The 72,089-nt window shown below is 49.9% G+C and overlaps 2 long non-coding RNA genes across 2 annotated transcripts; both read left to right on the forward strand.

The window, feature by feature from the left end:
* The first annotated feature begins 20,794 nt into the window (after positions 1-20,794).
* Positions 20,795-21,551, forward strand: LOC311444824. Its single transcript, XR_014698090.1, has 3 exons — positions 20,795-21,125; positions 21,212-21,258; positions 21,349-21,551. It is a non-coding gene; the product is annotated as an uncharacterized lncRNA (long non-coding RNA).
* A 589-nt stretch (positions 21,552-22,140) lies between these two features.
* On the forward strand, positions 22,141-28,886 carry LOC311444271. The gene is made up of 3 exons (XR_014697792.1): positions 22,141-22,167; positions 23,228-23,500; positions 27,428-28,886. It is a non-coding gene; the product is annotated as an uncharacterized lncRNA (long non-coding RNA).
* Positions 28,887-72,089: the final 43,203 nt, after the last annotated feature.

The raw sequence follows: 72,089 nt of genomic DNA on the forward strand, positions 1-72,089 counted from the left end.
TATATGTGGTAGGGTCCTGCCTTGCAGGGGTTGGGATCTGTTTGTACACCTTTGGGGCTTGCCTGTAGGGGGGGTTTGGTGCCTGTGTCTGTGGGTGGGTTTTGGGAGCTGCTTGTACATTTTAGGGGCCTGTGTCTGAGGGGGAGGTTGTGGAGCTGGTTGTACACTGTGGGGGCCTCCCTTTGGGGGGTCTTGGGATCATCTTGTACACTGTAGGTGTCTGCATTGGAGCTGGTTGAATGCTGTAGGGGCCTGCTTCTGGGGGGGGAGTTGGGACCTGCATTTGGGGAAGGAGTGGGAGCTTTTTGTGTTCCTTTGGAGCCTGTGTTGGGGTGGGGGGGAGGGTTGGGAGATGCTTATACAATGTAGGGAGCTGTGTCTGCAGGGGTTGTGAGCTGCTTGTATGCTGTAGGGTCCTGCCTTGGGGGGATTTGTAGGTGGTCATACACCTTTGGGGTCTGCAAGTGGGGGGGGTGAGAGGTGCTTGTCCACTGTAGGTGTGCACGTTGAGGGAGTTGGGAGATGCCTATACACTATAGGAGCCTAGGTTGGGGGGAGGTTTGGAGCTGTTTTTACACCTTTGGGGCCTGTGTCTGTGGGGGGTTGGGAGCTACTTGTACAATTTGGGGCCTGCATCTGGGGGTGTAGGAGCTGGTAATAAACATTTGGGGCCTGCCTTGGGGGGGTTGGGAGCAGCTTGTACACTGTAGGTGCCTCCTTCTGGGGGAGGGGTGGGAGCTCTTTGTGTACCTTTGGAGCTTGTGCACGGGGTGGGGGGGGGATGGGGATGAAATGTGACCTTCTGTCTTACATACCCTTGTATAACCACGAGTCTAAGAAAACCAGAGTGGTTAATATGTATAGTTCTTGTATCTTGCAAAGGAATGATCCAGCAATTCGGGTCAATAGGGGATAAGAGAACAAAGGTGTTTCAGAATAACTGCTAACTATTACGACTGTTGCATGGGACACTATGCAAATCTCTGACATCCAGCCAAAATGGACAAAGGAGAAGGACAAGGAAAAAGCCTGGGAGGAAGACTACGAGCTTTCAGCATGAAAGACCCCCAGAGGGACCACCGGAGACTGAGAATGCATGCACCAGTGGGAGGGTTCGGATTCCGGGAACTAATTATAATAACCCTTCCTTTTCTAGAAGTCATAATGAATATGTATTAGCCTAGGAGCATAAAAACCAGCTGCCTGATGTAACTTGTGTGTGTCTTGGTAGAGCAGAGACTCCCAGCGCACCCAGCGCTGCTTGCTTACCTCTATTCATTTAATGAATTGTAAACTTTAATTGTAACCCTATTTTGGACTCAGTCATTTATTACAGCTGCGACCACCCTATGGGTGGAAGCTGTCAGGAGAGCCCGGGATGCCGAGGCGTGGTGCCACGAGGTTGGTGGTCAGTGGTGCCCTGGGGCAGGCCGAATCGGGAGGGGGAAAGGCGACGGGTGGTCAGAGGCTTTTGTGGAAATGGCCCTTGTGTGTGGGGGGGGCGGTGCATTACAAGGAACCTTGACTACCTGCAGATAGGGGCAGGCAGGAACCTTTAGAAGTCCAGGAGAGGGAAATGCCAAGCCCTACCCCAAGGGATGAAAAAATTTATTCACCAGCACTGGCTATTTGGATACTAAATAAGCATTTCTTCATGGCAGGGCTGGTTAGACATTAGAAAAGGCTGCCTGGGGAAGTGCTAAGAGTCCTTAAATGCTGCCCGGTATCCAGCAGCCTGGGGTCTGGCCGTGCCTTGAAGCAGGATGCTGCTGTTGGGCGGTTCGGGGACCGGCTGTCCCGCAATCAGAGGACTGGTCTCGGGCAGCAAGTGGGCATGCTGTCCTTTGTCCCAGGGGTCTGGCCTCGATCGGCGTGGAAGCTGACCGTCCCGAGCCCCTGGGCACTGGTTTGGGTGACACAAGTGCTAGTTGCAGCTGTGTCCAAAGTCGATCTTGAGCGGCTTGTGTATGGCGGTCCCTGGGACCGGATGTTCGGCCTCGGGCTGCTCGGGGGCTGGCAGTGCCTTGAACCAGGCTGGTGCTGTCAGGAGGTTCAGGAACCGGCGGTGCAGCAATCTGCGGGCTTGCCTGGGGCATCATGGGGACACGCTACCCCTGTCCCGGTGATCTGGCCTCGATTTGCATGGGGGCCGGCCTTGCCGTGAAGTGGGAGGCTGGCGTCCGTCACCTCAGGGACTGGCTATCCCGGAGACAGGCATTCATTCCTGTGCAGAGTGGCGGCTGGCCAGCCCGAACATTGAGTGCTTCCGTCTGGAGTCGCGGGAGCCGACAGTCCCGAGCCCCTAGGCTCTGATTTGGGTGATGGGAGTGCTAGCCGCACCTGCGTCTGGGGCCAACCTCGGGCAGTTCATGGACAGTGGTCCTGGGGACCGGGCGTACGGCCTCGGGCTGCTTGGGGTATGGCCGTGCCTTGAACAGGGATGCTGCTGTTGGGGGGTTCGGAACCGGTGGTCCTGCAATCTGAGGACTGGTCTCGGGTGGCAAGGGGACATGCTACACCGTGTCCCGGGGGTCCGGCCTTGATCAGCGCTGAAGCTGACCGTCCCGAGCCCCTTGGCTCCGGTTTTGGGCGACGCGAGTGCTATTCGCTCCTGCCTCCGGGGCCAACCTCGGGCGGCTCGTGGACAGCGGTCCTGGGGACCTGATATCCGGCCTTGGGCTGCATGTGGACTTGCAGTGCCTTGAACCGGGATGCTGCTGTTGGGCAGTTCGGGACCAGGGGTCCCGCAATCTGAGGACTAGTCTCGGGCGGCAACGTGGCATGCAGTCCTGTGTCTCGGGGTCCAGCATCGATCATCATGGAAGCTGACCGTCCTGAGCCCCTGGGCACCAGTTTGGGTGACGTGAGTGCTATCCGCACCTGCATCCGAGGCCAACCTCGAGAGGCTCGTAGACAGCAGTCACGGGGACCGGGTGTCCGGTCTAAGGCTGCTTGGGTGCTGGCAGTGCCTTGAAGCGGGATGCTGCTGTCGGGGAGTTCAGAACCGGTGGTCCCGCAATCTTAGGACTGGTCTCGGGCACCGAGGGGACACGCTAAAACTTGTCCCGTGGGTCTAGCCTTGATCTGCGCGGAAGATGACCGTCCCGAGCCCCTGGGCTCTGGTTTTGGGTGACGCAAGTGCTATGTGCCCCGGGGTCTGGAGCGGACATTGGGCGGCTTGGGGACGGCGATCAAAGGGCACGGGATCTGGTCGCCTAAGGCTCAGGGCTTGCCATGCCTTGAACCGTGAAGCTGCTGTCGCATGGTTCGGATACCTGCAGTCCCGCAGTCTGCAGACTGGTCTCGGGCAGCAAGGGGACACGCTACCCCGTGTCCCGGGGGTCTGGCCTCAATCTGTGTGGGATCCGACCATCCCAAGCCCCTGGACTCCAGTCCTCGGCGACGCATGTTTTAGCCGCACCAAGGTCCAGGTCTGACCTCGGGAGTCTCAGGGATGGCGAACCGGGGACCAGGGTGTCCAGCCACGACGTCTTGGGATCCGGCTGTGCCGTGAAGCAACAGGCTGCCATCCGCCAGCTCGGGGACTGGCTGTCCCAGAGACCGGCAGTTCTGTCCCGTGTGGATTGGCGGCCGACCTTCCCGAGCCCCTGGGCTCCGGTCTTGGGCGACGCATATTCTAGCCACACTGGAGTCAGGGTCCGACCTAGGGCGGCTCTGGGACGGTGATCCCAGGACCCCAGTGTCCGGCTACGGGCGGCATGGGGCCAGTAGTGCCGGGAATGGGGAGTCTGTCGTCCACCTATTCGGGGAGTGGCCGTCATGGACACCTGCGAATCTGTGCCATGCGGAGTGGCAGCCGGCCATCACGAGTCCCTGGGCTCCAGTCCTGGGCAACGTGTGTGCTAGCCGCACCGGCCTCCGAGTCCGACCTCGGGCGGCTCTGGGATGTTGATCGCGGGACCCAGGTGTGCAGCCTCACGTGTCTTGGCCACCAGCCGTGACGTGAAGCCGGAGGCTGTCATCAGTCGGCTCGGGGACTGGCCGTCCCGGAGACCGGTGGTTCCATCCTGTGCGGAGCGGCCGCCAGCCATCCTGAGCTCCCGGTTGCCTCCATCTGGAGGTGCAGGATCAGACAGACATGAGCCCCTGGGCTCCGGTCCTGGGCGATGTGTGTGCTAGCTGCACCAGTGTCCGGGTCCCGTCTCGGGCGGATCCAGGAAAGCGATCCCACGACACGGGTGACCAGCCACAAGCGGCATGGGTGCCAGCCATGTCGTGAAGCTGGAGGCTGTCGTCCACTGGCTCGGGGGCTGGCCATCTGGGAGAGCGGGGTTTCTGTCCTGTCTGGGGCGGTGGCTGTCCGTCCTGAACCCCTAAGTTCTGCTGCTCGGCGACGTGTGTTCTAGCCACACCGGGGTCCGGGTCCTGTCTCAGGCAGCTTGGGGAAGACGATCCCACGACACGATTGTCCGGCCACGAGCGGCATGGGTGCCGGCCGTGTCGTGAAGCTGGAGGCTGTCGTCTCCCAGCAAGGGGACTGGCCGTCCTAGAGACCGGGGGTTCTGTCGTGTCCGGAGCGGCGGCCATCCGTCCTGAACTCCTGGGCTCCGGTCCTGAGCAACGTCTGTGCTAGCCACACTGGGGTCTGGGGCAGACTTCGGGTGTTTTGGGGACGGTGATCCCGGGGCCCGGGTGCCCAGACATGGGTAGCGTGGGGGCTGGCTGTCCCGTGTCCCGAGGGTCCGTCCTCTGGGATGTGGGTGCGGCCGTGCCGTGAAGCAGGAAGCTGTCGTCCACCGGCTTGGGGGCTGGCCGGCCCGGAGACCGTCGGTTTGGTCCCGTGCAGAGCGGCGGCAACTGTCCCGAGCTACCGGTTTCCTCCATCCAGAGGCACGGGATCTGACCGACCTGAGCCCCTAGGCTCCGGTCCTGGGCGACGTGTGTGATATCCGGACCGTGTCCGGGTCCCATTTCTGGTGGCTCAGGGAAGCCGATCCCATGACACGGTTGTCCGGCCACGAGCGGCATGGGTGCCAGCCGTGCCGTGAAGCGGGAGGTCCTGAAGCACTCTGGTCCTGGCCAAAGTGTTTGCTAGCCGCACCGGGGTCAGTTCAGAACTTGGGCGGCTCTGGAATGGCGATCGCAGGACACGGGTGGCCGACCACCAGTGGCATGAGTGCCAGCCATGTAGTGTAGATGGAGGCTGTCGTCTCCCGGCTCGGTGGCTGGCCGTACTGGAGATCGGGTGTTCTGTCCTGTCCGGAGCAGCAGCCGTCTGTAACAAACCCCTGGGCTCCGGTCCTGGGCGACGTGTGTGCTAGCCGCACCGGGGTTCGGGTCCCACCTCGAATGGCTCGGGGAAAGCGATCCCGCAACACTGGTCTCAGGCTACTAGCAGTGTATGGGCAGGCCGTGACGTGAAGCTGGAGGCTGTTGTCCGCTGGTTCGGGGACTGGCCATACCGGAGAATGGAGGTTCGTTCCCGTGCGGAGGTGGAGGCCGGCAGTACCAAGCCCCTGGGCTCTGGTCCAGGGCGACGTTTGTGCTAGCTGCACTGGGGTCAGGGTCGGACCTCGGGCGGCTCTGTTATGGCGGTCGCATGACCCGGGTGTCCGTCCAAGGGCATCGTGGGTGCTAGCCGTACCGAGCCCCTGAGCTCCGGTCCTGGGCAACGTGTGTGCTAGCCGGACCGGGGTCCAGGTCCCGTTTCTGGTGGCTCGGGGAAGCCGATTGCATGACACGGTTGTCCGGCCATGAGCGGCATGGGTGCCAGCCGTGTCGTGAAGCTGGAGGCTGTTGTCCACCAGCTCAGGGGCTGGCTGTCCCGGGGACCGGGGGTTCTGTCCTGTCTGGAGCGGCGGCCGTCCATCCCGAACAGCTAGGCTATGGTCATGCGCGATGTGTGTGATAGCCACACCGGGGTCAGGGTCTGACCTTGGGCGGCTCTGGTATGGCGATCGCAGGACCCGTGTGTCCATCTACGGGCAGCGTGGGTCCGGCTTTCCCAAGCCCCTTGGCTCCGGTACTGGGTGACATGTGTGCTAGCCGCACTGGGGTCAGGGTCGGACCTCGGGCGGCTCTGGTATGGCGATCGCAGGACTCATGTGTCTGTCCATGGGCAGAATGGGGCCGGCTGTCCCGAGCCCCTTGGCTCTGGTCCTAGGCGACGTGTGCGCTAGCCGCACCAGGGTCCGCGTCCCATATCGGGTGGATCAGGGACAGTGATCCCACGACACGGGTGACCGGCCACAAGCGGTGTGGGTGCCAGCCGTGCCGGGAAGCCGGAGGCTGTCGTCCCCCGGCTCGGAAGCTGGACATCTTGCAGACCAGGGGTTCTGTCCTGTCTTGTGTGGCAGCCATCTGTATCGAGACCCTGGGCTCCGGTCCTGGACGATGTGTGTGCTAGCTGCACCGGGGTCCGGGTCCCGTCTCGGGTGGCTCGGGGAAGGCGATCCCACAACAAGGGTGTCAGGCCACGAGCGGCATGGGTGGCAGCCGTGTCGTGAAGCTGGAGACTGTCGTCCACCGGCTCGGGGGCTGGCCGGACCGAAGACCAGGGGTTCTGTCCTGTCCGGAGTGGTGGCCGTCCGTCCTGAACCCCTAGACTCCGGTCCTGGGCGACTTCTGTGCTAGCTGCACCGGGGTCTGGGGCCGAGTTAGGGCATTTCGGGGACGGAGATCCCGGGGCCGGGTGCCCAGCCATGGACGGTGGGGGCCAGCTGTCCTCTGTCCCGAGGGTCCGTCCTCTGGGACGTAAGTGCCAGCGTGCCATGAAAAGGGAGGCTGTTGTGCGCCAGCTCAGGGGCTGTCTGTCCCGGAGACTGGGGGGGTCTGTCCTGTCCGGAGCGGCGGCTGTCCGTCCCGAACACCTAGGCTAATGTCCTGGATGACATGTGTGCTAGCTGCACCAGGGTCCGGGTGCCATCTTGGGCAGATCGGGGACAGCGATCCCACGACACTGGTGTCCGGCCACGACGTACGTAGTGGCCGGCCATGCCGGGAAGCGGGAGGCTGTCGTTCGCCGGCTCGGGGACTGGCCGTCCCGGAGAACGGAGGTTCGTTCACGTGAGCTGCGGAGGCCGTCCGTAACGAGCCCCTAGGCTCCGGTCCTGGGTGATGTGTGTGCTAGACGCACCAGGGTCCGGGTCCCGTCTTGGGCGGCTCAGGGAAGGCGATCCCACGACACTGGTGTCCTGCCACGATGTGCTTATGGGCTGGCTGTGCCGGGAAGCGGGAGGCTGTCGTCTGCCAGCTCAGGAACTGGCCATCTGGGAGAACGGTGGTTATTTCTCGTCCAGGGCAGAGGCCTGCCGTACCGAGCCCCTGGGCTCCAGTCCTGTCCGAAGTGTGTGCTATCCTCACTGGGGTCCAGGGCCGACTTCTAGCATTTTGGAGATGGCAACCCTGGAGCACGGGTGCCCAGCCACGAGCGGCGTAGGGGCCAGCCGTGCCGGGAAGTGGGAGGATGTCGTCCTCTGGCTCAGGGACTGGCCGTCCTGGAGAATGGGGGTTCATTCCCGTGCAGTGTGCAGGCCGGCCGTACCGAGCCCCTGGGCTCTGTTCCTGGCTGAAGTGTTTGCTAGCCGCACCAGGGTCAGGGTGGGACGTCGGGCGGCTCTGGTATGGTGATTGCATGACCCGGGTGTCCGTCTACGGGCAGCGTGGGGCCGGCTGTCCCGAGCCCCTTGGCTCCGGTCCTGTGCGATGTGTGTGTGATTGCTGGACCGTGGTCCAGGTCCCATCTCGGGCGGCTCGGGTACGGCGATCCCAGGACACAGGTGTGTCGTGGTTCCGCTCGAGTGGGCAGCCGAGCTCCACCACAGCCGCTCTCTCACTCCACCTCCTCAAAAAGGAATGGGGAGAAAATATGTGAAAAGGGGCTCAAGGGTTGAGATAAGGACGAGAAAATCACGCAATAATTATTGTAACGGGCAAAACAGACTCGGCATAAGGAGATAGTAAGATTTATTGCCTACAACTAACAAGCGAGAGAAGTGAGAAACAAAGGAAAGAAACCAAAAGCACCTTCTCCCCCCATTCACCCTCTTCCACCTCCTCCCCCCGAGCGGCGCAGGGGAACGGGGGAATGGGGGTTATGGTCAGTCTACAGCACTTCTTCTCTGCCGCTCCTTCTCGGTCACTCTCGTCCCCTGTGCTGTGGGGTCCCACCCACGGGATGCAGTCCTTGATGAACTGATCCGGCGTGGGCTTCCCACAGGCAGCAGCTCTTCCAGAACTGCTCCAGATATGGGTCCGTACCACGGGGTCCATCCCTCAGGAGAAAACTGCTCCAACCTGGCTCCCCCACGGGCAGCAGCTCCTGCCAGATCACCTGCTCCTGCGTGGGCTCCTCTCCATGGGCTACAGGTCCGGCCCGGAATCTGCTCCGGCAGGGGTCTTCCACAGGCGGCAGCCTCCGTCGGTGCAGGGCCACCTGCTCCACCGTGGTCTCCTCCACAGGCTGCAGCGTGGAACCCTGCTCCACTGTGGTACTCCATGGGCTGCAGGGGGACATCCTGCTTCACCATGGTCCTCACCACAGGCGGCAGGGGACTTCTGCTCTGGCGCCTGGAGCACCTCTCCCCCTCCTTCTACACTGACCTTGGAACCTGCAGGCTGTTTCTCACTCCCGGCTGCTGTCTGGCGTAGCGTTTTTTTCCCTGTCTTAAATATGCTCTCACAGAGGCGCAAACAACATCGCTTATTGGCTCAGATCTGGAAAACAATGGGGCCCTTCCCAAACATGGGGCAGCTTCTAGATCTTTCTCACAGAAACCACCCCTATGGCTCCCTGCTACCAAAACCTTGCCACGTAAACCCACTACAAGGTGTTCGGCCACAAGCGGCGTGGGGGCCAGCCGTGCCGTGAAGCGGTATGATGTTGTCTGCCGGCTCGGGGACTGGCCGTCCCGGAGACTGGTGCTTCGGTCCTGTGTGGGGTGGAGGCCGGCTGTACTGAGACCCTGGGCTCCGGTCCTGGGCGATGTGTGTGCTAGCCGCACCATGGTCCTGGTCCTGTCTCAGGCTGCTCTGGGACGGTGATCCCAGGACACGAGTGTCTAACCATGAGCGGCATAGGGGCCGGCCGTGCCGTGAAGCTGTAGGCTGTCATCTGCCGTCTTGGGGACTGGCCGTCCTGGAGACCTGCAGTTCGGTCCCGTGCTTAGCTGCAGTCGGCAGGCCCGAGCCCCTGGGCTCCGGTCTTGGGCAATGCGAGTGCTAGCTATAATGGGGTTGTGGGCCAATTTCGGGCGGCTCGGGGACGGCGATCTGGGGAACCGTGTGTCAGGAACCGGGTGTCATGACAGGTGTTCACGGAATCCATTTGGGGGTGGGTCCGGCCTCAATCAAAACAGCAGCCGAAAGCTCGGAACGGCCCGAGCTGGCTGACGACAGCCTCCTGCATCACGGCACGGCCGGCCCCCCACTGCCTGTGGCCGGATACCCTTTTCCTGGGATCCCTGTCTCAGAGTCTCCCGAGGTCGGACCTGGATCCTGGTGCAGCTAGCACACACATTGCCCAGGACCAGATCCCAGGGGCTCGTGACGGCCGGCCGCCGCTCTGCACAGGACCAAACCCCCAGTCTCCGGGACGGCCAGCCCCCGAACTGGCAGACGACAGCCTCCTGATTCAAGGCTCGGCTGGCCCCCACGCCGATCAAGGCTGGACCCCCAGAACATGAGACAACCGGCCCCCGCGCAGCCTATGGCCGGATACCCGGTCCCCGGGATTGCCATCCCTGAGCCACCCGAAATTTGCCCCAGAACCTGGTGCAGCTAGCACTCATGTCGCCCAAGACTGGAGCCCAGGAGTTCGGGACAGTCGGATCCCACGCCTCTGGATGGAGGCAACCGGGAGTTCGGGATGTCAGCTGCCGCTCCGCACGGGACAGAACCCCCTGTCTCCGGGACGGCCAATCCCCAAGCCAGCAGACGTCAGCCTCCCGCTTCATGACACGGCCGGCCCCCACGCCGCCCGAGTTCAGACCCCAGAGACACGGGTCAGCCATCCCCGCACAGCCCGAAGCCAGACACCTGGGCCCTGGGAACGCCCCCTCCCATCCGCCCGAGGACGGACCATGGGACAGCCAGCCCCTGTGCCATCCGTTGCCGGACTCCCTGGCCTTGTGACCGTGGCCCCTGCGCCACCCGAGGCCGGACCCCAGAGGATCAGGACGTCTGCCTCCTGCCCCTCCGGAGGTAGGCAACCCAGAGCTCAGCACAGTGGCCGTCCTGGAGCCCAGGGATCCAACAACTATACGACTTGTATCAAAAAGACGAAGAGCAAAAGCATACAAGGATGGCTAAATCTCAGGGCGTAAGAAGGCTACTGAAAACAGGGAGGCATCCTTTGAAAAAGTTTTATTATATAACTACTGAAAAGAGAAAAGATTGCAAAACAACATGGGAATGTACAAACAATACAGGAAGCCAAAACCAGCCTGAGTATCAACTTGCAGAATAGCTGCTCTTTCTCCGCTCTGTGTACATTGAAGGGCTCCTAAAGAAGAAAGGTTTTTCTTGGCACGGATGTCAAAGAATCCATCTCCAACTGAAATGATACAGAACAAGTTTTGACACAGAAACAGAAGTAACAAGTCAAAAGGCTCAGGCAGCATTTCACTAATGCAAGGAGTTCTCAAGGAGCTCACGGATATGCTATGTTTTCACTTTTAACACTTGAAATTGTCAAGTGACAATTGAAACGTGACTAATATGCCTCGACTTCTGTGTAAGAAGTGTCCTACAGAAATTGCCAGAGCAGGAATTCCCATGTTAAGGAAAATAACAAGAAGTATAGTGGGAAGTGTAAGAAAAGAACTGGGGACACTGACTAATAAGACTTAATGAAGGACTGTTAAAACAGCTTTTTAAAGCGAGGTCATACTTTATAACGTGGAGTATAGTTTTATGTTCTTTGAACACAAAAGGGGTGTTGGACCAGGTGACCTCTGGAGGTCCTTTCAACCTCAACCCGCCTGTGATTCCTTTGCAGCCACTATGCAACCAAATAGCAAGTACAATTCACAGCAGATTAACATGGAGTAATGCAGAGGCAAAAGGGGAAATCAGGCCTTGGTACTGCACACAAGCCTATGAAAACATCACTTCAATGCTCATCAGCGTTGAACAGCCAACTTCCCTGTTTAACCTTTTGGAAAAGGCCTAGGAAAGGCAACAAAAAGCATCACCAATCTAATCAAAACTCAAAGGTAGCCTTGCTATCTTATAAACTGAAGGTTCATTTGCATCTTGGATGCTACACAAAATTTTATTTTTGCCCACCTTAAAAAGGTCACAGTAGAATAAAAACAGTTTCAGCCAAGAGAAACAGGGATTGCCAAATGTTTGGAACAGTTTCTGTAGAAAAGGACTAAGAAAAAACCTTTTTAACGTGAAAGAGAGATGAGGGAAAAGACGATGTCTCGTATCATAGAAGTTGAACAGAGATCGATCACTAATGTTCTCTTTCCATACAGAAAATGGGGGCATCAAAAGCTAGCAGGAAGCAAATTTCACTCCTCCTGCCCACAAACACACACAAAATAAAGGAAGCAGTTCTTCACATAGTGAAGCTAGCTCCAGAGTTTACACACAATACCTAGTTAAGGCTCGTGACTGCTGTGACCCATGGATGCTAAGTGTTTACATGGATTCAAAGGATATGGCCAGTTTTTACAAGAAATCCATTAAACATTTCTATACTCCAAGGCATTTGCTTGTCTTACAGTGCAAGTCACAAGTATCACTCTATACTTGTTCTATTCTGCTAAGATCACAGATCTTTGGTCTGACTTTCTGCGGCCCTTCTTACATTGTCACAGCAACACAGAGGCAGGAAAACATTGCTACATACAGTAACAAAAGACTGAGTCATAAAAAGAACTTAGGATAAAAAATGAAACTGCGCACTCTCTTAGTTCAGCAGTACATTCTATACGCATGCTTTCACCCTGAAATCATCAATAAGACATGATAACCTCTAAGACTGAAAACAATACAAATTCTACTTAGTTCTTTGAATGCAAGGCTGATGCAGCAAGTCATCAGCTGGAAGGAATCCGAGAAAAGGATTCAAGATGTTCCATTCCAACATTGAAAATTACCTTTCAAAAGCCATTTGTCAAGCAGAGCATAGTTTCCCATTTGTTGAACAGGCAGGCCTAGCCAAATTTCAACCCTAAACTTTCAGGAAATCTCTACAGCTCCCAGTGTACATGTTACTTCTGTACTCACCTGCGGGTTTTACCTCTGAAAAAAAATGTTCCAGCTTTCTTCCCTTCTACAGTATCTGTGGTGACATGACCTGAGATCTTTGGGTGGATTCCATTTGCAAGGTGAGCTGCTGTCACCTGCAATGAAGGATAGAGCCACTTCCCGAAAATGCATTTGTTATTTGAATCCCCATCCTTAACAAGAATTCTTATGTTGGAAAAGGAATGTTGGAATTCTTATGTTGGAAAATTCTAATGTTGGAAAACCACTGCTGTGGTTTTTCATCCTGACTGTCACATTAGGTCAGTTATAGTCAAACTTTCTCCATTCTTCTTGATCTCTCTACTGCTCCATCTAAAAGGTCTTTCTATGTCTTTCAGGATACCTAAATATGTGTCTGTTCAGGTTCCTCAAACAAGTTTTCTAATCAACATATGTATACATGTGTATTCAACTACTATCAAACTATCATTTAATCATGTTAAATCATGCTAGAATAGCAGAGGTGAACCTCTGCAATACATTTAAAATCTGATAATCTAAAAGTTCAAAGCAAACTTTCCAGTTCAAATTTTATTAAATTGAAATTAAAGCCTGAGTTTTGCAGCACACTAGTACAGTCTTCAAAAACACCCACACAACAGAAGCAAAAATACTACACTGAGAAACCTCTTTATGGAAAAAGGTGATGCTTCTGCTTTCTAAAAATACCCAAGCCCAAACAGTGCTTCCCCTAAAATTGATTTGATGAGTCCACACAAGTGGTTACAACTTGCAGCAGAATAAAGACTACACAATACTTTGAGAGTGAATTTTTTTTAAACCATAGCTAACCAGGTAAGTACAAGAGAGAAAATGGATACTGTTCCTCCCCCCTCCACCCACCTGAGACATTCTCAAAAAGAATTACAAGTTCTTGCAAAGACTCTGAGGTGGCACTTCCAGGTGTTTACTAAGGTTCACTCCATACATATTTAGCTGCAAAAATGCTAAAGTACAAGTAGCCACTGGTTAATACTGCTTCTGTTCCTGTACTAATTAATGTTTAAAATATTGCTTCTTTTCTTGATCAGCCACTCTGACTGAGAATAAGAAGTAATCCTTTCAGTTAAGGCCTTGCATATTTTCTTAAATAGAGAAATAATGTCATCATATAACACGAAACTTTGCAAAAAAAAAAAAACAAAAAAACAAAAAAACAACAACAACAACAACAAAAAGTTTTACATTCAGACAGACTGAAGCAAAAGACACAAATCACCAGGTGTCATGCTTGGACAGGGGAAATCATAACACATAAATGGTATTACAAAATAAATCAAGGATACAGAAATATTTCTACACAAAGAGCAAGAAATACCCTAATTGAGCCCAAATCATCATATACAGGGCTATGTTTCGGGTTGCTCAGAAAGAATGAAGACAGAGGGTCCAGTTGCATGTGGGGCTGCGTGAAGGCTCCCCTGGGGAGTTCAGTTGTACCCAAAGCCTTCCTTTGGGGGACTTTTTGATGGGCGCAAGGGGCTTGGAACGCGATTTCTGGGGCCCTCTTTTGAATTCCTCTCCCATGCCAAGTAGGGCTATGTTTCGGGTTGCTCCGAAAGAGCGAACACAGAGGGTCCAGTTGCATGTGGGGCTGCGTGAAGGCTCCCCTGGGGAGTTCAGTTGTACCCAAAGCCTTTCTCTGGGGGCAATTTTGGATGAGAAAAAGGGGCTTTGGACGTGATTTCTGGGACCCTCTTTTGAATTCCTCTCTCATGCCGGGTAGGTCTATGTTTCGGGTTGCTCCGAAGGAGCGAAGACAGAGGGCCAGATGCATGTGGGGCTGCGTGAAGGCTCCCCTGGGGAGTTCAGTTGTACCCAAAACCTTCCTCTGGGGGCACTTTTGGATGGGCGAAAGGGGCTTTGAACGCCTTTTCTGGGGCCCTCTTTTGAATTCCTCTCCTATATTTGGTAGGCCTATATTTTGGGTTGCTCCGAAGGATCGAAGACAGAGGGTCCAGTTGCATGTGGGGCTGTGTGAAGGCTCCCCTGGGGAGTTCAGTTGTACCCAAAGCCTTCCTTTGGGGGCACTTTTGGATGGGCGAAAGGGGCTTGGAACGCCTTTTTTGGGGCCCTCTTTTGAATTCCTCTCCCATGCCGGGTAGGGCGATGTTTTTGGTTGCTCAGAAAGAGCGAGCTCAGAGGGTCCAGTTGCATGTGGGGCTGCGTGAAGGCTCCCCTGGGGAGTTCAGTTGTACCCAAAGCCTTCCTCTGGGTGCACTTTTGGATGGGCGCAAGGGGCTTTGAACGTGTTTTCTGGGGCCCTCTTTTAAATTCCTCTCCCATGCCAGGTAGGGCTATGTTTTGGGTTGCTCAGAAAGACCGAACACAGAGGGTCCAGTTGCATGTGGGGCTGAGAGAAGGCTCCCCTGGGGAATTCAGTTATACCCAAAGCCTTCCTCTGGGGGCACATTTGGATGGGCGAAAGGGGCTTTGAATGCCTTCTCTGGGGCCCTCTTTTGAATTCCTATCCCATGCCGGGTAGGGCTATGTTTCGGGTTGCTCCGAAAGAGCGAACTCAGAGGGTCCAGTTGCATTTGGGGCTGTGAGAAGGCTCCCCTGGGGAGTTCAGTTGTACCCAAAGCCTTCGTTTGGGGGCACTTCTGGATGGGCAAAAGGGGCTTGGAACGCCTTTTTTGGGGCCCTCTTTTGAATTCCTATTCCATGCCGGGTAGGGCTATGTTTTGGGTTGCTGCGAGAGAGCGAACATATAGGGTCCAGTTGCATGCAGGGCTGCGAGAAGACTCCCCTGGGGAGTTCAGTTGTACCTGTGTTTATTACAGATCAACAGCAATCACCACTAGCAAGTCTCCTGTGATTAAGAAGGCACATGATAGATAAGTAGATAGCTAGATAGTTTGATTGATTGATAGCTAGGAAGATAGGAAAGAGAGAGAGAGAGAGAGAGAGAGAGAGAGCGAGGATAAGCTGCTCTGTGTGTATTCCTCGTCGAACCAAATATATGTCTGAGCTGGATCAGGACATTACTGGGGTTCCCCCACAAGGATGAACTCGCTCCCTTCAAAACCTCCTTCATTAGGCATGCTGACTACATCCCTTGTTACACTGTCCCGTTTGTGGGGAGAGGGTAAATGCACGCAGTCTCTTCCTGCCTCCAGCAATGGAGCCCTGAGGGTTGCCTCTGTCTTGCCCCTTGGCTTTCTGTACCTGTTGCAAGACTGGCATTGCCCCATGTGGAAAAGGCGTAGGAAAGCTGACTTTCTACAGGCTGTGCAAGATACTTTGGCTTGACGTTCTGGCTTCTTAGCAGGGCGTTTCCTTGCAAAGTAGCCAGGGCCAGTGTCAGCCTTCACTGATCCAGCAATCTGTTGAGCCCCTGCTGTAGGCAGTGCAGCCCAGGGACATTCAACAGAAAACGTGGGCTTCCATCCTACTTTGCTTTGCAGCTTTTGAGGCATGCCAATAAGTAATGATACTCTGTCCAAACAAGCTCTCAGCCCACAGATGACCTTATGTCCGGTGTGAGGGATGAAAGACAAGGCTCTTTCCAACCCTGCAAACTGCGGACAAGCACGGGGTTTTGGAAAGGAAGGAACTCTTTTGCCTACTCAGCTGCCCGGGATTTGAGAAGAGGGGAGAATGAAACAAGACTCCAAAGGCGATGCTCCATGTCTTTAATGAGAAAATCAAAGGCAAATGCAAAAGATGAGAGCTCAAGCAATGTACTTTGGATGTTCAGCAAAGCTCAGAGAATGGCCCTAATGCTCGGAGCAGGCTTTGGGCATGGATGCTCCCCGTGCCCACCTTATCTGTTGCACCACCTTGTCTGTCCGGGAAGCTCAGCCGGGAGGGACGGCAAGGCAAGCGGACAGTTCACCAACTCTAATCTACAGAGTCCTTTAATGGGAAAAAAGGCAAAGAAGAAGACCATTGAAAGACCAAGAAATGCATTTGCCACGATGTGGAAAGCTCAGAGAAGGGCTCGCATCTGAAGGCACACCCCCACACCTGGGATGCTTCTTTTTCAATTGCCCTTCAAGGCAAAGGGAAGTAAAGGTGGGAAAGAGGGCAGGCGGATGAGGAGAAGGAGGAGGCTGGCACAGGCACCCGCCTCCAGGCACGGAGGTGGAAGCTTGGCTCCTCTGCAGACCATGGCCGTGCTCTCAGGGCTGGCTCCAGGGCTCCCTTGGAAGCTTGTGGTGTTGGCCCGAAGGCAGGTGATGGACGCGCTTTAGCAGAAGAGATTGCCCCATCCTAGAGGACCGCAGAGCCCACGGCCCAGCCCTGACCACCCAAAGCCCCCCAGGCCCAGGGAGCCCCCGGCACTGATGGGCACACTGCCAGCGCTGAGCGAGCTCCCCACGGCAGCCGATGCTGTGGATCCCACGGCTGTGCTCTGAGGGAAGGAGCTGAGGATTGGGCCCGGCAGCGTCACCAGGACTGGCGAGGGCTGAATCGCAATGCTGGAGTCAGCACACCGGAGGACACACGGTTCATTGCAGCTGTTTGCAAGAGGAGCTGGGCCGCAGGCGGCTGACAGGCACGGGCTGTAGCATGACATGTCTGGCGGAGGAGGGAGCTGACCCTGCAAGACGGAGGCGGGAGGGAGCAGAAGGCGTGAGCTGTCACAGCCTTTCAGTCTTCCCCAGCTCCCAGCTGAGCACCTCTCGTGAGCTGGGAGCTCAGCGGAGAGAAGGACCTTGGCAAGGGGCCTCATTCCGGCAAGCTATGTCCGGCAAGAGGGTCCGCCATGGCGCCACGCTGTGTTTGGGCAGAACAGCACAGTGCAGCACAATGCAGTAGTTGTGCAGCACAAGACACTGTGGTAGCATGACCCAGTTGTTGAAGGCCCTGCCGTGGCACCAGAGGGGGTGTTTGTGGGTATTTGGGTGGGCATGCAGTGTGTAGCTGTTGGTAGTTTACGGGTGATCACAGAGGGGGAGGCTCCCCCTGTGCAACTCAAGCTCCTGTCTAGCCTGTCTCACCTCTCCCCAGCGTGCCCAGTGGAGGCCCTCTCCAGCCTCCGCTTGCTCCATTTCCAAGGGTACATCTCCAGCCTGCAAGGCTGTTGCCTTCGCAACCTACAACAAGGGTTCTGCTCCGCCTTGAAGGCTGCACTGGAAAATTTGCCAGGAAAACGCGAGTCCTCAGTTCACCAGCTCCTGAGGAGGTAGGAGGACCTGGATGCAAATTCTTTCTCATCGGTTGAGTTTAGCCTTGCTGCTAGTGCCTCAGACAGGGCAAGATTTTCTACCGCAGACCAAGAGGCTCCCTCTCGCCACCCTGCTGTGAAGGTCTTGCTCATCAGCCGCTGTTCCCAGCAGAAGGCAATTTATTCTTCCAGCATCTGGACCTCAGTTTGTTTGCTCTGACAAATAGGTTTCTTCCCCCTCCCAAGCGCCCTGGTCTTGTCAGGTAAACTCCTCTCTCCCACTTCTTTCAGCGGGGGACAGCTCTGAGTAAAAGACAATGGGGCTCCTGAGGACATTAGCCGCCGTACCGCCATACGTCTGGGGTGCCGGTGGGGGGAGGGGGGGGTGGGGCAGGGGTTTGGTCTAGGTCTACTTTGGAAACTCCTCATCATGCTAAAAATTAAACAAGGGCACTGCTTCCCCACAGATGGTGGAGGAAGAAGCCCGGTCATTGTTTAGAGAGTGTCGGCAATAGTCCCGGAGCCTTGAAAAGAGCTACGGCTGACAAAGAAGGCCACCCAAGCCCCGTTTCAGGTGAAAGAAGCTATGCCTTCCCACGTTCCCTCCCAGAAGAGAAGTCAAGCGTGGTTGTCAGTTCCGGGCCATTTGTGGAGGACGGGGGAGGAAAAACGAGTGCAGCCCTCTCCACAAAATCCACTCTGAGCAGTGAGGAGACAAGAGGCAAAGGGAACTGAACTGAGACTTACCAATTTCACAGAGGAGAGCAAGGCCCAAGCAGAGGATAGAGCAGCTGGGAGCTGGCACCTTCTTATACTGCAGCCCGGAGCCTCGAGGCAGCTGAAATGGCATGAACGTGAAGCCCAGGCAGAAAGGGTAATTTGGGCTTTCAAAGCTCTGCTGGCAGATGAAAGACATTCCTCCTTCCCCTGAAATGTTTGGCTGTCTTGTTGTGCCATGTAAGGCGGAAGAGAGTTGCTTGACGGCAGATCTGTTTCTGCCTCAGACCAATTCTCCGTTTGAGGGCTCATAGCAGGTGCTGGTGAAGATGTGCAGAAGGCTCAGGCCACGAGCAGGGGTTGTGCACATCCTCCCCTTGCTGGGGATCATGGCCACCACTTAGGAGCACTGATGAAGGGACGTCTCGAGCGTTTCCATTTGACAGGCGGAGGCCGAGCCTGAGCAACAGCGGTGCCCGCAGGCTATGGAGGAGCTCAGAGCACAGGCAAGCCTCTTCAGGAGGACTGCCCCAGTGCAGGACAGAGCCTGGAGGAGGCGCTGGGGTGGGCGGAAGGCGGTGGTCAGACAAGGTCCCCTGCAATCTGAATAGAAACCCTTGTGTGTGTGCAGGGCGAGGGACCCTGAGGCCAGTTGCTGCAGTGGGTCAGGTCTCCCCGTGGCAAGTCTCTGCTCCCCTCCGGCCTCAGTGATGCATGCACTTTGGTGCCATGCAAAGGGCAGTTCAGCTGTTGCCTTCAGCCACGGAAGGTCAGAGTGTTTTCTTGGGGAAGGGCGCAGCACGCGCCTTACCTGACTAGCTGTACTGATTCCACAGCTGAGGAGAGGCCAGAGCTGCACGGGGCCCTGGAGAGTGATGAAGGAGGCTGCTGAGTCATGCCCAAAAGTGAGCCGTAACCAGGAGAATCTGCGGGCTTCAGCACTGTCTTGCCAAGCCACAGTCAACTAGGCACCGTTCCCTGGTGGGTTGTTTTTCCGGTCACTGACCCAGAGGCTCTGGCTTGTTTTCTCTTGCTAAGGGACAGAGAGGCACATGCAGTGCCCTTTAATTGCAAGGTGGCATCAGCAGACCGCTTTGCGCTTATCTGTGAGTCACCAGGAAGTGCTGAGGCATTGTAAGAAACCTCAGGTGAACCTCGGTGTGAGTCATCCACACACTGGTATCTGGCATACTGGGGACAAGGCTTCCGGTGTGTAAGTGACTCTGGTCACGACCCCATGTCCTTGTACTTGCAGAAACATAGCCTTCCTTGCAGTGTTGTCAAGGCCATTGGCATCTTGCCCGACCACTTGGTGATGCCTTGAAATGCCATCACGCTCCCTGATGAAAGGGCAGACAAAGGAGGACAGCAGAGGCATGCCCTGACATTCCTACTCTCGGTCACTGGTAGAGCACAGACCAAGAAGAGGAAGGTTGCTGTCCTAACCTGGCTAGGGGCTGGAAAGGCAACTTTTCTGATGGGCCGGTGTGCCAGAGCACGGGACCGAGGCAGCAGCCGCTGAGTGGCACCGCGTGGTTCAAGCTGTCACCCGGCAAGATATGGAGGTGACCGTGCTGGTTTGGAAAGGTCCGGGGGGCGCTCTAAGGCCCGCTGTGGGTCTCCAGCCCCGAGCAATGGCTAGAAAACTGTCAGGAGATGTCCCGTGCTCCTTGGGAAGACGAGCCACGCTCTCACTTGGGCAGAATAGTATCTGGTGGCTAGAACCTCCGCTTCTTACGTGGTGCCTTCTTTGTCACCAGGCAGGACCATACCACAGCCCTTTAGAGCTGTGGTAGAGCAGGTAGCAACTGAGGTGGAGTCAGCGCACTGGAGGACACACGGCTCGTTGCAGCTGTTTGCAAGGGTAAGGGCAAGTGTAAGGGTAAGGATAAGCATTAGGGTATGTGTTATGGTAATGGTAAGGAGAAGGGTTAGGGTTAGCATAAGGGTAAGGGTAAGGGTACGAGAAAGTGTTAGGGTACAGGTTATGGTAAGGGTAAGGGAAAGGGTAAGAGGAAGGGTTAGGGTAAGTGTAAGGGTAAGGGTAAGTGTAAGTGTACGGGTCAGGGTAAGGGTTAGAGTAAGGGTTAGGGTTAGGGTTAGGTTAAGGGTAAGTGTTAGGGTAATGGTTAGGGTTAATTTTAGGGTTAGGGTGAGGGAAGCGTAAAGGTAAGTATTAGGTTAAGGTTAAGGGTAACGTTAAGTTTAAGAGTAAGTGTAAGGTTTAGATTTAGGCAAAGGCTAAGTGTAGAAGAAAGGGTAAGGTTTAGGGTAAGGGTAAGTGTTAGGGTAATGGTTAGGGTTAATTTTAGGGTTAGGGTGAGGTAAACGTAAGGGTAAGTTTTAGGTTAAGTTTAAGGGTAAGGTTAAGGTTAAGGTTAAGAGTAAGTGTAAGGTTAGATTTAGACTAAGGGTAAGTGTAGCAGAAAGGGTAAGGGTTAGGGTAAGGGTAAGTGTTAGGATAAGGGTAAGGTTTAGGGTTAGGTTAAGGGTAAGGGTAATGTTTAGGGTAAGGGTAAGGTAAGGGTAAAGGTAAGGGTATGGATAAGGGTAAGGGTAATGTTTAGGGTAAGTGTAAGGGTAAGGGTAATGGTATGGGTAAGGGTAAGGTTAAGGGTTAGGGTTAGGGTAATTGTACGAGTAATTGCTAGGGTAAGTGTAAGCATAAGTGTACATATAAGTGTTATTGTACGGCTTATGGTAAGGGTAAGTGTAAGGGTAAGGGAAAGTGTTAGGCGATGTGTTAGGGTAACGGGAAGTGTAAGGGTAAGGGTAAGGTTATAGTTAAAGGAAAGAGTAAGGGTAAGGAAAAAGTAAAGGTAAGGATTTGGGTAATGGTAAGGGTGAGAAGGGTTAGGGTAAGGGTTACGGTAAGGGTTAGGTAACGCAGTGTACAACCTGGGACGTCACACGCAGAGCTGCCTCTGGCAAGGTGAGTGAGGAACAGATGTAGCAGTTGTTGTGTTGTAGGTCTCACTGTTCCTCTAAGCATCCCCTCTTTGTCTTTTAGAGGTGTTGTAGCTGTTTGAAGAGGGTAGATTGAAGCATCTGCCTCGGGGGCTGGTAAGCGGCAGAGGTAAGGGAGCAGATGAGAGTAACTTACCTAGTTGTGCTGTGTCTTTGGATGCTGCATCGGCCTATGCGTTTCTTTTTCTTTCACAGGTGTCTCGCACAGGCTCAAAGGAGCAAACTGCACTCTGAAGAGCTGTGTAAGAAGAGGGGCTGGTCATGAGCTGGGTTGGAGCAGAACGACCAAGTAGCACAAGGTGACTATGAAAGGTGTCCGTCTTGCTTTGCAGGTGCCGTGGCAGGCTCTCCACAGAAGTGGATAAGGATATGAGATAAGGCCAGAGAGCGACAAGGAGCAGCACGTGCAGGGATGGTTTTGAAGCGCTGCGGTGGCTTACTCTTCTGTTCATCAGGTGCCACAGGCAAGGTGGGTTGTAACATCAGTCCTTATATTTGCATGAAAGCAGTTCACTTGAATGCCACAGTGCATCTGAGTAGGGTGTTCTAGCAGAAAAAGCTTGTCTGGCACAGCGGTGCCTGATGGCAGGTGAAGAGGTGCCTGAAGCCCCATCCTATCTAGCCTGCACACAATTATCTGAGAATGAGAGCTGCTTTCCAGTAATTCAGAAAGCCAAGTTACGTCTCAGCCTTGAGCATCTCGGGCTTTTGGGCCTGTCTGTAACATTTGGTACCAGCACTAATACTTTTTTTGGCATATGTTTAGCGTTTGGGGCCTGTGTCTGGGATTTGGGCCCTGTCTCGAACCACTGGGGCTTTGTCCTGGGTTTTGGAGCCTGCCTCTAGAGTTCAGGGCCTGTGATTAGGCTTTTGGGGTCTGTGTCTGGGGGTTGGGGGTTTGGGGACGGTGTCTGGGGGCAAGGGGGAAGCTGCTTGTAGACCCTTGGGGCCAGCATTGAGGGGGTTGGGAGCTGACTCTACACCTTTGGGGCCTGCTTCTGGGGGGGGGGGGGGAGGGTTGAGACCTGCATCTGGGGGAGGGGTGAGAGCTCTTTGCATTCCTTTGGAGCCTGTGTCAGGGAGGGGAGGGGGAAGGGGAGGGTTGGTTGGGAGCTGCTTGTACGCTGTTGGAGCCTGGGTTGAAGGAGGAGGTTTGGAGCTGCTTCTACACCTTTGGGCCTGGCATCGGGGGTAGGGGGTTGGGTGCTGGTTGTAGGGGCCTGTGTTTGGGGGGGGGGCTTGGGGCCTTCGTCTGGGGGAGGGGTGGGAGCTGCTTGTACACCTTTGGGGCCTGCATCTGTGGGGGGTCAGGGCCTGTGTCTAGCGGGCTGGGAACTGCTTGTACAATGTAGGAATCTGTTTCTGCAGGGTGGCTGGGAGCTGTTTGTACAACTTTGGGGCCAGCATCTGGGGATGGCTTTGAGCTGTCTGTACACTGTAGGGGCCTGTGTTTGGGGGGGCTTGGGGGCCTCCCTCGGGGGGGGGGGGGAGGGTTGGGAGCTGCTTGTATAGGGTAGGGGGCTTGCCTGGCAGGGGTTGGGAGCTGCTTGTAGAATTTCGGGCCCTGTGTCTTGGGGGGGGGGGTTGGGGCCTGTGTCTCAGGGGTGTTGGGAACTGGTTGTACACCTTTGGTCCTTCCTCTGGGGGGGAGCTACTTGTACACTTTTGGGGTCTGTATTTGAGGGGGCTTGGGAGCTGCTCATGCATTCTAGGTGCCTCCCTTTTGAGAGGGGTTGGGGCCTGCATCTGTGGGTGGTTGGGAGCTGCTTGTACACTATAGGGGCCTGGGTCTTGGAGGTGGGTCTGGGCTGTTTATACACCTTTGTGGCCTGTGTTTGAGGGGGGGGGGGTGCCTGTGCCTGGGGGAGTTGGGAGGTGTTTGTACACTCTAGGAGCCTCCATTTGGGGGTCTTTGGGGCCTCCCTTTGAGGGGGAGGGAGTTGGGAGTTGGTTGTACACCTCCGCATCCCATGTCTTGGGGGGGGTGGGGGGAGTGGGACCGGTCTCTGAAGGGGCGGGTTGTGAGCTGCTTGTACACCTGTGTCGGGGGGAAGGGTGGGGGGGTGAGGGGGGGTGGCGGGGGGTGGGCCCAGGTCTTGGGCCAGTGTCTGGGTGGAGTCCAGTTCTTGGGAGGAGGTGGTGGGGTAGGAGCTGCTTGTGGGCAGTTGGGGTCTGCATCTGGGTGTGGTTGGTGCCTGCTTCTGTTGGCAGTTTGGGACCTGCTTGTAGACAGAAGAAGATAAAGAAAAAGAAGATAAACGTGAGCTGTTGGATAAGCTACCACCTCCATATCCTAACAATCCACCCCCGGCGGCTCCCCCTCCGGTGGCTGTGGTATCTCCACCAGTACCACCGTTGCCCCAGCTTCCACCACCAACAGCACCAGAATTAGACCGACCTCCAGCTGCATGCAGGAGAAGTAGGACTGCCGTATCTGAGAGAGCTTCTCTATATCCGTTAAGGGAGGTAACTGGTGTATAACTGGTGCGTGTCTTGGTGGAGCAGAGACTCCCAGCGTACCCAGCACTGTTTGCTTACCTTTATTCATTCAGTGAATTGTAAACTTTGATTGTAATCCTATTTGGGACTTTTATTATTTAGTATAACAGACAACCTTGTAAAACGCAGACAACCAGAATCCTTACAGCAATTAGGTGGAAATCACGGCGTAAGAAACATTACCACCTCAAAGAGTAAAAACCTCAAAAGAAATGTGACTTGTAACAGGCCAGCAGCTGTGTATTTTCTGTGAAGCACCAGCTAGATTATGAACCTTGAATAGCACAGTTAATGGGGAAACAGGGGAGGGTCCCGGTCCTCAGCAGAAAAAAAAAGTGTATAAACTGTGTAAGGAATTAGTAGGCACCCTCCTGCTTGTGGGACACCCGCCATTGTAATCTCGAATAATAATGCTACTGTACTGAGATCCTCGACTCAGCCTATGCTATTTGCTACAGATTGATTCAGGGTTTTAAGGTTTCAGGGATTGGGCACTAGGGTTGGGTTTCAGGGTAAGGGGTTTCAGGGTTTATGTTTAGGATTTTAAGGTTTTTAGGGTTGGAGTTTTAACGGTTAGGATTTTAAGGATTTGGGGGTTAGGGTTTAAAGGGTTTCAGGGTTAGCGTGTTAGGGTATTAGAGTTTTTTGGGTTGTAGTGTTGATATGTTTTTTAGGGTTAGAGTCTTAAGGTTTTATTTTTGGTCAGTTATTTACGGTTAGGGTTTTAAGATCTTTTTTTTTTTTTTTTTTTCAGGTTAGGTTCTCCAGGTCCAGGGTTTTGAGTATCCTAATTTTGGGAGTTTGGATTATGAGCATTTTAATTTTGGGGGTTAGGCTTTTGTGTGCCCTAATTTTTTGGGATAGGCTTTCAAGCATCCTAAGTTGTTGGGTTAGGGTTTTGAGCATCTTAATATTTTGGGTCTGGGTAATGAGCATCCTCAGTTTTCAGGATAGGGTTTTGAGCATCTTAATGTTTCCAGGATAGGGTTTGGAGCGTCCTAATGTTTTGGGTCGGGGCTTTGAGCGTCCTAATGTTTTTGGGTTAGGGTTTGGAGCGTCCTAAATTTTCAGGATAGGGTTCTGAGCATCTCAGTGTTTCCAGGATAGGGTTTTGAGCGTCCTAAGTTTTTGGGATAGGTCTTTGAGCTTCCTAATGTTTTCCGGATAGGGTTTGGAGCATCTTAATGTTTTGGGTTTGGGTTTTGAGCGTCCGAATGTTTTTGGGTTAGGGCTTGGAGCATCCTAATGATTTTGGGTTAGGGCTTTGAGCGTCCTGTTTTCGGGATAGGGTTTTGAGCGTCCAAAGTTTTTGGGTTTGGGTTTTGAGCGTCCAAAGTGTTATAAGTTGCCCCCTTAATTAATTTTCAGAGAGCATTGTATTAATCATAGAAAGGAATTTATTGAGTAAGCAAACATCAAGCAAAACAGCACTGGGAGGCCGGGGAGTCTAAGCTCCGCCAATGGCACGCACCTTACCCCCGCCAGGGTCCCTTTTTATATCTTGCTAATTCCGGGATTACGCAGCACATCCTGGTATATTCTGCGACTGCGCGCACTGTTGCGTGCAAAAGAATTTTTAAGAATTTAAATCTCTTTAAAAAGAAAATTAAGCAAAAGAATGTTCATAGTGTCTAGGCAAGCATTATGCAGCTCCTTACTTCAGCAGGGAGCTTTTGCAACTCCCGCTCCTCAAACAGAACTCCTTGTTTTTATAATACAAAAGACAATGAACAAACATTTATGGTGTATTACCCTAAGTTTTTGGGTTAGGGTTTTTTGCGTCTTAATGTTTTGGGGTTAGGGTTTGGAGCACCCTAAGTTTTTGGGCTAGGGCTTTGAGCATTCCTAACGTTTTGGGTTGGGTTTGGGTTTTGAGCATCCTAAGATTTTGGGTTAGGGGTTTTAGGCATAGGTCTTCAGGGGTTTAGTGTGGTAAATAGTTTGGGTTAGGTCTGTAGGAGTTTCGAGGTTTTTTGGATGTTAGGGCTTGAGGCTTTTTTTGTAAGGGCGGTGAGGGTTCCAGTGAGTGCTGGTAAATGCAGTTCTCGAGCACTCGGCCTGTGATTGGCCATGCCGGCTGTCCGGGGAATGCTGGTAGGAGTAGTTTTCCGGCACTGGGAGGCCATGTTGTGTGCCCAGAGCATGCCGGGAGATGTAGTTCTCGGGACTCCGGACTTCCGGGAGGCCATGCTGCGTGCCCATGGTATGCCGGGAAATGTAGTTGTCGGATTGGGGACTTCCGGGAGGCCATGTTGAATGCCCAGAGCATACCGGGAGATGTAGTTCTCGGGAACTAGGGTTAGGGTTAGGGGCTAGGGCTGGGGCTAGAGTTAGGGTTTCGGGTGAGGGTTGGGGTTGGGGGTTATTGTTAGGGTTAGAGGGTTAGGGTTAGGCTTAGAGGGTTAGGGTTAGGGATAGGTTAGGGGTAGGTTTAGAGGGTTAGGGTTAGGGGTTAGGGGGTAGGGGTTGGGGTTGTGGTTAGGGTTAGGGTTCAGGTTAGGGTGAGAGTATTAGGGTTAGGGTTCGGGTTCAGATTAGGGTAAGGGTAAGGGTTAGGGCAAGGGTAAGTGTTAGGGTAAGGGTAAGGGTAAGGGTTAGGGTAAGGCTTAGGGTGAGGATAAGGTTTCAGTTTAGGGAAAGGGTTAGGTTTAGGGTAAGGGTTAGGGTAAGGGTTAGGGTAAGGGTAAGAGTTAGGGTAAAGGATAGAGTAATGGTAAGGATAAGGGTAGGGTAAGGATTAGGGTTAGGGTTAGGGTTAGGGTTAGGGTTAGGTTTAGAGGGTTAGGGTTAAGGTTAGAGGGTTAGGGTTAGGGTTAGGGTTAGAGGGTTAGGGTTAGGGTTCGGGTTAGGGTTCGGGTTCGGGTTAGGGTTAGGGTTAGGGTTAGGGTTAGGGTTAGGGTTAGGGTTAGGGTTAGGGTTAGGGTTAGGTTAGGGTTAGGGTTAGGGTTGATGTTGGGTTAAGTTTAGGGTTGGGTTAGGGTTAGGGTTAGGGTTAGGTTTAGGGTTAGGGTTAGGGTCTTAGGGTTAGGGTTAGGGTTAGGGTTAGGGTTAGGTTAGGGTTAGGGTTAGGGTTAATGTTGGGTTAAGTTTAGGGTTGGGTTAGGGTTAGGGTTAGGGTTAGGGTTAGGTTTAGGGTTATGGTTAGGGTCTTAGGGTTAGGGTTAGGGTTAGGGTTAGTTTCTGACTACCGATACTGGAACAACCAATAAAAATCATCCTTATTGACTTTAGGAGCAAATCAATGGCTCCTATATCATCAAGTAATTGTACATGCCTTTGGAAAAAGCCAAGGCAATACCTGCCTTGTCTTGAGCTGTATCTAAGCACAGTTATGGATACAATCTGTAGCAGCAGCTATTATTAGAGAGGGAGAAGGAGGAACTTTGCCCAGTGAAATTCGAAAATTGATTTGGGATAATGCGTAAGAATTTGAAAAAGAATTTCAAGCATGGTGGCAATTAGTCAACTTTACCCATTATGCAGAAAATGATCAAATTGTTGCCTTTATAGTTACTATAAGTAATGCCACCGTATACAATGTATATCCAATCATTGCATTAGGACTCAATCATAATGGAACTATACTTTATCCTAAAGAGCATAAAGTATGGGCCCGTCAAAAGGGAGGAAGGTGGCAAACAATTGATGTAAATGCATGCATTGTGCGTGAACAAGAAGGTTTCATCTGTGAAAGTAACACGCTGGAACCTCAAGACATTTGTCTTGACACTGAGCAAAATATTTGCCACGTTGAGATAGATCCTAATGAAACCCTTGAAACTGTACTTGTATATATTGGGAAAGGTTGCGTTTGCATGAGAACTCATTGTGATTCTATAGTTGTAGATGATACAGTCGTAGATACCAGTAATCACTCTAATGTTTGTGTTTGCAATTTTACCAAAATTCTAGGATGTGATTTTAAATACTCAGTTCCTGTCACTTCTTATCAACTTATTGCATCTAATTATATTCTGCTTCATGAACTGCTGCCTACTCCTATTGGAATGAACCTCACCTTGGTGAAGAAATTGCTGGTACATGACGACCTGAAGCAGCTGATGACACAAGTCCGAGAAAATGGACAAAAGACTCTGATTACCGCCCATCATGATGCACAAGAAATACATCGAGTGATGGAAAGAGTGCAGAGAGATGAGAGACACTGTTGGTGGGACACTTTGTGTGGATGGTCACCAAGGCAATCTTCAACAAGGTGCTTCACCCTGTTATCGTTCTGCTAATACTCACTGTGTTATGTTTCATACTGACAATTAGTTTGTATATTAAACTCTGGTTTATGATGAAACGTTTAGCATCCCTACACAATGTACACACACTCGATAAACCTCATCCCGAGAATGTATGTGAGATCCCCGACATATTCCAACCGTCGTGAAGCTTGAGTGACTATAGTCACGGGGTGGATTATGTGGTGTAAATGCCTGAAGTAACTAGGAAAATAAAACTAACATTCCCATTTTTAAGGAAAAGGTACAGCATTGAAGAGGCTTTCAGGGTAGGGCATAACTGCATTACCTGAGCGTTCCCTAGGCTCCCAACCTTAGATGCTGTCGCGCTGGGGAAACTTGGTGTGCTAGCTCTAAGGAACAGCACGGAGCGTAGAGAGGAGTGGAGACACCACGGCTAGGCTCTGTAATCAGGTGGGGCCTCGATTGTTCTTGTGCACAAAGCTGCACTTTTTGCCACCCTGAGCCAAAGACCTGTCATGTTTTGACAAATGCTGTACCCTAGTGTACTTTTTGCTCATTATAATATCATTATAATACCAAAACACACCTCCATCCCAAAAGCTACCCGCCTCCAAGGTGCGACCACCCCTCACTGAGCATGCGCCCTGAATTTCTCGGAGCCTATTACTTTAAACGGAGACGGGAAAACTTTACACCAATCATAACTAAGATATGCTTGACTAGAGCCACTCAAGCTCCACCTAAAAGATAGAAAATAATATAAATTGGCCCAAGAAAGAGGGGATGTCAGGGAAGATACCACCGTCAGGGGAGATACCATCCTGAGGAAATACAACATCCTTAGGACCTCCTGACTCCTGGGATCAGTCGACGGGCTGAGCCTCTCTTCCCCCCACATTGGGATGCCTTTGGGTGAGATCTGAATACTTGCTTATAAATCTCTATAGAGTCTTTGATCCTTTTAACGTGTTTATTTCTAGGCTGAGCACCTGTAATACCTGTAACATATATAACATCTGTAACACCTGTAACATCTGTAACACCTATAACACCTGTGTATTTCATGCATACTAGCTTGCTTTTGCAGACAGTCCCTATCACCGGCAATCCAAAAGAACCTGATTATCTGTTGCTGTAATAAACCATACTTGATTGCATTGTGATAGCTCTCATTAAGTGCAACTAGGGTGAGGGTGGTTATCCGTGATAGTTCAGTGTTCTGAATCCAACCAGACCCCCAGACCGTTAATGCGTTTTTGGTGAATGTCTGACGGGACCCCCAGACGGTTAACGCGTTTTTGGTGAATGTCCGACTGGTTCAGTACTCTGAATCCAACTGGGCCCGTAACGGTTAATCAGCTACACCCCTTAACGCGACACCATGGCAACACTGTAATGGTCCTATAGCAATGTGGCCTTGTATTGCCTACAGCACTACGGTGTCACCACCTCATGGCAACACCCCATGGTCGCCACGGCAACACAACCCCATGGTTGCCATGGCAACAGAACCCCATGGTTACCATGGCAACACAACCCCATGGTTGCCATGGCAACACAAGCCCATGGTGACCATGGCAACACATCCCCATGGTTGCCATGGCAACAAAACCCCATGGTTGCCATGGTAACAATCTTACACTTCCTATAGTAACATGGCATTGTGATCCCTATGGCACTACGGTGTCACCACCCCATGGCAACACAACCCCATGGTTGCCATGGCAACACAACCCCATGGTTGACATGGCAGCAACCTTGCACTTCCTATCGTAACATGGCCTTGTGTTGCCTATGGCACTATGGTGTCACCACCCCATGGCAACACCCCATGGTTACCATGGCAACACAACCCCATGGTTGCCATGGCACCACAACCCATGGTTGCGTTGGCAACACAACCCCATGGTTACTATGGCAACACAACCCCATGGTTGCCACGGCAACAGAACCCCATGGTTACCATGAAAACACAACCCCATGGTTGCCATGGCAACACAACACCATGTTTGCAATGGCAACAATCTTACACTTCCTATAGTAACATGGCCTTGTGTTCCCTACGGCGCTACAGTGTCACCACCCCATGGCAACACCCCATGGTTGCCATGGCAACACAACCCCATGGTTGCCATGGAAACAGAACCCCATGGTTACCATGGCAACAGAACCCCATGGTTTCCATGGCAACACAAACCAATAATTGCCATGGCAACACTGCCACATGGTTGCCATGGCAACACAACCCCATGGTTGCCATGGCAACACCACCCCATGGTTACCATGGCAACACTACCCCATGGTTGCCATGGCAACCCAACCCCACGGTAGCCATGGTGAAACAACCCCATGGTTAAAATGGCAATACAAAACCATGGTTGCCATGGCAACAGAACCCCATGGTTACCATGGCAACAATCTTACACTTCCTATAGTAACATGGCCTTCTGTTGCCTATGGCACTACGGTGTCACCACCCCATGGCAACACAACACCATGGTTGCCATGGCAACACAACCCCATGTTTGCCATGGTAACACAATGTCATGGTTACCATGGCAACACAACCCCATGGTTGCCATGGGAACAATCCTACACTTCCTACAATAACATGGCCTTGTGTTACCTGTTATAAACTAACCTGTTATAAACTAACAGTTTTTTTGTGTTACCTGTTATAAACTAACAAATTCCTCAAAGACAATGAACAAACCCCCACTAATTTATCACAATCCCCCCTTTTTCTTTTTCTAACATATTTTGTTCATTGAATTTTTGCAATATTTGCTTGCTGAGCATCAAAGTTTCTGCATCGTCCTTCTCCTGCTCAAGAGATTCATACTTAGCACGCACGAGCATAAGATGAGCTGCCTCTAATCGGCTTTTTACAATTGCAATTACTCGATTGAATATACATGGTCCAAAAGTCAGTGCTAATATAAGTAACAACAAGGGCCCCGCTATAGTTGATCGCAGGGTAATAAGCCAAGGTGAGTAATTAAACCAGGATTCATACCAATTCTGACGAGCCTCACTTTCCCTTTTGCGTTTTTCTAATCCTTCCCGCAATTTAGTCATTGTATCTCTCACCACCCCAGTAAGATCTGCATATACACAACATTCTTCACGTAGGGCTGCACACAGTCCTCCTTGTTGTAAGAAAATCAAATCCAACCCTCTACGGTTTTGGAGTACCACTTCAGATAATGACCTAACCGATTTTTCCAGAACTGTTATTGATTGCTCTGAACGGGCCAGATCCTCATCTACAGCAATGTGTAGAGAAGTAAATTCCTGGCTTTGTTTTATCAGGGAAGCAATTCCAGTTCCTGCACCTGCAGCCCCGAGAACCATTAAAGTGGCTAAGGTGACAGCCGTAATAGGCTCCCTCTTTACCAGATGGTATTCAGCCACTGTGTGATGGGTATACATATACTCTTCAGTATGGTATAGAATCCTTGGAATAATGACCACCTGTACACAAAAATCATGAGATGTACTAAACAATTTTAAAGATATGCAAGGAGTGACTCCTAGCGATGAACATACCCACCTAGTGTTATTTGCAGGAATTAACCATTTGTGTGTTCGGTCCATTTTTTCAGTGACATGGTGTCGTGGTTCCGCTCGAGTGGGCAGCCGAGCTCCACCACAGCCGCTCTCTCACTCCCCTTCCTCAAAGAGGAATGGGGAGAAAATATGTGAAAAGGGGCTCAAGGGTTGAGATAAGGACGAGAAAATCACGCAATAATTATTGTAACGGGCAAAACAGACTCGGCATAAGGAGATAGTAAGATTTATTGCCTACAACTAACAAGCGAGAGAAGTGAGAAACAAAGGAAAGAAACCAAAAGCACCTTCTCCCCCCATTCACCCTCTTCCACCTCCTCCCCCCGAGCGGCGCAGCGGAACGGGGGAATGGGGGTTATGGTCAGTCTACAGCACTTCTTCTCTGCCGCTCCTTCTCGGTCACTCTCGTCCCCTGTGCTGTGGGGTCCCACCCACGGGATGCAGTCCTTGATGAACTGATCCGGCGTGGGCTTCCCACAGGCAGCAGCTCTTCCAGAACTGCTCCAGATATGGGTCCGTACCACGGGGTCCATCCCTCAGGAGAAAACTGCTCCAACCTGGCTCCCCCACGGGCAGCAGCTCCTGCCAGATCACCTGCTCCTGCGTGGGCTCCTCTCCATGGGCTACAGGTCCGGCCCGGAATCTGCTCCGGCAGGGGTCTTCCACAGGCGGCAGCCTCCGTCGGTGCAGGGCCACCTGCTCCACCGTGGTCTCCTCCACAGGCTGCAGCGTGGAACCCTGCTCCACTGTGGTACTCCATGGGCTGCAGGGGGACATCCTGCTTCACCATGGTCCTCACCACAGGCGGCAGGGGACTTCTGCTCCGGCGCCTGGAGCACCTCTCCCCCTCCTTCTACACTGACCTTGGAACCTGCAGGCTGTTTCTCACTCCCGGCTGCTGTCTGGCGTAGCGTTTTTTTCCCTGTCTTAAATATGCTCTCACAGAGGCGCAAACAACATCGCTTATTGGCTCAGATCTGGAAAACAATGGGGCCCTTCCCAAACATGGGGCAGCTTCTAGATCTTTCTCACAGAAACCACCCCTATGGCTCCCTGCTACCAAAACCTTGCCACGTAAACCCACTACACATGGCACAGATCATTTTTATCTCTTGGAACTGTGCCGACACATCTACCTTTTCCCGTAACTTGAGTCAAAGTTATCCCGATTTCCTGACCCCAACTGCATTTGGAAGGATTTAACTCATTTGAATATTCAGACCTCCTCATATCCCCTATAGCTTCATAATATGGGGGCTTAACACTTACACATAGCCAGCACCCTTCAGTTATCTCAGGATTAGTTTGATTTAGTACCTGGAAACTAGCATTTATAACTTTCCACATACTACTCCCAGGTACAACCCCTTTCTTTTTCACAATGCTTGGAAGCAGTGTGGGAAAGGATAACTCTGTCGACTTATTAGAAAACACTGTAGTAGGTCGGGCAGTCCCAGGTATCTTTACAGTCTGGGCAATCAAACCTTCCCCTAATAACTCTTTATTAGGCCCGACTACCTTGGAAGTCTCGGGTATTTCCTTCTTTATTAGTATGAGTCCTCCCCTATCAGTTCCAGGTTCCATATACCTTATTCCCCACACTCTTCCCATGTTCCACCGTCTAGCCGTGGGTTGGGTAACATTTAAAAAGAGATATTTGCAGTTTCCACGTCCTCCCCACCCTTGCGGTGGAATGCACCCATATGGACCCCATTGGACCCTTAAGTATTTATCTCTACCATATCCCGGTATCCAGCTAGGGGCTATAGTCTCACAACCCCAATAGCTGCAGTAATATTGATTAGGGGAGTTGCAGTACCCTTTTCCAGGATTAGAACTCGAGCACATATAAAATCCCATATATTCCCAGCATCGGGGCCTCGGGATCAGCTTACATAGCGTAGAAGTAAAGCTTGGCCCCCCCGATGTTATCTGGGTAGCAATAACCTGTTGATCTTCGAAACGACTTAAAGTCCATTTAAAAGGTTGGTGGGGGTGGTGTTGAGTCTCTATGCAGGATGAAATCACTGTGAGAACCCCTAAATACCGATAGGAATGGCTGAGGCCCATTTCTTTCCCCACTTATTCACTCCTCTGCCTCACTCGTCAGTTGGGTTGCAGCCAACTACGAGGTTTTAGTTCTTCTCGGCAGCAGTAGTGTTCTTCAGGGGAGAGCCTCTACCTTAACCCACGGTACCTATCGAGTTCGTCGCAATGTGAGCTTCAGGTCTTTGTTTCCTGGAGCGATCTCCCACTTCTTGTCACAGATGGGTCCTTTAACACGGCTGGCATGTGTCCATCCTTTCTCCGCAGTCCAAACGGCTGTTTCTGTAGTAAGCAAAACAACATAGGGGCCTTCCCATTGTGGTGTTAATGTAACTTCTTTCCAAGTTTTTATCAGGACCTTATCTCCAAGCTGTATCTTGTGGATTGCCATATCCAAAGGAGGACATTGCACAATTAAACCCTTTTTCTGTAATTCCCTGCGTCTATTTATCAATTGTGTGAGGTAAGGTTTTAATTGATCATCTTGTAGGTGGGGATGATCAAGGGGTATCTCGAGATCATAAGGCATACCATACAGCATTTCAAAAGGGGAGATTCCCAGATCAGTCCTGGGCTTCACACGTATACTTAACAAAGCTAGCGGCAAGCACTTTATCCAAGAGGTTTTCGTTTCTAACATTAATTTAGTAAGTTGCTTTTTAATTTCCCCGTTCATCCGTTCTACTTTCCCCGAGCTCTGAGGATGCCAGGGAGTATGATATTCCCATTTGATTCCTAAAGCTTTCATTGTGTCACGGGACACTTTTGACACAAAGTGTGATCCCCTATCAGAATCTATTGCTTCTACAATCCCATATCGGGGAATTATGTTTTCTAACAATATTTTCACTACGGTTTGTGCTGTAGCTCTTGTCATGGGAAATGCTTCAACAAAATTTGTAAGATGGTCTATGATTACCAGCAAATATTTGTATCTTCCTGTTTTGGGAAGTTCGGTAAAATCCAATTGAATTCTTGCAAAGGGTCGGTGGGCTAATTCTCGTCCTCCCTTTTTTCCAGAACCCTTTTTCTCATATTTTTAACATTTACCCTCTGACAAATCATACACCCATTAACAATTCCCTTTGCTATGTTATATATCCCTATACACATATAATTAGTGGCGAATTGATCTACTAACGCCTGAGCACCCCAATGCATTTGTTCATGAAATCTCCGTAGCACCCTCATAGCTACTGATTTTGGTAACACTTCTTGTCCGTCAGGTAGTACCCATTTTCCTTTTTCATTTTCTCGAATCCCCATTTGTGTCATCTTTTCCTTTTCTACAGTAGTAAAACAAAACAAGGGGAGGGGGGCGTGCCCACCAGACCATAAAGACTTAGCTGGGCCATGCTTGTAACAGTTCCTGTAAGGCGGACTCTCCTCCGAACAATTACATTCAATCCCTTCTACTCCCCAGTCTTTCCAGCAATCATAGCATGGAAATTTCTTTAAATCTTTCCCCTTGCCACAACTCGGGCAGTCTGCTCTCTTAGTCACTTCATATATACACATGAGAGCTGCTCTTTCTGCTTCCTGGTCAGCTAAGTTATTACCTCTGATTTGGGGATTCAGCCCTCGCTGGTGTCCTTTTACATGCACCACCGCAATCTCCTTAGGCTCCCTGATGGTGTGTAAAACTTGGAGAATCAACTCCTGATGAATTAGTCCTTTTCCTCGTAAATTTATAAGTCCTCTCTCTTCCCATATTTTCCCAAAGGTGTGTATTACTCCATAAGCATATTTAGAATCTGTATATATTGTTCCGCTTTTGTTCTTTAATAATTTCAGAGCTCTTAACAGGGCATATAGCTCACAAGCCTGCGCTGATCAGCTCGGGCTCAGAGGGCCTGATTCTATAACCTCAAATGTTTTACCATTAACCAATGCGTACCCTGATTTTCTTTTACCCTCGACTACCCTTGATGATCCGTCCACAAATATCTTTTCCCCTAAAGGCAATTCTACATCTTCCAGATCAGGCCTCAATCTCACTTGTTCTTCTATATTTCTAAGACAATTATGTTCGGGCTGCTCATTTGTTTCACCATAAAGAAACCGAGCAGGGTTTTGTGCTGCAGTCGTTTCTAATGTTAATCTGGGTGAGGATATTAGGATCCCTTCATATTTTAGTAACCTTACATCCGTTATCCATTTTTCAGCTTTTTGTTGCAGCACCCCACGTATATTGTGAGGGGATATAACTTTTATTTCTCCCCCTAATGTAATTTTTTGTGCTTCTTCCACTAGTAGGGCAGCTGCCACCACTACTTGCAAGCAGCTGGGCCAACCTCTACTAACGGGGTCTAATAGCTTAGATAAATAGGCTACTGGTTTTTTACTGTCTGCCCATTCTTGAGCTAGTACACCATAGGCAGTCCCCTCTATACTATTTACAAACAAGGAAAATGTTTTTTTTTAATTCCGGGCAGTTTAAAACTGGTGGATGCATCAGTTCTTCTTTTAATTTTTCTAATTGCTCCTCATCTTCTTTTGTCCATTTGAGTAATCCATCCCTATTCAATTTGTTATATAGAAATTTAACCTTTCCACTGTAATCTTCTATCCATTGTCTACAATATCCAGTTAACCCTAACAATTGCCGCACTTGCCTTTTGGTAGTTGGGGCCTTTATTCCTAGGATCCCTTTAACCCTTTCAGGATCCAGCCTCTTAGTTCCTTTATTTAGCAAATGACCCAAATATTTTACCTCTTTTTCTACAAACTGTAGTTTTGACCTGGACACCTTTAGTCCCTGCAATCCCAAAAAATTCAATAGACTAACACTAGCTTGTCTTACAATGTCTTCATCTTTTCCAGCTATTAGTAAATCATCTACGTATTGGATCAGGGTTGTGCCCGGTACTCTGTTGTACTCTTGCAAAATTTGCTCCAGTGCTTGCCCAAACAAGTTTGGGGATTCTGTAAACCCCTGGGGCAGGACCGTTCACCTTAACTGCTGTTTTCTATAGGTGTCTGGGTCCTCCCATTCGAAGGCAAAATAATCCCTAGATTTTTCGTCCAGGGGGCATGCCCAGAATGCATCTTTTAGATCAATTACACTATACCACTGATCTTCTGGGTGTAATTTACTGAGCAGTGTATGTGGATTGGCCACCACAGGAAACCTGCTAACAGTTCTCTTATTGATTTCTCGTAAATCATGTACCAATCTGTACTCTCCATCCTTCTTTTTTACTGGCAAAATAGGAGTGTTGAAGGGAGGCATACAGGTTCTAATAGCCCTTGCTGTAGCAGCCATTGAATTTTGGGTTTTAACCCTCTCCTACCTTCTTCTGAGATGGGATATTGTTTTATCCTTACTGGTATTTGTGGTTTGTTTATGGTCACTTCAAAAGGCCTTATTTTCAATTTTCCTACACTTTCTGGCGTGTACTAGACTCTAGGATTGATGTTTGCTTCATCTTCTACTCGGAGTGGGCACAATTTAATTTCTAATTTCTAATTTTTTTCCTATCACTTCTAACCCTATTCCTAATTCTATTATTAAATCTCTCCCTAACAAATTATACTCAGCCTCCGGTACTAGAAGCAGAGTCCCCTTACTCACTTTAGAATCTGATTCTATTAATACTTCTTTTATAACAGGGACCCCAAAGGGCTCCCTCTTTGCTCCAATTACCTGGACTTTTTTGGTGGAGGCCTTGCATCCAGTGGGCAAGGTTTGGACTGTTGATCTTTCAGCCCCTGTGTCTATGAGGAATTCTACCTCCTCACGCTGGGGACCCACTTTTAATTTTATCAAGGGCTCTGTCTTGTTTCGGATCCCCAGCAAATAGAGCCCCTGACACCCCTATTCACTCTTAAACATCCTCTCATCCTCTTTTCTTTGCCTGCATTCTTTCTTCATGTGACCTTTCTTGTTGCAATAAAAACAGGTCACGTTTTTCTGTTCTTTACTGCCTCTTTCCTCCTCCCTAGGTCTCCCATGCATCGGGTCGAACCTTTGATTCGGTCCAGCCCCCCTTTGTCCTTCTCGCACTGCTGCCACCATCATACGTACTTGCTTTTTTTCCTTCTCTTCTTCCCTTCTAACATACACCTTCTGTGCCTCCCTTAATAATTCGTCCAGGCCTCGATCTTGCCAATCCTCTATTTTTTTCCAATTTCTTCCATGATTTTGCCACAAACTGGGCTTTCAGTAATGCCTCCCCTACAGGGGTTCCAGGGTCTAAGCCACTATATAGTTGCAAATTCTTTCATAATCTTTCTAACCATTCCGTTGGGGTTTCATCCTTTTTCTTAAAAGCTTTGTTTATGTTCTGTCCTCTGGGGACAGATTCTCGTATCCCCTGAATTATGATTGTTCTTAAATCTTACATATGTCCCCGGTGTATGGGGTCTTGATTGTTCCAATTAGGCTGCTGCATTGGCCACTTTATGTATGCAGCCAGCCCCTGCTAGTGTTGCTGATCCCAAATTCGCATCCCAGCACGCCTAATCATTCCTCTTTCCTCTGATGTAAAGAGAATTCCCAGGATGGATTGTAACTCTTCCCAGGCATATATATTTGGCCTAAGATTTGGTCTACTCATTCCACCACTCCCAATGGGTCTTCTAGTAAATTTCCCATTTCTTTTTTAAAATCTCTCACATCCCCTGAGTTAATGGGAACGGCCACGTATCCCATTGCTGGCTGGGGTCCCCCCATCGCTATTTCTCGTAGGGGATATAATTCCTCCCTTAAAGCAGATTTCTGATTTCTTGCCCTGCTTCTGGTTACCGGCCCCTGTGTTTCATGATCCGATTCCGATTCTCCTGCATTTGCTAATTCGGGGGGTCCACTAAGGACAGGAGCCATTGGTGCAGGCGGTGGAATATAGGGTGGGGGCGATGTCAGGACTTCTAAGTCCTTTTTCTTTTTATTCCACCCTCCTTTTTCTTTTAGAGGATATAGATGCGTCCTCGTATCTGAATTTATCCAGAGGTGCGCATATTCACTTTCTTCCAGACTAAAGGGCTCCTTAGAGTTAACATAAATGTTGAGGGCTTGGCATACCCAATCCCGAAAGAACCCAAACAGAGGCCAGAAAACACTGTCCCCTTTGATGGGCTTGTTGCCCCACACTTCTATACAATAATAAATCATTTTAACTTTACTCTTTCCCCACCTAGAAGGGGAATCATCCCAATTCTTAATCATTTGTCCTAACGGACTATCAGAAGGAACAGAGGGTATCCCTACAACACTGGATTCCTCCCTCATGGGGCCAGAAGGCTTACTTTTCTTCTGCCCCATCTTCCGGAGCACCTTCACACACATATACACAACAATTCCCCCTTTTCGTGGCCCAGTCCCTCGTGGGAGGTGGGAACCGCACTACCGAGGGGTCCGCACTCGCTTCGTCCGCACTTGGACATCTCACACGTTGTGCTCCGGGATACCCAACCCCAACCGAACTGAACACCAGCCTATACTTACCCACCCCGTGGGTCTTCGTTCGGTCTTCGTGCACAAAGGTTGCCTGGGGTTTACTGGTTTTATTTGCTTGTGTCTAATTTTGGGTTCGTCAATGAAGGGCTTGAGCAGGAGTTTCCATTTCTGGGGCCGCCGAAATCGGTGGGGCGCCTCCCCTAGAGGGACTCCTGATCAATCCACCTTCATCTGAGTCACGGCACAAAATTGTTATAAACTAGACCACACAATTTACTGGTCTATTGAAAATTATTTTATTAATCAAGTAAGCAGACACAAACAAAACAGCGCTGGGCGGCTGGGGAGTCTCTGCTCCGCAACAGCACGCAACTTCCCTTTCCAGTGTTGCTGTTTTATAGCAGTTGAATTCCGGCTTATCAGGACTTGTTGAACTGGCTGAGGCTGCGCAGTCTATTGTTGAGAGGGGGGTCGTTATTCCTCTGCTTCGTGTTCAGGTGGGGGTAGTGAAGCGGCAAGAAGGATGTCTTGTGATAAGGAATTTCACAGAGTCTGGTTTAACTCGAGGATGTTCATCCAACACCCCCTCCTGCTTCCTCCCTTATCAAGGCCATTAAATTTTACAATCTTCTCCCCCCGACAGATTCTCCAAATTCCTCAAAGACAATGAACAAACCACCACTAATTTATCACATTACCTATGGCACTATGGTATCACCACCCCATGGGAACACCACATGGTTGCCATGGCAACACAACCCCATGGTTACCATGGAAACACAAAAACATGGTTGCCATGGCAACACAACCCCATGGTTGCCATGGCAACACAAAAACATGGTTGCCATGGCAACAAAAAAACATGGTTACCATGGCAAAAGAACCCCATGTTTGCCATGGCAACACAACCTAATTATTGCCACGGCAACACAAAACATGGATGCCATGACAACACAAAAACATGGTTGCCATGGCAACACAACCCCATAGTTATCATGGCAAGAAAACGCCATGGTTGCAGTGGCAACACAACCCAATAATTGCCATCGCAACAGAAAAACATGGCTACCATGACAACAATCTTACACTTCCTATAGTAACATGGCCTTGTGTTGCATATGGCACTATGGTGTCACCACCCCATGGCAACACCATATGGTTGCCATGGCAACACAACCCAATAGTTGCCATGGCAACACAAAAACATGGTTACCATGGCAGCAGAACCCCATTGTTGCCATGGCAACCCATTCCCATGGTTGCCATGACAACACAACCCCATGGTTGCCATGGACACAAACTCATCTTTACCATCGAAACACAAACCCAACGTTGCCATGGCAACAAAACCCCATGGTTGCCATGGCAACATAACCCCATGGTTGCCATGGCAACTAAAGCCCATGGTTGCCATGGCAACAAAGCCGCATGTTTACCATGGCAACACAACCCCATGGTTGCCATGGCAACACAAACCCGTGGTTGCCATGGCAACAAAACCCTATGGTTGCCATGGTAACCACAACATGGTTACCAGGGCAACAGTACCTATTGCTTGCTATGGCAACACAAACCCATGGTTACCATGGCAACACAACGCCATGGTTGCCGTGGCAACAAAACACCATGGTTACCATGGAAATCCAATCCCATGTTTATCATGGCAACAAAACCCATTTTTGCCATAGCAACAAAACACCATGGTTACCATGGCGACCCATCCCAATGGTTCCCATGGCAACACAATGACAAGGTTGCCATGGTAACACAACCCCATGGTTGCCATGGCAACAAAAACAATGCCTGCCATGGCAACACAACACCATGGTTACCATGGCAACAGAACCACATAGTTAACATGGAAACAAAAAAACATGGTTACCATGGTAACCACAACACCATGGTTACCATGGCAACACTACCCATGGTTGCCATGGTAACTCAAGGCCATGGTTACCATGGGAAGAGAAGCCCATGGTTACCATGGAAACACAACGCTTTGGTTGCCATGGCAACACATCTCCATGGTTACCATGTAAACAAAAACCCATGGTTACCATGGAAACACAACCCCATGGTTACCATGGAAACACAAAAACATGGTTGCCATGGCAACACAAAAACATGGTTACCATGGTAACCACAACACCATGGTTACCATGGTAACACTACCCCATGGTTGCCATGGCAACAAAACACCATGGTTACCATGGCAACACAAGCCCATGGTTGTTTTGGTGACAAAACCCAAAGGTGGCCATGACAACCCATCACTCATGGTTACGATGGCAACACAACCCCATGGTTGCCATGAAAACAAAACCCAAAGGTTGCCATGACAACAAAACCCCATGGTTGCCATGGCAACACTACTACATGGTTGCAATGGCAAAAAAAACCCTATGGTTTCCGTGGCAACACCACCCAAAGGTTACCATGGAAACACCACCCCATGGTTGCCATGGCAACACAACCACATGGTTACCATGGCAACACCAACCCATGGTTGCAATGGCACCCCAACCCCATGATTACTATGGAAACACAACCCAATGGTTGCCATGGTAACACAACCCCATGGTTACTATGGCAACAAAACCGCATGATTACTATGGCAAAAGAAAACAATGGTTGCCATGGCAACACCACACGATGGTTGCCATTACAACCCAACCCATGGTTGCCATGGCAAAACAACCTAATTGTTACCATGGCAACACAATCCCATGGTTACCATGGCAACAGCACACCATGGTTGCCATGGCAACACAACCCCTTGGTTTCCATGGCAACCCAACCCAATGGTTGCCATGGCAACAGAAAGACATTGTTACCATGGAAACCCCACCCAATGGTTACCATGGCAAGACAACCCCATGGTTATCATGGCAACACAACCGCATGGCTACCATGGCAACAAAACCCCATGATTACCATGGTACAGAAAACCATGGTTACCATGGCAACACAACCCCATGTTTGCCATGGAAACAAAACCCCATGGTTACCATGGCAACAGAAAATAATTGTTGCCATGGCAACACAACCCCATGGTTACCATGGCAACACAACCCCATGGTTGCAATGGCAACACAACCCCATGGTTGCAATGGCAACATAACCCCATGGTTACCATGGCAACACAACCGCATGGTTACCATGGCAACACAACACCATAATTACCATGGCAACACAACCGCATTGTTACCATGGCTACCCACCCCATGGTTACCATGGCAACACAACCCTATAGTTACCAAGGGAAAACAACACCATGGTTACCATGGAAACAGAAAACCATGGTTGACACGGCAACCCCACCCCATGGTTATCATGGCAACACAACCCCATGGTGGCCATGGAAACAAAACCGTACGATTACCATGGAAACACAACCGAATGGATGCATGACAACACAACCCAATGGTTACCATGGCAACACAACCCTATGCTTGCCATGGCAACACAACCCATGGTTACCATGGAAACAGAAAACCACGGATGCCATGGTAAAACGACCCGATTGTCGCAATGGCAAAACAACCCCAAGGTTCCCATGGCAACACAACCCCATGGTTGCCATGCGAATAAAACCCCATGGTTTCCATGGCAATCAAACACCATGGTTGCCATGGAAACACAACCGAATCGTTGCCATGACAATAAAACACCATGGTTGATATGGCAACTCAACGCCATGGTTGCCATGGCAACACCACCCCATGGTTTCCATGGCAATACAACCGAATGGTTGCCGTGGCAACAAAACCCCATGGTTTCCATGGCAACACAACCCTATGGTTGCCATGGCAACACAACGCTATGGTTACCATGGCAACACCACCCCATGGTTGCCATGGCAACACAACACCATGGTTACCATGGCAACACAAACAAATGGTTACCATAGTAACACCACCCCATGGTTGCCATGGCAACACAACACCATGGTTACCATGGCAACACCACCCCATGGTTGCCATGGCAACACAACACCATGGTTACCATGGCAACAGAAATCCGTGGTTGCCATGGCAACTCAAACAAATGGTTACCATGCCAAAACAACCGCATGGTTGCCATGGCAACACAACCCATGGTTACCATGGCAACACAACCCTATGGTTGCCATGACAAAAAAACGCCATGGTTGCCATGGCAACAAAACACCATGGTTACCATTGAAACAAAACTCCATTGTTGCCATGGCAACACAACCCCATGGTTGCCATGGTAACAAAACCCAATGTTTACCATGATAACCCATCCCCATGGTACCATAGCAACACAATCACATGGTTGCCATGGTAACCCAACTCCATTGTTGCCATAAAAACACAACCACATGTTTCGCATGGCAACAGAACCTCATGGTTACCATGGATACCCAACCCAATGATTACCACGCCAAAACAACTCCATGATTGCCATGGAAACAAAACCCCATGGTTGCCCTGGCAACAATACCGCATGGTTACCATGGCAACACAACCGTATTGTGTCCATGACAACAAAACCCCATGGTTACCATGGCAACACAACCCCATGGTTCCAATGGCAACAAAACACCATGCGTTCCATGGCAACCAAACCACATGGTTTCCATAGCAACAGAACCCCATGATTGCCATGGCAACACAACCCCATTGTTACCATAGCAACAAAACGCCTCGATTGCCATGGCAACACAGGCCCACGGTTACCATGGAAACACAATCCCATGGTTGCCATGGAAACACAACCCCATGGTTACAATGGCAACACAACACCATGATAGCCATGGCAACACAGCCCCATGGTTGCCATGGCAACTCAGCCGCATATTTACCTTGGCAACAAAACACCATGGTTGCCATGGAAATACAACCCCATGGTTACCATTGCAACACAATACTATGGTTGCCATGGCAACACAACCCCATGATTGCCAAGGTAACAAAACGCCATGGTTGCTATGGCAACACAACCCCACGGTTGCCATAGCAACTCAACCTAATAGTTACCATGGCAACACAACCCCATGGTTGCCATGGAAACACAACCCCATGGTTACAATGGCCACACAAACCCATTGTTCCATGGCAACACAACCCCATGGTTGACATGGCAACAAAACCCCATGGTTATCATGGCAAGACAACCCCATGGTTGCGATGGTAACAAAACCCTATGGTTGCCATGGAAACAAAACCCCTTGTTTAACATGGCTACAGAACACCATGGTTACAATTGAAACAAAACCCCATGGTTTACATGGTAACTCAGCCGCATATTTACCATGGCAAAAAAAACGCCATGGTGTCCATGGAAACACATCCCCATGGTTACCATAGCAACACAATCCCATGGTTGCCATGGAAACACAACCACATGGTTACCATGGCAAGAAAACCCTATGGTGTCCATGGCAACAAAACCCCATGGTTTCCATGGTAACAAAACCCCATGGTTGCTATGGCAACACAACCCAACGGTTGCCATGGAACCCATCCCCATGGTTACCATGGCATCACAACACCTTGGTTGCCATGGAAACACAACCCCATGGTTGCCATGGCTACAGAACCCCATGGTTACCATGGAAACACAACCCCATGGTTGACATGGCTACACAACCCCATGGTTACCATGGCAACACAACCCCATGGTTGTCCTGGCAATACAATTCCATGGTTACAATGGCAACACAAACTAATGGTATGCATGGCAACACAACCCAATGGTTGCCATGGCAATAAAACCCTATGGTTGCCGTGGAAACACAACCCCTTGGTTACCACGTGTGGTCAGTTAGGGCCTGGCGGCCGGAAGATGTCCCGTTGTACGGAAAGGTGGAGCCCGTCCCTTCATGGACAGTAGCATTTGGTCTGTGATGTAAGCAAGCGGAAATGACGCTATGGGCCTCGGGTATATAATGCCATGTGACTCGACAATAAACGCCATTTGCCATCCACCACATTGGTGTCTGTGAGCTTATGGACCGAGCAGCCTGGGGTTGGTCGCCGTGCCGTTCCTGAACCAGGTCGCCACTGGCCCCTGAAGGCAACAAGTGGTGCCGAAAACCGGGAAAACTCCTGGATTCGGGTGAACAGCGGCCGGAGTGGCGGGACCAGCCCGACGGGGAGGACACTCCTGGACCAACAAGGAAGATGGAAACCCTTGTGAAGGTCGTATCAAAGTTGTGGAAGCTATGGGGTGGCTCAGCTGAGGAAGCCAGGGGTGCTAGTGGGGAACCAGAGTCTGAGGAAATCTGGGAGAGACCACCGCCATGTGCACCCCAGTACGGCGCCGAACTAGAAGACGAAGAGTCGGGTGAAGAAACCTCTGGCGGGAATGGGGATGAAGTGCTAGGTTTTACTAACACGTGGAAATGGGAGAAAGAGAACGGCTGTGGGGACGACCGGGGAGGAGGTAGAAGCGTGAGAGAGGGGCAGAGAGCCAATCGGAACGGCCATCCGAAAAAACGCTCTGGTGGGGCAAACACCTCGCAGAGAAGGCGGCGGGGCGAGCCACAAGGGAGAGAGCGGCCTGCCCAAAGGGGTGGGGGGCGGGGCCAGAGCGGGGAGTGGCCCTCCCGCAAGGCTAGTGGGCGGGGCCCGAACTCGATGGGAGGGTACTGGAACTCAGAGGTGAGCAGGCAGCCGAGCTCCGACTCCGGATCAGATACAGATTCAAATTCGGAGGAGGAAATGGGGACAGATAGCAAAAATATCCCCATCTGAAATAAAGCAGCACCGCGAGGGGGAGAAATTCCTCTCACGGATTGGAGGAAAATTAAGATTGCGTGTGCCGTCTGGGCTCTTTTGGCCATGCTATCATTCCCAGTCTGGGTGACAGATGGGGGGCAGAGGGTTCACTCACCAATAAACCCTAAGGATGTACAAGCGATTGTTAAAGCCATTGCAGATAAAGGGCTTCATTCTGCAATGGTCTCCACCCTCATAGATGGTGTTTTCAGGGGAGACAATATGCTCCCGTTTGATATAAAACAAACTTGTAGACTGATCTTTGATGTGGGGGGATGATCACTTTTAAACAAGAATGGGAGGACAACTGTATGAGACAACTGGCCCAAGTTACTGGGGCAGATCAGCCACTATATGGCTCTAGCGTGCAGCGGCTAATGGGTGTGGACCCAACAGTGATCACCCCCCAGGTGCAAGCACAGGGCCTGTGGGCCCATGAAGTTATGGCAACTCGTGCAGACAGAGAAGCTCCAAACAGCCAACACCCCAACTTCCACTGGAAAATGCTGCCTCAAGGAATGATCAACTCGCCTACTATCTGCCAGATCACAGTGGATCGGGCGCTGGTGCCAGTTCAGTGCAGTGACCCGACCGTGACTCACAACCCCATGGTTACCCTGGCAACACAACCCCATGTTGCCCTGGCAACACAACCCCACTGTTACAATGGCAACACAACCTCATGGTTATCAGGGCAAAAAAAACCCTGGGTTGCCATGGCAACATAACCCCATGGTTGCCATGACAACCCATCCTCATGGTTACCATGGCAACGCAACCCCATGGTTGCCATGGCAACCCATCCCCATGTTTGCCATAGCAACACAATCCCCATGGTTACCATGGCAACACAATGCCATGGTTGCGATTGCAACTCAGTCCCATGGTTGCCATGACAAAAGAACCCCATGGTTACCACAGAAACACAACGCCATGGTTGCCATGGCAACAGAAGCCGGTGGATACCATGGAAACAGAACTCCACGGATACCATGGCGTCAAAACCACATGGTTGCAATGGAAACCCATCCCCATCGTTGCCATAGCAACACATCGCCATGGTTACCATGAGAACACATCACAATGGTTACCATGGAAACAAATCGCCATGGTTACCATGACAACACATCACAACGGTTGCCATGGCAACAAAACACCATAATTGCCATGGCAACACATCCCAGTGATTACCATGGCAACAAAACCCCATGGTTACTATGGCAACACATCCCCATGAATACCATGGCAACACAATACCATGGTTACCATGGAAACACAAACCCATGGTTCACCTGGAAACACAAACCCTTGGTTGCCATGGCAACACAACCCCATGTTTACCATGGCAAACCAAAACCATGTTTGCCATGACAACCCATTCCCAATGTTGCCATGGCAACACAAAACAAGGCTTACCATGTCAACACAACCCCATGGTTGCCATGTGAACAAAACCCCATGGTTGCCATGGCAACACAACCCCATGGTTGCCATGGAAACAAAACCCCATAATTGCCATGGAAACCCATTCCTATGGTTGCCTTGGAAACAAAACGCCATGCTTGCTATGGCAACAAAACTCCATGGTTTACATGGCAACACAGCCCCATGGTTGCCATGGAAACACAACCCCATGGATAATATGGAAGCAACAACCCCATGATTGCCATGGAAACAAAATACCATGGTTTCCATGGAAACACAACCCCGTGGTTACCATGGCAACAGGACCCCATGGTAGCAATGGCAACACAACCCCATGGTTACCATGGCAACTCAACCCCATAGTTACCATGGAAACACAACCCCATGGTTTCCATGGAAACACAAACCCATGGTTACAATGGCAACACAACACCATGGTAGCCATGGCAACACAACCCCATGGTTGCCATGGCAACTCAGCCGCATATTTACCTTGGCAACAAAACACCATGGTTGCCATGGAAATACAACCCCATGGTTACCATTGCAACACAATACTATGGTTGCCATGGCAACACAACCCCATGATTGCCAAGGTAACAAAACGCCATGGTTGCTATGGCAACACAACCCCACGGTTGCCATAGCAACTCAACCTAATAGTTACCATGGCAACACAACCCCATGGTTGCCATGGAAACACAACCCCATGGTTACAATGGCAAGACAACCCCATGCTTGCGATGGTAACAAAACCCTATGGTTGCCATGGAAACAAAACCCCTTGTTTAACATGGCTACACAACACCTTGGCTACAATTGAAACAAAACCCCATGGTTTACATGGCAACTCAGCCGCATATTTACCATGGCAAAAAAACGCCATGGTGTCCATGGCAACACATCCCCATGGCTACCATAGCAACACAATCCCATGGTTGCCATGGAAACACAATCACATGGTTACCATGGCAAGAAAACCCTATGGTGTCCATGGCAACAAAACCCCATGGTTTCCATGGTAACAAAACCCCATGGTTGCTATGGCAACACAACCCAACGGTTGCCATGGAACCCATCCCCATGGTTACCATGGCAACACAACACCTTGGTTGACATGGAAACAAAACCCCATGGTTGCCATGGCTACAGAACCCCATGGTTACCATGGAAACACAACCCCATGGTTGACATGGCTACACAACCCCATGGTTACCATGGCAACACAACCCCATGGTTGCCAAGGTAACAAAACGCCATGGTTGCCATGGCATCCCAACCCCATGGTTATTATGGCAACACAACCACATGGTTCCCATGGAAACACAACCCCATGGTTACCATGGCAACGCAATACTATGGTTGCCATGGGAACACAACCCCATGGTTGCAATGGACACTCAACCTAATAGATACCACGGAAACACAATCCCATGCTTGCCATGGTAAAAAAAAACCATTGTTGCCATGGCAACACAACCCCATGGTTGCCAGGGAAACACAACCCCATGGTTGGCATGGTAACGCAACCCCATGGTTGCCATGGCAACGCAATCGCATATTTACCATGGCAAAAAACCGCCATGTTTTCCATGGTAACACAACACCATGGGTACCATGGCAACACAACCCAATAGTTGCCATGGAAACACAACCCATGGTTGCCATGGCAACTCAACCCCATGGTTGCCATGGTAACAAAACGTTATGGTTGCCTTCATAAGCCATCCCCATGGTTACCATGTCAAAACAACCCCACGGTTGCCATGGAAACACAACGCCATGTTTGCCATGACAAGAATACACCATAGTTTCCACGGCAACACAATCCCATCGTTGCCATGGCAAACCAATCCCATGGTTACCATGGCAACACAACCCCATGGTTGCCATGGAAACAAATCCCCATGGTTGCCATGGCAACAAAAACCCATGGTTCGCATGGAAACACAACCTCATGGTTACCATGGCAACGCAACCCCATGGTTGCCATGGCATCAGAACCCCATGTTTGCCATGGAAACTCAGCCGCATATTTACCTTGGCAACAAAACGCCATGGTTGCCATGGAAATACAACCCCATGGTTACCATTGCAACACAATCCCATGGTTGCCATGGAATCACAACCCCATGGTTTCAATGGCAACACAAACCCATTCTTGACATGGCAACAAAACCCCATGGTTATCATGGCAACACACCCCATGGTTGCCATGGTAAAAAATCCCTATGGTTACCATGGAAACACAACCCCTTCTTTACCATGGCAACACAACCTTATGGTTACAATTGAAACAATACCCCATGGTTGACATGGCAACACAACCCCATGGTTACCATGGCAACAAAAACCCATGGTGTCCATGGCAACACAACCCCATGGTTACCACGGTAACAAAACCACATGGTTACTATGGCAAGAGAACTCCATGGTTTCCACGGCAACACAACCCCATGGTTTGCATGAAAACAAAACCCAATGGTTACCATGGCAAAAGAACCCCATGTTTGCCATGAAAACAAAACCCCATGGTTGCCATGGCAACGCAACCCCATGGTTACCATGGCAAAACAACACCATGGTAGACATGGCAACACAACCCCATGGTTGCCATGGGAAATCAACTTAGTAGTTACCATGGCAACAAACCCCCACGGTTGCCATGGAAACACACGTCCATGGTTACGATGGCAACACAAACCCATGGTTCACATGGAAACAGAACCCCATGGTTACCATGGCAACACAATCCCATGGTTCCCATGGCAACACAACCCCATGGTTGCCAAGGTAACAAAACGCCATGGTTGCCATGGAAACACAACCCCATTGTTTCAATGGCAACACAACACCATGGTAGCCATGGCAACACAACCCCATGGTTGCCATGGCAACTCAGCCGCATATTTACCTTGGCAACAAAACACCATGGTTGCCATGGAAATACAACCCCATTGTTACCATTGCAACACAATACTATGGTTGCCATGGCAACATAACCCCATGATTGCCAAGGTAACAAAACGCCATGGTTGCTATGGCAACACAACCCCATGGTTGCCATAGCAACTCAACCTAATAGTTATCATGGCAACACAACCCCATGGTTGCCATGGAAACACAACCCCATGGTTACAATGGCAAGACAACCCCATGGTTGCGATGGTAACAAAACCCTATGGTTGCCATGGAAACAAAACCCCTTGTTTAACATGGCTACACAACACCTTGGCTACAATTGAAACAAAACCCCATGGTTTACATGGCAACTCAGCCGCATATTTACCATGGCAAAAAAACGCCATGGTGTCCATGGCAACACATCCCCATGGCTACCATAGCAACACAATCCCATGGTTGCCATGGAAACACAATCACATGGTTACCATGGCAAGAAAACCCTATGGTGTCCATGGCAACAAAACCCCATGGTTTCCATGGTAACAAAACCCCATGGTTGCTATGGCAACACAACCCAACGGTTGCCATGGAACCCATCCCCATGGTTACCATGGCAACACAACACCTTGGTTGCCATGGAAACAAAACCCCATGGTTGCCATGGCTACAGAACCCCATGGTTACCATGGAAACACAACCCCATGGTTGACATGGCAACACAACCCCATGGTTACCATGGCAACACAACCCCATGGTTACAATTTAAACAAAACACCATAGTTACCATGGCTACACAACCCCATGTTTACCATGACAACATAAACCCATGTTTCCCATGGAAAAACAATGCCATGGTTGCCATGGCAAACCAATCCCATGGTTACCATTGCAATACAATCCCATGGATGCATATGCAACACAACCCCATGGTTACACTTGAAACAAAACACCATTATTGCCATGGCAACAAAACACAATGGTTAACATGGCAACAAAACACCATGGTTGCCATGGTAACAAAAACCCATGGTTACATGAAACCCATCTCCATGGTTTCCATGGCAACACAACCCAATGGTTGTTATGGCAACCCAAACCCATGGTGTCCATGGCAACACAACTTCATGGTTGCCATGGAAACACAACACCATGGTGTCAATGGCAACAAAACCACAAGGTTGCCATGGCAAAAAAACACCATTGTTAACATGGCAACCCAACCCCATGGTTTCCATGGCAACAGAACCCTATGGTTGACACGGAAACACAACCCCATGGTTTGCATGACAACAAAAACCCATGGTTACCATGGCAACACAACCCCATGGTTGCCATGAAAACAAAACCCCATGGTTACCATGGCAACACCATACCATGGTAGCCATGGCAACACAACCCCATGGTTGCCATGGAAACACAAATTAATATTTACCATGGCAACACAAACCCAAGGTTCCCATGGAAACACAAATTAATAGTTACCATGGCAACACAACCCCATGGTTCCCATGGAAACACAACCCCATGGTGGACATGGCAACACAACCCCATGGGTACCATGGCAACACAATCCTGTGGTTGCCATGGAAATACAACCCCATGGTTACTATGGCAACTCAACCTAATAGTTACCATGGAAACACAATCCCATGGTTCCCATGGAAACACAACCTCATGGTTGACATGGCAACACATCCCCATGGTTACCATAGCAACACAATCCCATGGTTGCCATTAAAACAACAAACACATGGTTACCATGGCAACAAAACCCAATGGTGTCCATGGAAACAAAACCCCTTGTTTTCCACGGTAACAAAACCCCATGGTTGCAATGGAACCCATCCCTATGGTTGCTATGGCAACACAACGCAACGGTTGCCATGGAACCCATCCCCATGGTTGCCATGGCAACACAACCCCATGGTTACCACGGTAACAAAACCACATGGTTACTATGGCAAGAGAACCCCATGGTTGCACGGCAACACAACCCCATGGTTTGCATGAGAACACAACCTCATGGTTACCATGGCAACACAATCCTATGGTTGCCATGGAAACACAACCCCATGGTTACTATGGCAACTCAACTCAATGGATCCCACGGAAACACAATCCCATGGTTGCCATGGAAACACAACCCCATGGTTACCATGGAAACACAATCCCATCGTTCCCATGAAAACACTACCCCATGGTTGCCATGGCAACTCAACTCAATGGTTCCCACGGAAACACAATCCCATGGTTGCCATGGTAACAAAACCCCATTGTTGCCTTGGCAACACAACCCCATGGTTGCCAGGGGAACACAACCCCATGCTTGCCATGGCAACTCAATCGCATATTTACCATGGCAAAAAAACGCCATGTTTTCCATGGCAACACAACCCCGTGGTTACCATGGCAAACCAATCCCATGGTTACCATGACAACACAACCCCATGGTTGCCATGGAAACAAAACCCCATGGTTGCCATGGCTACACAACCCCATGGTTCCAATGACAACAAAACACCATGCGTTCCATGGCAACCAAACCACATGGTTTCCATGGAAACAGAACCCCATGATTGCCATGGAAACAAAAACCTATTGTTACAATGGCAACAAAACGCCACGGTTGCCATGGCAACCCAACCCCATGGATACCATGGCAAACAAATGTCATGGTTACCCTGGTAGCCCAACCCCATGGTTACCATGTCAAAACAACCCCACGGTTGCCATGGAAACACAATCCCATGGTTGCCATGGCAACAAAACCCCATGGATGCCATGGCTACAAAACCCCATGGTTGCCATGGAACCCAGCCCCATGGTTGCCATGGCAACACAACCCCATGGTTGCCAAGGTAACAAAACGCCATGGTTGCCATGGAAACACAACCCCATGGTTTCAATGACAACACAACCCCACGGTTACCATGGCAACACAACCCCATGGTTACCATGGCAACACAACCACATGGTTACAATTTAAACAAAACACCATTATTGCCATGGCAACACAACTCCATGGTTACCACGGCAACAGAACGCCATGATTTCCATGGCAACACAACCCCATGTTTGCCATGGTAACAAAAACCACATGGTTACCATGGCAACCCAAACCCATGGTTACCATGGCAACACAACCCCATGGTTGCCATGGAAACACAAGCCCATTGTTACCATGGCAACACAACCCCATGGTTGCAATGGAAACACAAGCTCATGGTTGCCATGGCAACAAAACCCCATGGTTGCCATGGCTACACAACCCCATGGTTCCAATGGCAACAAAACACCATGCGTTCCATGGCAACCAAACTACATGGTTTCCATGGCAACAGAACCCCATGATTGCCATGGGAACACAACCCCATTGTTACCATGGCAACAAAACGCCATGGTTTCCATGGCAACACAGTCCCATGGTTGCCATGGAAACACAACGCCATGATTGCCATGGCAGGAATACACCATAGTTTCCATGGCAACACAACCCAATGGTTACCATGGCAACACAACCCCATGGTTGCCGTGGCAAACCAATCCCATGGTTACCATGGCAACACAACCCCATGGTTGCCATGGAAACAAATCTCCATTGATGCCATGGCTACACAACCTTATGGTTCCAATGGCAAAAAAACACCATGCGTTCCATGGCAAAAAAACCACATGGTTTCCATGGCAACAGAACCCCAGGATTGCCATGGCAACACAACCCCATTGTTACCATGGCAACAAAACGCAACGGTTGCCATGGCAACACAGGCCCATGGTTGCCATGGAAACACAATCCATGTTTGCCATGGCAACAAAACCCCATGGTTGCAATGGTAACATAACCCCATGTTTCCCATGGAAACACAACCCCATGGTTACCATGGCAACTCAACCGAATGGTTACCGTGGCAACACAACCCCATTGCTGCCATGGAAACAAAACCCCATGATTGCCATGGCTACACAACCCCATGGTTCCAATGACAACAAAACCCCATGCGTTCCGTGGCAAACAAACCACATGGTTTCCATGGAAACAGAACCCCATGATTGCCATGAAAACAAAAACCCATTGTTACCATGGAAAAAAAACGCCATGGTTGCCATGGCAACACAATCCCATGGTTGCCATGGAAACACAACCCCATGGTTACCATGGCAACAAAAACGCATGGTTCCCATGGAAACACAACCCCATGGTTCCCATGGCAACACAACCCCATGGTTGCCATGGAAACAAATCCCCATGGTTGCCATGGCAACAAAAACCCATGGTTCGCATGGAAACACAACCTCATGGTTACCATGGCAACGCAACCCCATGGTTGCCATGGCATCAGAACCCCATGTTTGCCATGGAAACTCAGCCGCATATTTACCTTGGCAACAAAACGCCATGGTTGCCATGGAAATACAACCCCATGGTTACCATTGCAACACAATCCCATGGTTGCCATGGAATCACAACCCCATGGTTTCAATGGCAACACAAACCCATTCTTGACATGGCAACAAAACCCCATGGTTATCATGGCAACACACCCCATGGTTGCCATGGTAAAAAATCCCTATGGTTACCATGGAAACACAACCCCTTCTTTACCATGGCAACACAACCCGATGGTTACAATTGAAACAAAACCCCGTGGTTGACATGGCAACACAACCCCACGGTTACCAAGGTAACAAAACGCCATGGTTTCCATAGCAACACAGGCCCATGGTTCCCATGGAAACACAACCCCATGGTTACCATGGCAACACAATCCCATGGTTCCCATGGCAACACAACCCCATGGTTGCCAAGGTAACAAAACGCCATGGTTGCCATGGAAACACAACCCCATTGTTTCAATGGCAACACAACACCATGGTTGCCATGGAAACACAACCCCATTGTTTCAACGGCAACACAACACCATGGTAGCCATGGCAACACAAAACCAGGGTTCCCATGGCAACACCACCTTATGGTTTCCATGGCAACACAGCCACATGGTTACAATTTAAACAAAACACCATAGTTACCATGGCTACACAACCCCATGTTTACCATGGCAACACAAACCCATGGTTCCCATGGAAACACAATGCCATGGTTGCCATGGCAAACCAATCCCATGGTTACCATTGCAATACAATCCCATGGTTGCATACGCAACACAACCCCATGGTTACACTTGAAACAAAACACCATTATTGCCATGGCAACAAAACACAATGGTTAACATGGCAACAAAACACCATGGTTGCCATGGTAACAAAAACCCATGGTTGCCATGAAACCCATCTCCATGATTTCCATAGCAACACAACCCAATGGTTGTTATGGCAACCCAAACCCATGGTGTCCATGGCAACACAACTTCATGGTTGCCATGGAAAAACAACACCATGGTGTCAATGGCAACAAAACCACAAGGTTGCCATGGCAAAAAAACACCATTGTTAACATGGCAACCCAACCCCATGGTTTCCATGGCAACAGAACCCTATGGTTGCCACGGAAACACAACCCCATGGTTTGCATGACAACAAAAACCCATGGTTACCATGGCAACACAACCCCATGGTTGCCATGAAAACAAAACCCCATGGTTACCATGGCAACACAATACCATGGTAGCCATGGCAACACAACCCCATGGTTGCCATGGAAACACAAATTAATATTTACCATGGCAACACAAACCCATGGTTCCCATGGAAACACAACCCCATGGTGGACATGGCAACACAACCCCATGGGTACCATGGCAACACAATCCTGTGGTTGCCATGGAAATACAACCCCATGGTTACTATGGCAACTCAACCTAATAGTTACCATGGAAACACAATCCCATGGTTCCCATGGAAACACAACCTCATGGTTGACATGGCAACACATCCCCATGGTTACCATAGCAACACAATCCCATGGTTGCCATTAAAACAACAAACACATGGTTACCATGGCAACAAAACCCAATGGTGTCCATGGAAACAAAACCCCTTGTTTTCCACGGTAACAAAACCCCATGGTTGCAATGGAACCCATCCCTATGGTTGCTATGGCAACACAACGCAACGGTTGCCATGGAACCCATCCCCATGGTTGCCATGGCAACACAACCCCATGGTTACCACGGTAACAAAACCACATGGTTACTATGGCAAGAGAACCCCATGGTTGCACGGCAACACAACCCCATGGTTTGCATGAGAACACAACCTCATGGTTACCATGGCAACACAATCCTATGGTTGCCATGGAAACACAACCCCATGGTTACTATGGCAACTCAACTCAATGGTTCCCATGAAAACACTACCCCATGGTTGCCATGGCAACTCAACTCAATGGTTCCCACGGAAACACAATCCCATGGTTGCCATGGTAACAAAACCCCATTGTTGCCTTGGCAACACAACCCCATGGTTGCCATGGAAAAACTACCCCATTGTTACCATTGCAACACAAACCCATTGTTCCATGGAAACACAACCCAGTGGTTGACATGGCAACAAAACCCCATGGTTATCATGGCAACACAACCCCATGGTTGCCATGGTAACAAAACCCTATGGTTGCCATGGAAACACAATCCCTTGTTTACCATGGCAATGCAACCTTATGGTTACAATTGAAACAAAACCCCATGGTTGACATGGCAACACAACCCCATGGTTACCATGGCAACAAAACCCCATAGTGTCCATGGCAACACAACCCCATGTTTACCACGGTAACAAAACCACATGGTTACTATGGCAAGAGAACCCCATTGTTTCCACGGCAACACAACCCCATGGTTTGCATGACAACAAAACCCATTGGTTACCATGGCAAAAGAACCCCATGTTTGCCATGAAAACAAAACCCCACGGTTGCCATGGCAACGCAACCCCATGGTTACCATGGCAACACAAACCCATGGTTAACATGGAAACACAAACCCATGGTTACCAAGGCAACAAAACGCCATGGTTACCATGGCAACACAGGCCCATGGTTACCATGGAAACACAACCCCATTGTTGCCAAGGCAAAAAAACTCCATGGTGTCCATGGCAATCGAACCCCATTGTTAACATGGCAAAAAAACGCCATGGTTGCCATGGCAACACAGGCCCATGGTTCCCATGGAAACACAACCCCATGGTTACCATGGCAACACAACCCCATGGTTGCCATGGAAACCAGCCCCATGGTTGCTATTGCAACACAACCCAGTGGTTGCCATGGAACCCATCCCCATGTTTACCATGGCAACACAACCCCATGGTTGCCAAGGTAACAAAACGCCATGGTTGCCATGGAAACACAACCCCATGGTTTCAATGGCAACACAACCCCATGGTTACCATGGCAAACCAATCCCATGGTTACCATGACAACACAACCCCATGGTTGCCATGGAAACAAAACCCCATGGTTGCCATGGCTACACAACCCCATGGTTCCAATGACAACAAAACACCATGCGTTCCATGGCAACCAAACCACATGGTTTCCATGGAAACAGAACCCCATGATTGCCATGGAAACAAAAACCTATTGTTACAATGGCAACAAAACGCCACGGTTGCCATGGCAACCCAACCCCATGGATACCATGGCAAACAAATGTCATGGTTACCCTGGTAGCCCAACCCCATGGTTACCATGTCAAAACAACCCCACGGTTGCCATGGAAACACAATCCCATGGTTGCCATGGCAACAAAACCCCATGGATGCCATGGCTACAAAACCCCATGGTTGCCATGGAACCCAGCCCCATGGTTGCCATGGCAACACAACCCCATGGTTGCCAAGGTAACAAAACGCCATGGTTGCCATGGAAACACAACCCCATGGTTTCAATGACAACACAACCCCACGGTTACCATGGCAACACAACCCCATGGTTACCATGGCAACACAACCACATGGTTACAATTTAAACAAAACACCATTATTGCCATGGCAACACAACTCCATGGTTACCACGGCAACAGAACGCCATGATTTCCATGGCAACACAACCCCATGTTTGCCATGGTAACAAAAACCACATGGTTACCATGGCAACCCAAACCCATGGTTACCATGGCAACACAACCCCATGGTTGCCATGGAAACACAAGCCCATTGTTACCATGGCAACACAACCCCATGGTTGCAATGGAAACACAAGCTCATGGTTGCCATGGCAACAAAACCCCATGGTTGCCATGGCTACACAACCCCATGGTTCCAATGGCAACAAAACACCATGCGTTCCATGGCAACCAAACTACATGGTTTCCATGGCAACAGAACCCCATGATTGCCATGGGAACACAACCCCATTGTTACCATGGCAACAAAACGCCATGGTTTCCATGGCAACACAGTCCCATGGTTGCCATGGAAACACAACGCCATGATTGCCATGGCAGGAATACACCATAGTTTCCATGGCAACACAACCCAATGGTTACCATGGCAACACAACCCCATGGTTGCCGTGGCAAACCAATCCCATGGTTACCATGGCAACACAACCCCATGGTTGCCATGGAAACAAATCTCCATTGATGCCATGGCTACACAACCTTATGGTTCCAATGGCAAAAAAACACCATGCGTTCCATGGCAAAAAAACCACATGGTTTCCATGGCAACAGAACCCCAGGATTGCCATGGCAACACAACCCCATTGTTACCATGGCAACAAAACGCAACGGTTGCCATGGCAACACAGGCCCATGGTTGCCATGGAAACACAATCCATGTTTGCCATGGCAACAAAACCCCATGGTTGCAATGGTAACATAACCCCATGTTTCCCATGGAAACACAACCCCATGGTTACCATGGCAACTCAACCGAATGGTTACCGTGGCAACACAACCCCATTGCTGCCATGGAAACAAAACCCCATGATTGCCATGGCTACACAACCCCATGGTTCCAATGACAACAAAACCCCATGCGTTCCGTGGCAAACAAACCACATGGTTTCCATGGAAACAGAACCCCATGATTGCCATGAAAACAAAAACCCATTGTTACCATGGAAAAAAAACGCCATGGTTGCCATGGCAACACAATCCCATGGTTGCCATGGAAACACAACCCCATGGTTACCATGGCAACAAAAACGCATGGTTCCCATGGAAACACAACCCCATGGTTCCCATGGCAACACAACCCCATGGTTGCCATGGAAACAAATCCCCATGGTTGCCATGGCAACAAAAACCCATGGTTCGCATGGAAACACAACCTCATGGTTACCATGGCAACGCAACCCCATGGTTGCCATGGCATCAGAACCCCATGTTTGCCATGGAAACTCAGCCGCATATTTACCTTGGCAACAAAACGCCATGGTTGCCATGGAAATACAACCCCATGGTTACCATTGCAACACAATCCCATGGTTGCCATGGAATCACAACCCCATGGTTTCAATGGCAACACAAACCCATTCTTGACATGGCAACAAAACCCCATGGTTATCATGGCAACACACCCCATGGTTGCCATGGTAAAAAATCCCTATGGTTACCATGGAAACACAACCCCTTCTTTACCATGGCAACACAACCCGATGGTTACAATTGAAACAAAACCCCGTGGTTGACATGGCAACACAACCCCACGGTTACCAAGGTAACAAAACGCCATGGTTTCCATAGCAACACAGGCCCATGGTTCCCATGGAAACACAACCCCATGGTTACCATGGCAACACAATCCCATGGTTCCCATGGCAACACAACCCCATGGTTGCCAAGGTAACAAAACGCCATGGTTGCCATGGAAACACAACCCCATTGTTTCAATGGCAACACAACACCATGGTTGCCATGGAAACACAACCCCATTGTTTCAACGGCAACACAACACCATGGTAGCCATGGCAACACAAAACCAGGGTTCCCATGGCAACACCACCTTATGGTTTCCATGGCAACACAGCCACATGGTTACAATTTAAACAAAACACCATAGTTACCATGGCTACACAACCCCATGTTTACCATGGCAACACAAACCCATGGTTCCCATGGAAACACAATGCCATGGTTGCCATGGCAAACCAATCCCATGGTTACCATTGCAATACAATCCCATGGTTGCATACGCAACACAACCCCATGGTTACACTTGAAACAAAACACCATTATTGCCATGGCAACAAAACACAATGGTTAACATGGCAACAAAACACCATGGTTGCCATGGTAACAAAAACCCATGGTTGCCATGAAACCCATCTCCATGATTTCCATAGCAACACAACCCAATGGTTGTTATGGCAACCCAAACCCATGGTGTCCATGGCAACACAACTTCATGGTTGCCATGGAAAAACAACACCATGGTGTCAATGGCAACAAAACCACAAGGTTGCCATGGCAAAAAAACACCATTGTTAACATGGCAACCCAACCCCATGGTTTCCATGGCAACAGAACCCTATGGTTGCCACGGAAACACAACCCCATGGTTTGCATGACAACAAAAACCCATGGTTACCATGGCAACACAACCCCATGGTTGCCATGAAAACAAAACCCCATGGTTACCATGGCAACACAATACCATGGTAGCCATGGCAACACAACCCCATGGTTGCCATGGAAACACAAATTAATATTTACCATGGCAACACAAACCCATGGTTCCCATGGAAACACAACCCCATGGTGGACATGGCAACACAACCCCATGGGTACCATGGCAACACAATCCTGTGGTTGCCATGGAAATACAACCCCATGGTTACTATGGCAACTCAACCTAATAGTTACCATGGAAACACAATCCCATGGTTCCCATGGAAACACAACCTCATGGTTGACATGGCAACACATCCCCATGGTTACCATAGCAACACAATCCCATGGTTGCCATTAAAACAACAAACACATGGTTACCATGGCAACAAAACCCAATGGTGTCCATGGAAACAAAACCCCTTGTTTTCCACGGTAACAAAACCCCATGGTTGCAATGGAACCCATCCCTATGGTTGCTATGGCAACACAACGCAACGGTTGCCATGGAACCCATCCCCATGGTTGCCATGGCAACACAACCCCATGGTTACCACGGTAACAAAACCACATGGTTACTATGGCAAGAGAACCCCATGGTTGCACGGCAACACAACCCCATGGTTTGCATGAGAACACAACCTCATGGTTACCATGGCAACACAATCCTATGGTTGCCATGGAAACACAACCCCATGGTTACTATGGCAACTCAACTCAATGGTTCCCATGAAAACACTACCCCATGGTTGCCATGGCAACTCAACTCAATGGTTCCCACGGAAACACAATCCCATGGTTGCCATGGTAACAAAACCCCATTGTTGCCTTGGCAACACAACCCCATGGTTGCCATGGAAAAACTACCCCATTGTTACCATTGCAACACAAACCCATTGTTCCATGGAAACACAACCCCGTGGTTGACATGGCAACAAAACCCCGTGGTTATCATGGCAACACAACCCCATGGTTGCCATGGTAACAAAACCCTATGGTTGCCATGGAAACACAATCCCTTGTTTACCATGGCAATGCAACCTTATGGTTACAATTGAAACAAAACCCCATGGTTGACATGGCAACACAACCCCATGGTTACCATGGCAACAAAACCCCATAGTGTCCATGGCAACACAACCCCATGTTTACCACGGTAACAAAACCACATGGTTACTATGGCAAGAGAACCCCATTGTTTCCACGGCAACACAACCCCATGGTTTGCATGACAACAAAACCCATTGGTTACCATGGCAAAAGAACCCCATGTTTGCCATGAAAACAAAACCCCACGGTTGCCATGGCAACGCAACCCCATGGTTACCATGGCAACACAAACCCATGGTTAACATGGAAACACAAACCCATGGTTACCAAGGCAACAAAACGCCATGGTTACCATGGCAACACAGGCCCATGGTTACCATGGAAACACAACCCCATTGTTGCCAAGGCAAAAAAACTCCATGGTGTCCATGGCAATCGAACCCCATTGTTAACATGGCAAAAAAACGCCATGGTTGCCATGGCAACACAGGCCCATGGTTCCCATGGAAACACAACCCCATGGTTACCATGGCAACACAACCCCATGGTTGCCATGGAAACCAGCCCCATGGTTGCTATTGCAACACAACCCAGTGGTTGCCATGGAACCCATCCCCATGTTTACCATGGCAACACAACCCCATGGTTGCCAAGGTAACAAAACGCCATGGTTGCCATGGAAACACAACCCCATGGTTTCAATGGCAACACAACCCCACGGTTACCATGGCAACACAACCCCATGGTTACCATGGCAACACAACCACATGGTTACAATTTAAACAAAACACCATTATTGCCATGGCAACACAACTCCATGGTTACCACGGTAACAGAACCCCATGGTTTCCATGGCAACACAACCCCATGTTTGCCATGGTAACAAAACCACATGGTTACCATGGCAACCCAAACCCATGGTTACCATGGCAACACAAGCCCATGGTTGCAATGGAAACACAAGCTCATGGTTGACATGGCAACAAAACCCCATGGTTGCCATGGCTACACAACCCCATGGTTCCAATGGCAACAAAACACCATGCATTCCATGGCAACCAAACTACATGTTTTCCATGGCAACAGAACCCCATGATTGCCATGGGAACACAACCCCATTGTTACCATGGCAACAAAACGCCATGGTTTCCATGGCAACACAGTCCCATGGTCGCCATGGAAACACAACGCCATGGTTGCCATGGCAGGAATACACCATAGTTTCCATGGCAACACAACCCAATGGTTACCATGGCAACACAACCCCATGGTTGCCGTGGCAAACCAATCCCATGGTTACCATGGCAACACAACCCCATGGTTGCCATGGAAACAAATCCCCATGGATGCCATGGCTACACAACCTTATGGTTCCAATGGCAAAAAAACACCATGCGTTCCATGGCAAAAAAAACCACATGGTTTCCATGGCAACAGAACCCCATGATTGCCATGGCAACACAACCCCATTGTTACCATGGCAACAAAACGCAACGGTTGCCATGGCAACACAGGCCCATGGTTGCCATGGCAACACAACCCCATGGTACCATGGCAACACAATCCCATGGTTAACATGGAAACACAACCTTATGGTTCCCATGGCAACACAACCCCATGGTTACCATGGCAACACAACACCATGGTAGACATGGCAACACAACCCCATGGTTGCCATGGGAAATCAACTTAGTAGTTACCATGGCAACAAAACCCCACGGTTGCCATGGAAACACAAGTCGATGGTTACCATGGCAACACAAACCCATGGTTCGCATGGAAACAGAACCCCATGGTTACCATGGCAACACAATCCTATGGTTGCCATGGAGACAGAACCCCATGGTTGCCATGGTAACAAAACCCCATGGTTGCCATGGAAACACAACACCATGGTTGCCAGGGGAACACAACCCCATGGTTGGCATGGCAACACAACCCCATGGTGTCCAGGGGAACACAACCCTATGGTTACCATGGCAACAAAACCCCATGGATGCCATGGCTACAGAACCCCATGGTTGCCATGGAACCCAGCCCCATGGTTACCATGGCAACACAACCCAGTGGTTGCCATGGAACCCATCCCCATGTTTACCATGGCAACACAACCCCATGGTTGCCAAGGTAACACAACCACATGGTTACAATTTAAACAAAACACCATTATTGCCATGGCAACACAACTCCATGGTTACCACGGCAACAAAACCCCATGGTTTCCATGGCAACACAACCCCATGTTTGCCATGGTAACAAAACCACATGGTTACCATGGCAACCCAAACCCATGGTTACCATGGCAACACAACCCCATGGTTGCCATGGAAACACAACCCCATTGTTACCATGGCAACACAACCCCATGGTTGCAATGGAAACACAAGCTCATGGTCGCCATGGAAACACAACGCCATGGTTGCCATGACAGGAATACACCATAGTTTCAATGGCAACACAACCCAATTGTTACAATTGAAACAAAATCCAATGGTTGACATGGGAACACAACCCCATAGTTACCAAGGCAACAAAACGCCATGGTTACCATGGCAACACAGGCCCATGGTTCCCATGGAAACACAACCCCATTGTTGCCATGGCAAAAAAACGCCATGGTTGCCATGGCTACACAACCCCATTGTTACCATGGCAACAAAACGCCATGGTTTCCATGGCAACACAGGCCCATTGTTCCCATGGAAACACAACCCCATGGTTACCATGGCAACACAATCCCATGGTTCCCATGGCAACACAACCCCATGGTTACCATGGCAACACAACCCCATGGTTGCCAAGGTAACAAAACGCCATGGTTGCCATGGAAACACAACCCCATTGTTTCAATGGCAACACAACACCATGGTAGCCATGGCAACACAACCCCATGGTTACAATTTAAACAAAACACCATAGTTACCATGGCTACACAACCCCATGTTTACCATGGCAACACAAACCCATGGTTCCCATGGAAAAACAATGCCATGGTTGCCATGGCAAACCAATCCCATGGTTACCATTGCAATACAATCCCATGGTTGCATACGCAACACAACCCCATGGTTACACTTGAAACAAAACACCATTATTGCCATGGCAACAAAACACAATGGTTAACATGGCAACAAAACACCATGGTTGCCATGGTAACAAAAACCCATGGTTGCCATGAAACCCATCTCCATGATTTCCATAGCAACACAACCCAATGGTTGTTATGGCAACCCAAACCCATGGTGTCCATGGCAACACAACTTCATGGTTGCCATGGAAAAACAACACCATGGTGTCAATGGCAACAAAACCACAAGGTTGCCATGGCAAAAAAACACCATTGTTAATATGGCAACCCAACCCCATGGTTTCCATGGCAACAGAACCCTATGGTTGACACGGAAACACAACCCCATGGTTTGCATGACAACAAAAACCCATGGTTACCAGGGCAACACAACCCCATGGTTGCCATGAAAACAAAACCCCATGGTTACCATGGCAACACCATACCATGGTAGCCATGGCAACACAACCCCATGGTTGCCATGGAAACACAACCCCATGGTTACTATGGCAACTCAACCTAATAGTTACCATGGAAACACAATCCCATGGTTCCCATGGAAACACAACCTCATGGTTGACATGGCAACACATCCCCATGGTTACCATAGCAACACAATCCCATGGTTGCCATTAAAACAACAAACACATGGTTACCATGGCAACAAAACCCAATGGTGTCCATGGAAACAAAACCCCTTGTTTTCCACGGTAACAAAACCCCATGGTTGCAATGGAACCCATCCCTATGGTTGCTATGGCAACACAACGCAACGGTTGCCATGGAACCCATCCCCATGGTTGCCATGGCAACACAACCCCATGGTTACCACGGTAACAAAACCACATGGTTACTATGGCAAGAGAACCCCATGGTTGCACGGCAACACAACCCCATGGTTTGCATGAGAACACAACCTCATGGTTACCATGGCAACACAACCCCATGGTTACCATGGCAACACAACCCCATGGTTACTATGGCAACTCAACTCAATGGTTCCCAACGGAAACACAATCCCATGGTTGCCATGGAAACACAACCCCATGGTTACCATGGAAACACAATCCCATCGTTCCCATGAAAACACTACCCCATGGTTGCCATGGCAACACAACTCCATGGTTCCCACGGAAACACAATCCCATGGTTGCCATGGCAACACAACCCCATGGTTACCATGGAAACACAATCCCATCGTTCCCATGAAAACACTACCCCATGGTTGCCATGGCAACTCAACTCAATGGTTCCCACGGAAACACAATCCCATGGTTGCCATGGTAACAAAACCCCATTGTTGCCTTGGCAACACAACCCCATGGTTGCCATGGAAACACAACCCCGTGGTTGACATGGCAACAAAACCCCATGGTTATCATGGCAACACAACCCCATGGTTGCCATGGCAACACAACCCAGTGGTTGCCATGGAAACACAATTCCTTGTTTACCATGGCAATGCAACCTTATGGTTACAATTGAAACAAAACCCCATGGTTGACTTGGCAACACAACCCCATGGTTACCAAGGTAACAAAACCACATGGTTACTATGGCAAGAGAACCCCATTGTTTCCACGGCAACACAACCCCATGGTTTGCATGACAACAAAACCCATTGGTTACCATGGCAAAAGAACCCCATGTTTGCCATGAAAACAAAACCCCATGGTTGCCATGGCAACGCAACCCCATGGTTACCATGGCAACACAACACCATGGTAGACATGGCAACACAACCCCATGGTTACCAAGGCAACAGAACGCCATGGTTACCATGGCAACACAGGCCCATGGTTCCCATGGAAACACAACCCCATGGTTACCATGGCAACACAAAGCCATGGTTGCCATGAAAAAACCATCCCATCGTTGCCATGGCAACAAAACCCCATGGATGCCATGGCTACACAACCCCATGGTTCCCATGGAAACCAGCCCCATGGTTGCCATGGCAACACAACCCAGTGGTTGCCATGGAACCCATCCCCATGTTTACCATGGCAACACAACCCTATGGTTGCCAAGGTAACAAAACGCCATGGTTGCCATGGAAACACAACCCCATGGTTTCAATGGCAACACAACCCCATGGTTGCAATGGCAACACAACCCCATGGTTACCACGGCAACAGAACCCCATGGTTTCCATGGCAAAACAACCCCATGTTTGCCATGGTAACAAAACCACATGGTTACCATGGCAACCCAAACCCATGGTTACCATGGCAACACAACCCCATGGTTGCCATGGAAACACAACCCCATTGTTACCATGGCAACACAACCCCATGGTTGCAATGGAAACACAAGCTCATGGTTGACATGGCAACAAAACCCCATGGTTCCCATGGCTACACAACCCCATGGTTCCAATGGCAACAAAACACCATGCGTTCCATGGCAACCAAACTAAATGGTTTCCATGGCAACAGAACCCTATGATTGCCATGGGAACACAAGCCCATTGTTACCATGGCAACAAAACGCCATGGTTTCCATGGCAACACAGTCCCATGGTCGCCATGGAAACACAACGCCATGGTTGCCATGGCAGGAATACACCATAGTTTCCATGGCAACACAACCCAATGGTTACCATGGCAACACAACCCCATGGTTGCCATGGCAACACAGGCCCATGGTTGCCATGGCAACACAACCCCATGGTTACCATGGCAACACAAACCCATGGATACCATGGAAACACAAACCCACGGTTGACATGGCTACACAACCCCATGGTTTTCATGGCAACACAACCCCATGGTTACCATGGCAACACAACCCCATTGTTTCAATGGCAACACAACACCATGGTAGCCATGGCAACACAAAACCAGGGTTCCCATGGCAACACCACCTTATGGTTTCCATGGCAACACAGCCACATGGTTACAATTTAAACAAAACACCATAGTTACCATGGCTACACAACCCCATGTTTTCCATGGCAACACAAACACATGGTTCCCATGGAAACACAATGCCATGGTTGCCATGGTAAACCAATCAAATGGTTACCATTGCAATACAATCCCATGGTTGCATATGCAACACAACCCCATGGTTACAATTGAAACAAAACACCACTATTGCCATGGCAACAAAACACAATGGTTAACATGGCAACAAAACACCATGGTTGCCATGGTAACAAAAACCCATGGTTGCCATGAAACACATCCCCATGGTTACCATGGCAACACAACCCAATGGTTGTTATGGCAACCCAAACCCATGGTGTCCATGGCAACACAACTTCATGGTTGCCATGGAAACACAACACCATGGTGTCAATGGCAACAAAACCACAAGGTTGCCATGGCAAAAAAACACCATTGTTAACATGGCAACCCAACCCCATGGTTTCCATGGCAACAGAACCCTATGGTTGCCACGGAAACACAACCCCATGGTTTGCATGACAACAAAAACCCATGGTTACCATGGCAACACAACCCCATGGTTGCCATGAAAGCAAAACACCATCGTTGCCATGGCAAAGCAACCCCATGGTTACCATGGCAACACCATACCATGGTAGCCATGGAAACACAACCCCATGGTTGCCATGGCAACACAAATTAATAGTTACCATGGCAACACAACCCCACGGTTGCCATGGAAACACAACCACATGATTGCCATGGTAACAAAAACCTATGGTTGCCATGGAAACACAACCCCTTGTTTACCATGGCAACAAAACCCCGTGGTTACCATGGAAAAAAAAAACCATGGTTGACATGGCAACACAACCCCATGGTTACCATGGAAACACAACCCCATGGTTGCCGTGGAAACAAATCCCCATGGATGCCATGGCTACACAACCTTATGGTTCCAATGGCAAAAGAACACCATGCGTTCCATGGCAACAAAACCACATTGTTTCCATGGCAACAGAACCCCATGATTGCCATGGCAACACAACCCCATTGTTACCATGGCAACAAAACGCCACGGTTGCCATGGCAACACAGGCCCATGGTTGCCATGGCAACACAACCCCATGGTTACCATGGCAACACAAACCCATGGTTAACAAGGAAAAACAACCCCATGGTTGACATGGCAACCCAACCCCATGGTTACCATGGCAAACAAATGCCATGGTTACCGTGGTAGCCCAACCCCATGGTTACCATCTCAAAACAACCCCACGGTTGCCATAGAAACACAACGCCATGGTTGCCATGGCAAAAATACACCATAGTTTCCATGGCAACACAGTCCCATCATTGCCATGGCAAACCAATCCCATGGCTACCATGGCAACACAACCCCATGGTTGCCATGGAAACACAATCCCATGGTTGCCATGGCAACAAAACCCCATGGATGCCATGGCTACACAACCCCATGTTTGCCATGGAACCCAGCCCCATGGTTGCCATGGCAATACAACCCAGTCGTTGCCATGGAACCCATCCCTATGTTTACCATGACAACACAACCCCATGGTTGCCAAGGTAACAAAACGCCATGGTTGCCATGGAAACACAACCCCATGGTTTCAATGGCAACACAACCCCACGGTTGCCATGGCAACACAACCCCATGGTTACCATGGAAACACAACCACATAGTTACAATTTAAACAAAACACCATTATTGCCATGGCAACACAACTCCATGGTTACCACGGCAACAAAACCCCATGGTTTCCATGGCAACACAACCCCATGTTTGCCATGGTAACAAAACCACATGGTTACCATGGCAACCCAAACCCATGGTTACCATGGCAACACAACCCCATGGTTGCCATGGAAACACAAGCCCATTGTTACCATGGCAACACAACCCCATGGTTGCAATGGAAACACAAGCTCATGGTTGACATGGCAACAAAACCCCATGGTTGCCATGGCTACACAACCCCATGGTTCCAATGGCAACAAAACACCATGCGTTCCATGGCAACCAAACTACATGGTTTCCATGGCAACAGAACCCCATGATTGCCATGGGAACACAACCCCATTGTTACCATGGCAACAAAACGCCATGGTTTCCATGGCAACACAGTCCCATGGTCGCCATGGAAACACAACGCCATGGTTGCCATGGCAGGAATACACCATAGTTTCCATGGCAACACAACACAATGGTTACCATGGCAACACAACCCCATGGTTGCCATGGTAACAAAACCTGATGGTTGCCTTCGTAAGCCATCCCCATGGTTACCATGGCAACAAAACCCCATGGTTGCCATGGCAACACAAACCCATGGTTATTATGGCAACACAACCCCGTGGTTACCATGGCAACACAACCCCATAGTTGCCATGGAAACACAATCCATGGTTGCCATGGCAACACAACCCCATGGTTCCCATGGTAACAAACCTTATGGTTTCCTTCGTAAGCCATCCCCATGGTTACCATGGCAACACAACCCCATGGTTGCCATGGTAACAAAAACCTATGGTTGCCATGGAAACACAACCCCTTGTTTACCATGGCAACACAACCCCGTGGTTACCATGGAAAAAAAAACCCATGGTTGACATGGCAACACAACCCCATGGTTACCGTGGAAACACAACCCCATGGTTGCTATGGCAACAGAACCCCATGGTTGCCATGGCAACTCAACCTAATAGTTACCATGGTAACGGAAACCCATGGTTGCCATGGAAACACAACCCCTTCTTTAAAATGGCAACACAACCCTATGGTTACAATTGAAACAAAACCCCATGGTTGACATGGAAACACAACCCCATGGTTACCAAGGCATCAAAACGCCATGGTTACCATGGTAACAAACAGGCCCATGGTTACCATGGAAACACAACCCCATGGTTTCAATGGCAACACAACCCCATGGTTGCCATGGCAACACAACCCCATGGTTACCATGGCAACACAACCACATGGTTACAATTTAAACAAAACACCATTATTGCCATGGCAACACAACTCCATGGTTACCACGGCAACAGAACCCCATGGTTTCCATGGCAACACAGCCCCATGTTTGCCATGGTAACAAAAACCACATGGTTACCATGGCAACCCAAACCCATGGTTACCATGGCAACACAACCCCATGGTTGCCATGAAAGCAAAACACCATCGTTGCCATGGCAAAGCAACCCCATGGTTACCATGGCAACACCATACCATGGTAGCCATGGAAACACAACCCCATGGTTGCCATGGCAACACAAATTAATAGTTACCATGGCAACACAACCCCACGGTTGCCATGGAAACACAACCACATGGTTACCATGGCAACACAAACCCATGGTTCCCATGGAAACACAACGCCATGGTTGACATGGCAACACAACCCCATGGTTACCATGGCAACACAATCCTATGGTTGCTATGGAAATACAACCCCATGGTTACTATGGCAACACAATCCTATGGTTGCCATGGAAATACAACCCCATGGTTACTATGGCAACTCAACCTAATAGTTACCATGGAAACACAATCCAATGGTTGCCATGGCAACACTACCCCATGGTTGCCATGGCAACTAAACTCAATGGTTCCCACGGAAACACAATCCCATGGTTGCCATCGTAACAAAACCCCATTGTTGCCTTGGAAACACAACCCCATGATTGCCAGGGGAACACAACCCCATGGATGCCATGGCAACTCAATCGCATATTTACCATGGCAAAAAAACGCCATGTTTGCCATGGCAACACAACCCCGTGGTTACCATGGCAAAACAACCCCATAGTTGCCATGGAAACACAATCCATGTTTGCCATGACAACACAACCCCATGGTTGCCATGGTAACAAAATCTGATGGTTGCCTTCGTAAGCCATCCCCATGGTTACCATGGCAACAAAACCCCATGGTTGCCATCGCAACACAAACCCATGGTTATTATGGCAACACGACCCCGTGGTTACCATGGCAACACAACCCCATAGTTGCCATGGAAACACAATCCATGGTTGCCATGGCAACACAACCCCATGGTTCCCATGGTAACAAACCTTATGGTTTCCTTCGTAAGTCATCCCCATGGTTACCATGGAAACACAACCCCATGGTTGACATGGCAGCAAAACCCCATGGTTATCATGGCAACACAACCCCATGGTTGCCATGGTAACAAAAACCTATGGTTGCCATGGAAACACAACCCCTTGTTTACCATGGCAACACAACCCCGTGGTTACCATGGAAAAAAACACCCATGGTTGACATGGCAACACAACCCCATGGTTACCATGGAAACACAACCCCATGGTTGCCATGGCATCAGTATCACATGGTTGCCATGACAACTCAGCCGCATATTTACCATGGCAAAAAAACGCCATGGTTGATATGGCAACACATCCCCATGGTTACCATGGCAACACAATCCCATGGTTGCTATGGCAACAGAACCCCATGGTTGCCATGGCAACTCAACCTAATAGTTACCATGGTAACGGAAACCCATGGTTGCCATGGAAACACAACCCCTTCTTTAAAATGGCAACACAACCCTATGGTTACAATTGAAACAAAACCCGATGGTTGACATGGAAACACAACCACATGGTTACCAAGGCAACAAAACGCCATGGTTACCATGGTAACAAACAGGCCAATGGTTACCATGGAAACACAACCCCATGGTTGCAATGGAAACACAAGCT

Source organism: Aythya ferina, assembly GCF_964211825.1.
Source record: "Aythya ferina genome assembly, chromosome: 14".
Taxonomy (NCBI): domain Eukaryota; kingdom Metazoa; phylum Chordata; class Aves; order Anseriformes; family Anatidae; genus Aythya; species Aythya ferina.